The sequence below is a fragment of the Balaenoptera ricei genome, chromosome 6, assembly GCF_028023285.1.
Source record: "Balaenoptera ricei isolate mBalRic1 chromosome 6, mBalRic1.hap2, whole genome shotgun sequence".
Classification (NCBI taxonomy): domain Eukaryota; kingdom Metazoa; phylum Chordata; class Mammalia; order Artiodactyla; family Balaenopteridae; genus Balaenoptera; species Balaenoptera ricei.
This window is the reverse complement of record NC_082644.1, coordinates 22,436,993-22,509,081: the sequence shown is the minus strand read 5'-3', so window position 1 is coordinate 22,509,081 and position 72,089 is coordinate 22,436,993. Positions and strand designations below refer to the sequence as shown.

The following is a 72,089-nucleotide window of genomic DNA, read 5'->3' as shown; positions in this document are numbered from 1 at the left end:
GCCTGTTTATTGGCTTTTGAGCAGTGAGAAGCTGGACCCCACTTTCGGTTACACTCCTATGTAATTTGCCAACCAGAGTGGGATGTGGAACACTTCCTTCCCCAGGAATTTCTTTCATTCCCCTTTGACATTAATAACTACCCCTCCCCTCCGCAGAGGGAAGCACTCCTCTGACCTCCATCACCATATACTAGGTGTGCCTGCTTTTGACGTCATATTAATGGAATCACGTCACATAGTTGTTCATTTTGTTTGGTTTTTATGTTTCTGGCTCCTCTGTTTCAGCATAATGTTTTTGAGATTCGTCCACAGCGTTCTGTGGGTCCGTAGTTCCTTTGATTGCTTAGTAGTACCTAATATTTGAATATTTCATGCTCCAATTATTCATGCTCCTGTTAATGAAAATAATCTTCTGGAGGAGACAATTAGAAGGCTTCTATCTAAAAAGATCTCCAAAGATGTTTTGGAGTCTTTATTTCCTATTTGGTCAGTTACTAAGCTTAGCTGTATACCACATCACTTTTGTTTCAAGAATTCTTATTTATAACATGAGTGATATAAAATACTACTCATATATTCTTATTTATTAAGCCATAATTATGCATATATACTAAGATTGTCCTGTTTATTATTCCTTTCCCTCTTGTTTCCTCCTGAAATCTGTTTTGATTTATATGCTGTTTATTTTTGTGAGAACACAGATTGCTGCCCCCGTCCCATTTCTGATTTGTATTTTTAACATGTGCCCAGGTGAGGCTGACGCAGCTGGTCATAGGACCATTCTTTGAGAACCACTGCCCTAGATACAGACTGTTACCCAGGTTATGCTAAGACCGCATGTCGAAGGCCTACTTCACCAAGGAGAGAGCAGTGAAACCAGCTGGGAGAGGTATGCAGGGGACTCGGAGAGCAGGAGCTCCAGAGAAGATGGATTTCCTAGTGCCCTCCCTCTCTCATCACACCCCTCACCATCTCACTTCTTTCTTTTTTTATTTTAATTTTTATTGGAGTATAGTTGATTTACAATGTTGTGTTAGTTTTAGGTGTACAGCAAAGTAAATCAGTTATACATATACGTATATCCACTCTTTTTTTTTAGATTCTTTTCCCATTTAGGCCGTTACAGAGTATTCAGTAGAGTTCCCTGTGCTCTACAACAGGTTCTTATTAGTTATCTCTTTTATATATAGTAGAGTGTATATGTCAATCCCAATCTCCCCGTTTATCCCTCCCCCCCTTACCCCCTGGTAACCATAAGTTTGTTTTCTACAGCTGTGACTCTACTTCTGTTTTGTAGATAAGTTCACTTGTACCCTTTTTTTTAGATTGCACATATAAGCTATATCATATGATATTTGTCTTTCTCACTTCCTTCTTTGATGTGAAGAGTCAAATAAGCTTCTCCCCTTCCTTGCCTGTCCAGAGAAACCTCTGCAAATCCTCCAACCCAGAAATATAAGCATTGCAATGCAGTCAGAAAATCCTAACACCAGCATTATTAAATGCACATAGGAAGTCTCAAGAGTATACAGGTAGTGAGAAAAAAAGAAAAAAGAAAAACCACTTAAACTGGTGGAAGATATCATGTAAATACTTCTTAACTTAATGTCCTTGCCTCAAAGGAATGAGATTCAAATATAAGGAATTTTATTATTATTTCACTTATTATTATTTTTACTTTAAGACATGATTATGAATTTACTATTAAAATAAAACCCCAATTGGCTGTCCCTGTCACAGAAATCTCTCAAAATAAAATACTTTCCAACAGATAAGACATTAAACAGATTTGAATTATTAATGTTAATATTTTTAGTAAAGATGAAACCAGGAATTTTTCATAGAAAAAAATTCAGAAGCAACCAGACTAGTTATTGCATACATAAAAATACCTCGCCATAAAATACATGTCTGGAAACTAGTGCATTTTTCAGTCCTTGGGCATGAGAACAGGCCAGTCTCAGGTGGGGCTGTCTCCAGCACCACTTCTTCTCTAATGGTGGAAAAGGGAAAGAACAGAAGATAGTCATTGGAGAAATGTCTATTTAGGTGTTCCACCCATTTTTGGATTGATTTGTTTGTTTTTTTTTGATATTGAGCTTCATGAGCTGCTTATATAATTTTGGAGATTAATCCTTTGTCAGTTGCTTCATTTGCAAATATTTTCTCCCATTCTGAGCATTGTCTTTTTGTCTTGTTTATGGCTTCCTTTGTTGTGCAAAAGCTTTTAAGTTTCATTAGGTCCCATTTGTTTGTTTTGATTTCCATTACTCTAGGAGGTGGGTCAAAAAGGATCTTGCTGTGATTTATGTCATAGAGTGTTCTGCCTATGTTTTCCTCTAAGAGTTTTATAGTGTCTGGCCTTTCATTTAGGTCTTTAATCCATTTTGAGTTTATTTTTGTGTATGGTGTTAGTGAGTGTTCTAATTTCATTCTTTTACATATAGCTGTCCAGTTTTCCCAGCACCACTTATTGAAGAGGCTGTCTTTTCTCCATTGTATATTCTTGCCTCCTTTGTCAAAGATAAGGTGACTATATGTATGCGAGTTTATCTCTGGTCTTCCCATCCTGTTCCATTGATCTATATTTCTGTTTTTGTGTCAGTACCATACTGTCTTGATTACTGTAGCTTTGTAGTATAGTCTGAAGTCAGGGAGCCTGATTCCTCCAGCTCTGTTTTTCTTTCTCAAAAAGACATACAGATTGTGAACAAACACATGAAAAGATGCTCAGCATCACTAATTATTAGAGAAATGCAAATCAAGACCACAATGAGGTATCACTTCACACCAGTCGGAATGGCCATCATCAAAAAAAATCTACAAACAATAAGTGCTGGAGAAGGTGTGGAGAAAAGGGAACCCTCTGCACTGTTGGTGGGAATGTAAATTGATACAGCCACTATGGAGAACAGTATGGAGGTTCCTTAAAAAACTAAAAATAGAACTACCATATGACCCAGCAATCCCACTTCTGGGCATGTACCCTGAGAAAACCATAATTCAAAAAGAGTCATGTACCACAATGTTCACCGCAGCACTCTTTATAATAGCCAGGACATGGAAACAACCTAAGTGTCCATCAACAGATGAATGGATAAAGAAGATGTGGCACATAGTTACAATGGAATATTACTCAGCCATAGAAAGGAACAAATTTGAGTTATTTGTAATGAGGTGGACAGACTTAGATCTGTCATACAGAGTAAAGTAAGTCAGAAAGAGAAAAACAAATACAGTATGCTAACACACATATATGGAATCTAAAAAAACGGTTTTGAAGAACCTAGGGGCGGGACAGGAATAAAGATGCAGATTTAGAGAACAGACTTGGCGGGGGGGAAGGGGAAGCTGGGACGAAGTGAGAGAGTAGCATTGACATATATACACTACCAAATATAAAATGGATGGCTAGTGGGAAGCTGTTGCATAGCACAGGGAGATCTGCTCGATGCTTTGTGGTGACCTAGAGGGGTGGGATAGGGAGGGTGGGAGGGAGATGCAAGAGAGAGGGGATATGGGGATATATGTATACATATAGCTGATTCACTTTGTTGTGCAGCAGAAACTAACACAACATTGTAAAGCAATTAAACTCCAATAAAGATGAAAAAAAAATTTTTTTAGAAGGAAACAGTCAATTTAGGTGACTGCTTCATGAATTCTCATGTTTGAAATCAGAAGATCTTCAGCCTCATTTTCAAAAGTACTACTTTATTAAAAATTATTACTTTAGGTATTAATCAACAGAGATGCTACTGCAATCAACTTTAAAAGACAAAGACAAAATTGTACTGGTGACTTTTTCAAGGGCAAATGATAGGTATATCCAATTACAAATTTGGTGAATGGAGAGAATATTCAGTTATTCTGTGCTTCCCAGATACTTTTAAAAATTAAGTATCTTAAAGTTTTTGGTACAAATCACATGGCATTTAACAGCCACAGACATCAAAGAAGCTCTGTCCTATTATATATTTTTCATATAATTACGGCTCCTTTAAAAGAAACAGCACTGCTCTAGAAAAGTTTTTATTTGTAATCCAAAGAAGATCAGCTTATTTTTCCACTTATTCAGTTATAGAAATTACCACCAATAAGAGAATGAATGTTCTTTTAAAGTCAAAGGAAGGCATCTCCAGAGTCAGAGAGTAATCAATCCACATGCAGCTCAGTACTATTTATTCCTTCGCAAAATGCCTCAGTGACATACATTATGGTGTGTATACACGTGTGTTCTATATTTGCATTATGTGGAGGCTTAAGTACCGAATTTCAGTTATTCCACATTCACAGAGAAATGTATCCACGTATTATACTTCCATTCATACTCACTACATCAATGTTTTCTTTAAAGCTGCACAGAAAAATAAACATAACACTGCTGCAAACAGATGTCTCCACCTGAGTTTCACAGATTTAGTTCTTTTGCTTCCGAATTACATCAAATATCACATGGTCCTCAAGTGGTCCCTCTGGACCACACGTGAGAGGGTGGTCATCAGAGCCCCTTCACTAGCATCCCTTTCCCTCTGGGAACCCGGAAGGAATAACGATGCTTGCTGCTGTGGTGTCGGACCATTTGCTTCTGTTGATTATCTGATGTTTCTGGAAACACCAGCTCATCTCCATCTATATGTATTTTAAAACAAAAAAAGCAATGTCATTCTTTAAACTGTTAAGAGGCCTCCCACCCAGTTTCTCATGTTAATTCCACAACTGTTCATTAACTGCACAAATATCACACTGCTCTGATTTTTTAAAGTTAAAAATGGATGAATATGGCAAATTTCTCAAGAATAGAAGCAGAGTATTAATGAACAGAATTTAATGTTCAGTGTAAGCAACACTTAAAAATGAATTTATTGTGACTCTTATCTATGAAATGACATCATTTCACTGGAAGGAGAGGTCAATCATGTTGGTGTCTTTCCACTTTGATTTGCCCTCACATTTCTATGCTATGTTTTTCTCCTATCAGATTTTTGTGGCTAAAGGGTATCAAAACGGTCTGTTATGCTTCAGGGGCAAGCATAAAGGGCCAGTCATTCTGTAAATGAAAACAATTACAATAATTGTAACTGAGCAAAGCATTTCTGAGGTCCACTGCTGGAGGAAGAGGTGTTGAGGTGGGGTAAGGAGACCCCACTTCTTCTCTCCTGGAGGTAAAAGTCATTCTCTACTTGCTGCCTCTTCTGATCTTGGGGAAAGATGCACCCCTCTTTAGACTTAAGACTTACTCTGTTTAAATTCTTAATATCTAGAAGTCAACAAAATGTCACCCAGAAACACTCAAAAGTGTCTTAGACTACAAAAAGAAAATAAGAGAACTTCTTATAGGTTAAATTGTGTCCCCGCAAAAGATGTTGTCATACTAACCCCCCCAGAGCATGTGAATGTGACCTTATTTGGAATTAAGATCTTCGCAGATCATCAAGTTAAGATGAAATCATTGGGGTGGGCCCTAATCTGATTGTGTCCTTATAAAAAGAGGAAATTTGGACACAGACATGCACAGGGGCTATGCCACATGAAGATGAAAGCCGAGATCAGGGGTGATGTATCTAAAAGCCAAGGAACACACAGATTGCCAGCAAGTCACCAGAAGTTAGGAGAGAGGCCGGGAAAAGGATTTCTCTCACAGCCCTCAAAAGGAACCAACCCTGCTGACATCCTGATCTCGGACTTCTGGCCTCTAGGACTGTGAGACAATACATTTCTGTGGTTTAAGCTGTCCAACCCTGTGGCACTTTTTAGCAGCCCCAGCAAAATAATTCTCTGCTACATTAAGTATTCCATCCTATAAATAAAATAAGAAAGAAAGATAAATGAATCCCTGTGGCTTTTCTCACACTCTAAATCTGCTAGAGTCTAAAATGTAGGTGGGAGAAGTTGGAGCAGGGCGGTGGGGTGGGCTGCGTCTGCTTCCCCCGTGTGCACTGCAGCTTGGAGCACATCTGGACGCAGAGCCTGCTGGGAAGTGAATGAATTTTCACAGTGAGCATTCAAATGGTAGATTAGTGTGTCCAGGTGCTTATGTCCAACCATCAGTCCTGCTTAAAAATAGCTGGAGTGTGCCACAAGTAAATGCTTTTATCTCTACTGCTATGCGAGGATGAAGGAGAACCACTTTGCCGGGAGCGCATCCCAGGACTGTGTGTAAGGGGCACAGGTGTCCAAATCAGACCCTCTCCACTCACTAGCTCTGTGACCTTGGGCAGTCAGTTAGAGACATGGTCTCTTAGAATTACTTCTACTAAGAAGAAGTCATTTCTTACTTGTCTTCTTATTTTTGAAATATATTAATCTAATTGTCTCCAAAAGCAAAATATTTAGGGATCCTTCACTATTCAAGGGTTGAACCTAAAATAATAAAAAAGCAAGATTACCATTTCAATGAATACTTTTTTAAAATTAAGTTATGACTATTTGCTTACATATAAAGAATTAGGAATAAATATATTCTACTTAAACTCTCCCCTCAGAATAATGTAGTCTCAAAAAAAAAAGACCCCCAAAACATCAATTAAAGAAAATAAATGGTGTTACAAACTCATATTGATAAAATTTCAGAAACATGAATATCATAGATTAAAGAAATCTGAACATTACTAACTTAAATAGCAATATATTTAATTTTTATATTAACTTTTAAAACATTATTAGTAACTAAAAAATTATCCTGAGAAGATTCATCTGCCTTGTGAATTCATTTTATCAAACAGTAAATGTGACTGGTTCACGTTTAGAATGCTGGAAAAGTGTATTTTAATATTTTATATAGTGGGACCGTCCTTACAAAAGCTTTTCCCATTGCTTATATTGTTTAAAGTGAGGCAAAATCTCACATATTATTGTAAATACTTCCTTCATCCTTTCCTGTATAAACTCCTTTTTGGTGGCTCCTGCTACGTATACTCCACATATGCCAGAATTTAATCATTCTTAAATCTTCAGTGGTCTTTTAACAAAATAGAGGTTTTTACTTCTAAATTTTACATAAATTTTAAATTATTTGTAGTAAAGATACAAAATTTTTATTTTATTATGAATCTGTGAGAATCTAATTGAGAATCCTAAAAACAGCTTTGGCTATATACTTTTCCTTTTTTTTTTTTTTTTTTTTTTGCCAGTAAAATTTTCCTTCACAGTATGCAAAATTATACTAAGTGAAAATTAGTAATAAACACAAGTAACTAAACTGAATGTGGGAAGTAACATCTATAATGTATGATATAAATATTCATATTATATTATCTATATAAATAAATAGTACATTTATTTATATCATGATAATGCTACCTTATATAGTGCAACTAAATATCACAAAATAGCTCTTGTAATAGTAAAAAAATTAACCCATGTGGGTTTTGGTGGTTATTTTCACTCTTAGCTAAGCCTTCAAATCACCAAGTACACATTAGTAAGTCCAACAAAGGCACAATTGAGTTTCCATTTTCAGTCAGTAATTCATCAGTCACATGAGCTCAATGTCAAATCACTTTCTTGAGGGGGATGGTTTGGATCCATTCCATGGAGTTCACATCAATGATATCCACTGTATTTTCACTGTACACTGAGAGATATGGGGCATTGTAACCTGGGAAAAGGAGAGGAGGTGACAGCAAGCATGGGGTTCATGATTCATTTTTTAATTGGAATTTTTATTAGGATAATTATAGATTCACATGCAGTTGTAAGAAAAACACAGAAAGATCTCTTGCATGCTCTGCTCAGTTTTCCCCAATGTAACATTTTGCAAAGCTAGCATACTGACATTGATAGAGCTGATCTATCCATCTCAGGCAGATTTCCCCACTTTTACTAGCACTCATGTGTGTGTCTGTTTGTGTGTGTGAAGGTATATACAATTATATCACCTGTGTAGGTTCAGGTGTTCACAGCCACAGTCAAGATACAAAATAACTCCAAGGATCCCTCATCATGCCTTTTTATAATCTCACTCACTTCCTTTCCATCCTCCCCTCCTTCCTTAATCCCTGGGAATCAGTATAATCTGTACTCCATTTCAAAAATTTTGTCATTTCAAAAATGCTATATGAAAGGAATCAATTTCCTCTAAGATCAAGAACAAAAGAAGGTTGTCCACTCTCACCACTATTATTCAACATAGTTTTGGAAGTTTTAGCCACAGCAATCAGAGAAGAAAAAGAAATAAAAGGAATCCAAATTTGAAAAGAAGACTTAAAGCTGTCCCTGTTTGCAGATGACATGATACTATACATAAAGAATCCTAAAGATGCCACCAGAAAACTACTAGAGCTAATCAATGAATTTGGTAAAGCAGCAGGATACAAAATTAATGCACAGAAATCTCTTGCATACCTATACACTAATGATGAAAAATCTGAAAGAGAAATTAAGGAAACACTCCTATTTACCATTGCAACAAAAAGAATAAAATACCTTGGAATAAACCTACCTAAGGAGACAAAAGACGTGTATGCAGAAAACTATAAGACACTGATGAAAGAAATTAAAGATGATACAAACAGATGGAGAGAATTACCATGTACTTGGATTGGAAGAATCAACAGTGTGAAAATAACGATACTACCCAAAGCAATCTACAGATTCAATGCAATCTCTACCAAACTACCAATGGCATTTTTCACAGAACTAGAACAAAAAATTTCACAATTTGTATGGAAACACAAAAGACCCCAAATAGCCAAAGCAATCTTGAGACAGAAAAACGGAGCTGGAGGAATCAGGCTCCCTGACTTCAGACTATACTACAAGGCTACAGTAATCAGGACAGTATGGTACTGGCACAAAAACAGAAATTTAGATCAATGGAACAGGATAGAAAGCCCAGAGATAAACCCACGCACGTATGGTCACCTTATTTTTGATAAAGGAGATAAGAATATACAATGGAGAAAAGATGGCCTCTTCAATAAGTGGTGCTGGGAAAACTGGACAGCTACATGTAAAAGAATGAAATTAGAATACTCCCTAACACCATACACAAAAGTAAACTCAAAATGTATTAAAGACCTAAATATAAGGCCAGACACTATAAAACTCTTAGAGGAAAACATAGGCGGAACACTCTTTGACATAAATCACAGCAAGATCCTTTTTGACCCATCTACTAGAGAAATGGAACTAAAGACAAAAAAAAAAAACAAATGGGACCTAATGAAACTTAAAAGCTTTTGCACAGCAAAGGAAAACATAAACAAGACGAAAAGACAACACTCAGAATGAGAGAAAATATTTGCAAATGAAGCAACTGACAAAAGATTAATCTCCACAATTTACAAGCAGCTCATGCAGCTCAATATCAAAAAAACCAAACAACCAAATCCAAAAATGGGCAGAAGACCTAAATAGGCATTTCTCCAAAGAAGATATACAAATTGCGAACAAACACATGAAAGGATACTCAACATCACTAATCATTAGAGAAATGCAAATCAAAACTTCAGTGAGGTATCACCTCACACCGGTCAGAATGGCCATCATCAAAAAAATCTACAAACAATAAATGCTAGAGAGGGTGTGGAGAAAAGGGTGCCCTGTTGCACTGTTTGTGGAAATGTAAATTGATACAGCCACTATGGAGAACAGTATGGAGGTTCCTTAAAAAACTAAAAACAGAACTACCATATGACCCAGCAATCCCACTACTGGGCATATACCCTGAGAAAACCATAATTCAACAAGAGTCATGTACCACAATGTTCATTGCAGCTCTATTTACAATAGCCAGGACATGGAAGCAACCTAAGTGTCCATTGACAGATGAATGGATAAAGAAGATGTGGCACATATATACAATGGAATATTACTCAGCCATAAAAAGAAACGGCATTGAGTTTTTTGTATTGAGGTGGATAGACCTAGATCTGTCATACAGAGTGAAGTAAGTCAGAAAGAGAAAAAGAAATACCGTATGCTAACACATATATATGGAATCTAAAAAAGAAAAAAAAAATGGTTCTGAAGAACCTAGGGGCAGGACAGGAATAAAGACACAGAGGTAGAGACTGGACTTGAGGACACGGGGAGGGGGAAGGATAAGCTGGGACGAAGTGAGAGAGTGGCATAGAAATATACACACTACCAAATGTAAAATAGATAGCTAGTGGGAAGCATCCACATAGCACAGGGAGATCAGCTCAGTGCTTTTTGACCTCCTAAAGGGGTGGGATAGGGAGGGTGGAAGGGAGAAGCAAGAGAGAGGAGATATGGGGATATATGTATATGTATAGCTGATTCACTTTGTTATAAAGCAGAAACTAACACACCATTGTAAAGCAATTATACTCCAATAAAGATGTTAAATAAATAAATAAATAAATGGAATCATTTGGTATTCATGATTAATTATATCTGCTACACCCAAATACATTATAAAAACACCTTCAGAGTGGAATCCAAAGAGAATCCCATAATAATATTATAATTATCAAAATCTTTTTTTTGATACACAGGGTTAACATAAATTAAAATGGCACATAAATGATGCACATGGGTCCAATTATATAGTACAACATGTATGTAAAATCTGACAAAAATCTTTCTAACACCTACATCTAACAGCAGCTTTTTTAAGAAATTCCATAACATTTCAAAATCTGTGGCTCCTAAACCAGGTCAACTCCCAAAAAGAATATGGTATAAGATTAGAAAAGTATATCTGGGGAGTGAAATTAATGAACAAAGCAGAAAGAACTTCCAGCCAGTAACATTTTTGGAACTTTCCACTTTATTAATAATAACCTCTTATGGCTCCTAAATACTCACCTCAACATGAATATGTCTCCCCATTAAAGCAACAGCAATATAATTAACAACACTTCCTACACTCATGTTGTGCCTCTCTTTCCTTTTTCCTGTGGCCAACTCTTGAAAGTGTCATTTACGTTTCACATCCTCCACTTCCCAGCCCTACTGACACCCAGTCCATGGCAATCTGACTTGTGTCTTAACCCATCCATTAAAACTGCTCTCACTACAAGTCATTAACCGTCAATTATTCCTAAAACCAACAGACACGTTTCAGTCTCTGTCTTACTTGAAAGCTCAGCGATACTTGCCTCCTACAATTCTCCCTCTCAGTTTCCTTTGTGGGCTTCTTGCCCTCTGACCACCTCTCTAATATTTATGTTTCTTGGTCCTCTGGCCTATGTCCTATTCTCTCTCACTCTGTTTACTCTCGCACTGGAAGTACAAACTCAGCATGTCCAAGGAACCAGGCTGATAATGCCAGAAACTAGTCATTGATTTTAGCTTTACCACAAATGGGATGGCCAGACATTGTGTGCTCTGATGTGTTCAGTGTGACATACAAAACTAGTAAGAAATTACTCTTATTAGAAGCCGTTAATGCTCATTTTCAGTTGTAGGAAATTCAGGACATAGAGGAAGAAGTTAGAAAGCACCACGAGGAAACAGACAGATCTAGATTGTAGAACATCCTACAGGAGAGCAAATCAGTGGTGTGGAAAACCACTCAGGATTAGAAGATATTTAAGAGTTAACCACAACATGCCATGTGTGGACCATTTTTGGATTCTGATTCCAAGAAATACACTGTCAAAAGAGATGTCTTTATGATAATCAGCAATATTTTAATATGGACTATTGGATGGTAAAAAAGAATCATTGGTAATTTCTTCAGAGGTGGTAATAGTTTTATGAGAAAATGACCATATTTTTAGAGATGTATGTTAAGGTGTGTAGAGGTGGAATGAAAATAATGTTTGGGATTTTATTTCAAATACTTCAACAACTCAACAAAAAAGAAAAAAATTAAGTTATCATATTCCTTCCTCCTCTGCCCATCTGAATCTGTCCCACCTTGTGTTTTATTATCTCAGTAATATCAGTGGCATCACTCATTTGCTCAACTAGGAAATCCTGATTCTCTGGTCCCTGAGCTTCCACTTCTAATCAAAGCTTTGTAAAGCAAAGTTTTGTCAATTATATCTCCTCAATATCCCTCAACTTGTCTCCTCTCTATCCCAACTGGCTCTACCGTACATAATTTTAATCCACAATTTCTACAATGACCTCCTAGTTGGTCTCTTGGGCTCCAGTCTGATCTCTCGTTTATCGTTTACCTCACCACTAGAGCCTAGGGATTTTTCTGAAGTGCATCTCTAACCATGTCAGTGCGTCTGTGATCTGGCTCATGAGAACTCCTCCAGTCCCATTTCTCGAACTCTTATCTTGAACTCCATGTCTGAAACAGTGACCTTATTATAGTTCCTCACAAAATGCAGTATCAATGGCCTTTTCCAGTTATGACAGAGTTGTCTGCTATTGGAATTACCCTCCCACCATCAATAATTATAAAATGGACATAAAAATATAAAAATGGACAAGTCATATGAAATAACTGTTTTTAGGCATTAGTTAGTAGACAGCACAGGACTGCCATTCCTAAAAGAAGATAAATATATAAGGTGGTTCCCACATTCTGCTGTTTCTCTGCCTAACGGAAATCTCCAAAACTGCTATGTAGAAAAATGGAACCCAAGCAGAGAGTTGAAGTTTTGCCAGGCAGAGGAAACAGATTCTAATGTGTCTGGAATTTGCAAGGCAGAGTACACAGAGGAAAGAGCCACAAAGAAAGGTGTCCCAGAAATCTGCACAGCTGTTCCCTGGAAGTTCCTGGCCAAATCCAAAACTGCACACAGACAGAGCAAGATTCCACAAGACTCACGCAGAGCATTGAGAGTGAACAGAAATTTCATAGGTAGTACAGTGCTGGAAAGACATTAGATTTCTGAACCAGACAGAGTAGAGAGACGTTGGTGAAAACCCTAGGCATTCAGTTGAGACCCAGAAAGGCCATTCTTTGGGCATGAGGACTAGAAGAAAAGCCAAAATAGGCCCGCCCTAACAAAGTCTAATTCCAAGCCTCAGCAAAACTAAAGTGATCCATCAGTAGGTTAATTGTCTGTCAGAACAAAGCACACAACACTCTCTAGAGAAATACATAATATAACCCAGAGTCCCTGTATCATAGCATTCATAATGTCCAGCAAAGATAAAAAAATAATAAGACTTGTAAAAAAGCAGGAAAATAACAGCTTTAATCAAAAAAAAAAAAAAAACGTTCAGTAGAAGCAGACCCATAGAGGCCATATGTTGGAATAATTATAAATAATTGTATAAATAGTTTAAGACTGTGAAAAAATATAAACAAATTGGCAGAGAGGAGAAATCCAGCAAAGAAATGGAAATTTCAAAAAAATACTTGAAATTATAGAACAGAGGAATATAATACCTGAAATGCTTAAAAATCCCTGGACAAACCAGGGGTAAAATATCGGTGAAACTGAAGATACAATCAATATAAATTATCTAAACTGAAGTAGAGAAGGAAAAAAAGATTTTTAAAAAACAGAGCCTCAACGATTTGTGGAACAAAGTCAAGAGGTCTAATATACATGTAATTGGATCTCCAGAAAAGAGAAAATAGGTTAAAAAAATTTTTAGAAAATATAATGCCTAAAAATTTTCCAAAATTAATGAAAGATATCAATCTTCAGATCCAAAAAGTCCTGAAAATCCCCAGCAGAATATATACAAAGAAAATCACATGTAAGCACATCACAGTCAAATTGCTGAAAACCAAAGATAATGAGAAAATTTTAATGTCTGCCAAATAGAAAAGACAGAGGGAACAACAATAAAAATGGTTGATTTCTCACTGGAAACAATGGATACCAGAAGAAAATAGAATGACATTTTTTAAGTGCTGAAAGAAAAAAACGCTTCTCGCTTTTTTAGCTGGCCTTTCCAGACTCACCAGTTTAGATTGTGTCCCTCCTACGTGCTCCTGTAGAATACTGTACTCCCCTATCACAGCACTTGCTTAATTATTGATCTCATATCATGATTATAATCTCAATAAAGATACAGACTATTTCACCATGTTTAATATTGTGCCCTTAACTTTTAGCATAGTAAGTTCATATTAAGTGCTCAATTACTATTCTCTAAGTGAATAAAAAATACTATATTAAATTTATAAAATGATGGCCTGCATCAATGAAATATCAAATAGGCTAAAATTATTTAGGAACATTCTATGTAGACTTTACATAAGCTAAATCTAAAAGGCAAAAAGTAATCTACTTAGTAACTATTTCTTATGGTTAATTAATGCTTATGTGGTTTTCAGTGACCATGAAGATATCTACTTAGGAGCTTACAAAAAGCAACAACCTGGATTAAGAATATATTCAAGGTAAATTATCCAATGAATATAGTATAAATTAAAGGCTAAGTTATTTCACATGTATGACTTAGATATAACTTCTTTAGAGCTATTCTACTTAAAAAGACATAGACAACTTAGGAAAATTCTTCAGTGATGTAGTTTTCAAAAATAAAACCGTCATTAACAATATTTAGTCATATGATATAGAATTGTAATAACAAGGTTGGAAATGTACAGAGAGACAAGGAAATAAATTGTAAGATAGCCTTACAGCAATAACTTGGAGTTGCTGGCCACATCAGTTCAGCTGGCCTAGATCTGAGGCCCCTGCTGTCAGTGTAAATTCCAATGCTCTTAAAACATAACAGATACTCAATACTAGAGATCTCAATTGCACAGAGAGCATCCACTGGTTGATGTGCAATAAATGACAGTGTAGGGTCATGGGAGTGCAGCATCCTGTATGGAATTCCTTCTCTCCTCAAGGGGTATCTCAGGAATCCTGATTGGAATCCTACACAGAGCTGTTCGCTGAAGATGCCCATCCACTGGACATTGGTTGGGATTTGGAGCTCTTTAAATTTTCTGTGAGAAATTTTCTTGCTCTGAAACAGCTTGTAACAGAAGATTTGGCTTTTCCTAGCCACACAGAGGCATGTATGGGCCCCTTGGCACACTGTTCCAGAAGTCACGGTCTGGCACCCTTTGGTTTCTGCCAGCTTGTGAATATCAGTCTTTCGTCCATCCAAAGCTGACATGGGGAACAGCTGCACATGGTGACTTCGTCCTGAGATCACTGCAACCATCTGGCCATGGGGGATAAGCTCAATCTGGTGAATCTTCTTCATGTAGCCAATGCGAATAATTTCTACACAAATAAGCATATTTGTAAGTCATTTTAAAATTCATAATAACTTCTGTTTACTTATTTCAACTGTTCTCCAAATTTTACTCATAAGCAATTAAGAAATTTTTCCCAATAAAAATGATCTGATAAATCTTCTTAGTGTCATTAACTTGAGTAATTTCTCTACAAATAAAACAGCAAGTCACCTTCAAATAGCAATGTTTTCTTATTTTTTTATTTTCTTTATTGAGGTATATTTGACATATAACATTATACTAGCTTCAGATGTACAACATAATGATTCAATATTTGTGTGTATTGAGAAATTGTCACCACAATAAATCTAGTTAACATCCAACACTGTAGATAATTACAATTTTTTCTTGTAATAAAAATTTTTAAGATCTATTCTCTTAGCAACTTTCAAATACACAATATAGTATTATTAACTATGATCATGTTTCTGTACATGACATACCAAGGACTTATTTATTTTATGATTGGAAGTTTATACCTTTAAAACCCCTTCACCCATTTTGCCCATTACCCCCACCTCTGGCAACCACAGATTGTTTTCTGTATCTATGAACGTGTTTGTTTAGATTCCACATATAAGTGAGATCATATGGTATTTGTCTTTCTCTGTCTGACTTCTTTCACTTAGAGTAACAACCTCGAAGTCCATTCATGTTGTTGTAAATGGGAAGATTTCTTTCTTTTTTATGGCTGAATTATATTTATATATATATATGTATGTATATATATCTCACATCTTTACCCATTCATCCATTGGTAGACACTTAGGTTGTTTCCATATCTTGACTATTACAAATAATGCTGCAAGGAACATGGAGGTGCGATATCTTTTCAAGATAGTGTTTTTGTTTTATTCGAATAAATATCCATAAGTGGAATTGCTGGATCATATGGTAGCTCTATTTTTAATTTCTGAGGAACTTCAATACTGTTTTCCATGTGGCCGCAACAATATACATTCCCATCAACAGTGAACAAGCGTTCTCTTTTCTCCACATCCTCACCAACACATTATTTCTTGGCTTTTTAATAATAGCTATTCTAACAGGTATGAGGTGATATCTTATTGTGGCTTTGATTTGCATTCCCCTAGTGATCTTGAGCACCTTTCATGTATCTGTTGGCTATCTGTATGTCTTCTTTGGGAAAATATCTATTCAGATCCTCTGTCCATCTTTTAATCAGATTGCTTAGGTTTTTTGCTATTGAGTTTTATGAGTTTTTATATATTTTGGATATTAACCCCTTATCAGCTATGATTTGCAAATATTTTTTCCCATTCGATAGGTTGTCTTTTCCTTTTGTTGATGGTTTCCTTTGCTGTGCAGAAGAATGTTCTCCTATTTTAAAATTCTTTCCGATTTTTACTCCAATGGATTTAAATCAGGTTCTAATAAAATCACAGACATAAACTCAAAGGGTAGGTTTGAGAAGGACCAAAAAGGGATAGGAAGAGGATAAGAGATCAAAAATTATATAGGTTAAAAAAAAAAAAGATAATTATTCCATAGATAACATAATTACCTTAAACATAAAATTAGCATAATAAAGCACTAAACTCAGTCCTGAGATTCCAGACAGCAAGGCGAACACCCTCAATGTCTGACAAGTGGAAATATACTGCTTTTTCTTTTTTTTTTTTTGGCCTTGCCAGGCAGCTTGCAGGATCTAGATCTGAACAGGGATCAAATCCAGGGCCCCGGCAATGAAAGTGCCGAGTCCTAACCACTGGACCACCAGGGAATTCCCAATATACTGCTTCTTTAGGGAAAAAAACTGTCCTTTTTTTTCTGGCACTAAATTGATTCCTTTATTACACAAATATTTGTTGATTGACTACTATGTGCCAGGCACTGTTTAAGTGCATAGGATACAGTGCTGAACAAAAAGAGACAAGTCCCTGCTCTTATGCTGGCACCTGGTGGACCTTTCATGGGTCTCCTCACCAGGACTGAGTCACCCACACAGCATGGGAAGCCTTCAATGGAGAATAGCTAATGCCCTTCAAATGCAGGTTCTCCTTTAACTAACTTACCATTAGAGTGCAAGACATTCAAGAGAACATCTATATTACAATGACTCCTCTTCATTTCATCTACTCCCCCATTTCTCCCTCAAACAACCATGAGAGCCAAACAAAAACAAAACAGAAACAGAGAACTCTGCGGTCTTATCTGGGAAGTATTCACTTTATGTTGTTACTCTTTGTGGTGTCAATGTACTAGTGGGGGAGGGGGATTCAAGCAGAAGTGTTTCCTTTCATGCACCAACTTGAAGATGGTAAACTAAGTTCTTACAGTGCACTTATTAGATAAAATCACTTGTGAAGATAGTTGGACACACTACTATATATAAAACAGATAACCAAGAAGGACCTACTGTATAGCACAGGGAGCTCTACTCAATCTTCTGTAATAACCTATATGGGTAAAGAATCTGAAAAAGAATGAGTACATGTATATGTATAACTGAATCACTTTGCTGTACACCTGAAACTAACACAACATTGTAAATCAACTATACTCCAATAAAATTTTTTTTTAAAAGATATTTGGACTCTGGAAGATTATGGATCTCTGAAAGTAGAAAAGTCATCAGTTGACTTGAAAACACATCGAACCAGATGTGGAAAATTTCTTTTACAGAAAAGAAGAGAAGAACCTGATATTATTACTATTAGAGTTTAAAGTTATTCCAGAACAGTAAATACTCTCCTTACCATCTATGGTAACGTGGACAACAAATAACCCTTCTTCATTTCCCAGAGCGATTCTTTTGTGATCTATATTTGACACATAAATTAAAATATCAAGTATTTTTGGGGGTAAACATTAAGTGAAGCTAATAAGATAAACTGGACAAGTTTATCAATGTTGAAAAAGTTTAGAAGTCAAATTAAGTATATATTTAGCAATACTACAGTGAAAAGAAACATAAAAATAAATAATTGGCACTATGATTTTTCTTTCACATTACAGAAATAAGCATAATAAAACATTACTTTTCTCAGCAGAAAGATCATTTTACAAAGTAATCTTTATGAATACTTAGAGAAAGTATAATATTCAAGTAATGATAAACTGTCAAATTTGCTATAAATAAGTGATGTTTCATGAATGAAAAAATTTTATAAAATAATTTGGTGACCTTGGCCTGAGCTAAAACAGCATAGGGAGGTATGTCACAACAGAGTAAGAACTAAAAAAGTGCAAAGATAGCACATTACGTGAAGGCTTTGAATACAAAGCACAGATATTACATATATAAGCTCATTTAATCCTCTCCATAACTGAAAAACTGGAATTATCTGCATTTAACACATGAAGTTTAGTAACTAGCTCCGTGACCCCCAGGAGGAAATAGCTAAGTGGCTCTATTGTCACCAGTATCTAATGCAGAAGAAATGCTGTTTAAGAAATGCAAGTATTCTTGTCTATTGATAAAACTTTCAGTATTGATCTTAGCATTTCATTCATTGATTCACTTGATTTTCACTTATTTATTGAGTATTGGGCATTGGGATTTGAAAGACAGTCTCTGCCCTTAAGGTAGGTAGTTCACAGTTACACACAAGGTCACACCCCTTATGTGTTTGGGGCCAGATGTGTTTGGGAGCTCATAATTTTTCAGACTTGAAAAGGTAGATTGAAAAGACTTGAAAGGTAGATTAAAGAAACACCCTTTTAGGCAGGGCCTGGGGAGCCATCATATAATCAAGTATACTTTTGCAGAGAATCTGATGAGTAGCTGTGGGATAGAAGTGGAAAGACAACCCTCCACCTCCGGGTAAGCCTCATTCACTCAGGTTTTGCTGACAAATGAATTGTGGATAAAGTTAAGGTTTTCAGATTTCAACATTGGGACTGTGGTGAAAGGTAGGAACCTAGCGGGATAAATGTTGTAAATCCATACCTATGATTGCAGCTGTCTGGGTGGTTTTGATCAGGGGTAGATTGTTGTCATAAGCCTCTTTCAGAACATAGACTGAGCGGTCTCTGGAATGACTTTTTCTCAATATTTTGTGCAATTCACTCAGCACGCTCACCCACTCACTCTTCTCATTCTTGCTATCTGCTAAGATTGGGATTGAATATCTATTACTAGGTGCTGAGAGCTGGGAAGCTGTGACCTAGAATGATTTAAGGAATATCTAGGTTATAAGAAAGCAAGCATTCTTTATGCCAGCCTGTCTAGCATTTTTCATAAAACTCACCATTGTTAAACGAAATGTTAAATAACATTACCCTCTTCCTGGTAGTAAAATAGATGACATGAGTATCAGAAGCAGGCCAAAAGCAAAGTGTCAGAATCACTTCTATTTTGATCCTCATAAAACCACCGGTGTTCTCTGACTACCTAAAATCTTGTACTTCATCAAATGAAAATAGCTACCATTTATTGAATGCTGACTCTGTACCAGGAACTGCTCTAAGAAATTGACATGTGTTAATTGATTAAATCCTCACAGAAACCTCAGTGCGTAGTTACTGCTATTCTCTCCATTTTATCAGTGAGAGGACAGGAGCACAGCAGGGTAGAATGCAGGCAGTCTGATGCCAGAACCTCCACTCTGAGTCTCTCTATTGCTTTAATTCTAACACACAGCTTTGCATCTTTAGATTATCTCTGAAACGGCAATGTGTTTTGAAATGGCAATCATCATAATCAATTGTGATATTACAGAATGTTCAGGAGTTTTTTGTTGTTAAGTTAGAAATATTCAAAAACACATGTTTTCCTGGTTGCTACATGCCTATAACTTACATTATACTAGTAAATGGCAAATCAGATTTAAATTTTAAGGTATATAATTAAGCTAGCAGAACTCTAATATATAAAACTTTCTTTTGTGAGCATGAAGTTAGCAGCAATGACATCATAAATTCCCACTGTAAGTCAGTTCCAAATGGCCAGGTCTTTGTAGTCTCTTGGTGGTTGGGTACAGTCTAAATAGATGTCTATCTTTGCACTAAGGAACTAAGAATACTCCTGTCTGGCCTTTGTTAAACCAAGATTCCTAGGTTGACTGTAACCACATGGGTCTCGAGGGGATAACAGTCCTTTGCTTTCTCTGTCACTTTATTTAATCCATTCCAGAATCACTTTTATTTTTTACATGAATTTTAAAGAGCAGAGTGTCTATTTTTTAGAGTTTGCAAAACAACATCTTTCCCCAATTTTTCCATTTTGTACTCTTGGTTTGAATCTGAATTATGACTTCAAAATGTTGTCTCAGAGGAGACTTATTTTACAAAGTACCTCTAGTTTTAGAAGTTGCACATTCATGCTACTGTAGGTCCATGAATCGACGACCTTCCTCTATGTCTGATCCGGAAGTATATGGTCTCTCTTCCTCTGTTATTCTTTTTTCCTTCTTCTTTCACACCCCCCACCCCAGTACCATTCTGCTTTGTAAGCTTCCCCTGTTTTCAGCTATGAATTGTATCTGTCCTGTTACCTTAGTGTGGAATGAATGGACACCCTCAGGAACATTTGTATTTTAAGTCTCAGATTTAACTGTAGAATGAAAGATGTGACACCTGCAAAAAAGCTATTTATAGTATTTTTGAATAAGAATAAAGGGCTAGATTTCTTGTGGCAAGTGGGAGAGGGAGGGAAACTATCCCACAGCACTTCTAAAATCTCAACCTCCAGGTACCTTCAGTAACCCAAGGAGCCCTGACCCCTAGGAACAGGCAAAAAAGGGATGAAACAAAACATACAAGGGATCCAATGACAGTATGCAAGCTTACCTTAAACATACGAGGCATTTCCTTTCTCCTTGCAGGAATAAAATCAGAGGGCCAGACTGAACTAACAGAAAACGCTCCATCCCTGAAGGAAAAGCAAGACACTGGGAGTGAGTAGAATCACCGGAAAGTGAATAAAACAATACATAAACATAATCCTCAATTTTAATTTCCCTGATTTTTAACATTCTTTTTTGTAGTAACTGACAGTGGTCAAAATATTGTATCAGCAGTACCCGGCCTGTCGCATATTATCAGAAAACGCAAGTTAACTCTGGGCTTTCCCTGACTCACCATTCACAGGGAACTAGGAAGGAGCACCTGTCTGACTCCAAAGCCATGGTCCCTAGAATATGGGCCATGTGCCCTCAGATCAGCTCATTTGTATATTTTTTAAATGTTACCAAGATAGACTTGACATATAATAAACTGCACATGTTTAAAGTGAACAATTAGGTAAGTTTTGATGTATGTATACACCTGTGAAACCATCACCACACTGTAGGTAATGAACATGTCCATCACCCCCAAAAGTTTCCTTGTACAGCTTTGTAACCCCTACCCCCCATCCTTAGCACTCTTCCCTCCTCCCCCACTGATCTGCTTCCTGTCACTCTAGATTAATTTGCATTTTCTAACATTTTATAGAAATGAAATATACAATATGTGGTCTTTTTGTCTGGCTTTTTCTCAGCATAACAATTTTGTGATGCATTCATGTTGCCACATGGATGAACACTTCATTTCTATGTATTGTTGAGTAATATTTCATTGTATGGATATGCCACAACATATCTGTTCACCCATTAATGGGCATTCGGGTTGTTTCAAGTTTGGGGCTATTTTAAATGAAGCTGTTATGAATGTTCATGTATGTCTTTATGGACATATGCTTTCTCTGGTAGAAATACCTAGGAGGAGAATGACTAGATCATATATTAGGTGTGTGTTTAGCTTTTTATGAAACTGCCAAACTCTTTTTAACAGTGGTTATATGATTTACAAAGCAATATATGAGAGATCTAGGTCCTCCACATCCTCCCAATACTTGAAATAATCTTTTTAATTTTAGTCTTTCTTATGATGTGAAGTGGTACCTCATGGTTATTTTATTTGAATTTACCTAATAATTAATGGTGTTGAGCATGTAAGTATCTGTTATGTGCTTATTTGACATATGTATCTTCTCTATTGAAGTATCTTTTCAAATCCCTTGCACATTTTTTTTAAATTGGGCTATTTTCTTATTATTGGGGTGGCCAAAAATTGCCTTTGGTTTTTAAATAAAAATAAAAGACACATTTTTCATTTTCACCAAGAACTTTATTGTACAATGTATTCACCCTTTTTTTCCACTACCTTCTGCCATTTTTCAGGCAACTCCATAATTCCATCTTCCCAAAACTTTTTATCTTTTTGAGCAAAGAACTGTTCCAGGTGCCTTTTACAGTCTTCCATGGAATTGAACTTTTTTCCATTAAGAGAATTTTGTAAAGACCGAAATAAATGGAAATCCGAAGGTGCAATGTGTGATGAATACGGAGGATGAATCAGAACTTCCCAGCCAAGCTGTAACAGTTTTTGCCTGGTCATCAAAGAAGCAGGCAGCCTTGCGTTATCCTGATGGAAGATTATGCATTTTCTGTTGACTAATTCTGGGCGCTTTTCATTGAGTGCTGCTTTCAGTTGGTCTAATTGGGAGCAGCACTTGGAATTAACCCTTTGGTTTTCCGAAGGAGCTCATAATAGAGGACTCCCTTCCAATCCCACCATATACACTTTGGTGTGGTTTGGTGGTGGTTCATTTCTCTTGCCCCATGATCTCTTCCGTTCCACAGTGTTGTACGGTATCCACTTGTCATTGCCCATCACAATTTGTTGCAAAAATGGAACTTTTTCATTACATTTAAGTAGAGAATCGCACACGGAAATATGGTCAAGAAGGTTTTTTTCACTTAACTAATGTGGAACCCAAACATCAAAGTCATTAACATAACCAAGCTGGTGCAAATGATTTTCAACACTTGATTTGGATATTTTGAGTATGTCGGCTATCTCCCACATAATCATAACGTTGATTGTTCTCAACTAATGCCTCGATTTAATCGCTATCAACTTCAACTGGTCTACCCGACCGTGGAGCATCAGCCAGCAAGAAATCTCCAGCACGAAACTTCGCAAACCACTTTTGACGTGTTTGATCAGTCACAGAAGCATCTCCATACACTGCACAAATCTTTTTTTGCATTTCAGTTGTGTTTTTACCTTTCTTGGAATAATAAAGCATAATGGGCCGAAAATGTTGCTTTTTTCCTTCCATCTTCAATATTAAAATGGCTACACAAAAATCCACCAATTTTGATAAGTTTTTTTTTAATGCACGCTGATATGACAGCTGTCACATACAATCTAACAAAACTGTTTCGAATGAAGTCAAAGACAACTTAGTGCTACTAGAGCCATCTTAGAGAAAAAAACAAATGAACCTTTTGGCCAACCCTATATTAAGTTTTAAGAATTTTTATATATTCTAGATATAAGTCCTGTGCCAGATATTTGATTTGCCTCCAGTCTGCAGCTTTTATTACTTCTCTTGACAATGTATTTCAAGGAGCAGAAGTTTTAAATTTTGATGAAGTCCAATTTATCAATTTTTAAATTTTACCTGTTGTGCTTTATGTTGTATCTAAGAACTATTTGCCTTATCCAAGATCAGAAATGTTTTCTCCCATGTTTACTTCTAGGTGCTTTATAGTTTTAGGTTTTACATTTAGTTCTATGGTCTATTTTGAGTTAAATTTTGTATATTGTAAAAAGTATAAATCAAAGTTGATTTTTTTACACATAGATATCTAAAATTCCAATTTCATTTGTTGCTAGATTTTGCAACTTGTTGAAAATATTGTATATATTAAAGTAACAGAAAATGCAGAAATATAGTTACAAATGTTTTATATATGAAAGTATATTTTATGTGCATGTTAAAAATATATATGTAAATATATTTTATATGTATATTAGAAATATATATATTTGTATATATATTTCTAGGTTTGTTTTTTTTTCTTCAAAGTTGTTTCGGCTCTTCTAACTCTTTTGCATTTTCCTATGACTTTTAGAATCGGCTTGTCAATTTCTACAAAAAGAATTAAGAAGCCTACTGGGATTTTGATTAAGATTGTGTTAAAACTATAGATCAATTTTGAGAACAATCACATTTTTAAAATATTGAGTTCTGCAATGCATGAACACAGTCTCTCTCTCTATTTATTTAGATCTTTGTTAATTTCTTTCATCAATATTTTATAGTTTTCAGTGTACAAGTCTTGCACATCTTTTGTCAGATTTATTTCTAAGTATTTTTTTAAATATTTATTTATTTTATTTATTTTCCTTATTTATTTATTTTTAAATTATTTTTGGCTACGTCAGGTCTTAGTTGCAGCACATGGGATCGTCCTTGAGGCATGAGGGGTCTTTTTGTTACAGCACATGGTCTCTTCGTTGTGGTGCTTGGGCTTCCCTAGTTGTGGTGTGTGGGCTTCTCCCTAGTTGTGGCGCAAGGGCTCCAGAGCACATGGGCTCTGTAGTTTGCAGCACGCAGCCTCTCTCATTGAGGTGCACAAGCTCAATAGTTGGGACTCGCAGGCTTAGTTGCCCCAGGGCATGTGGGATCTTAGTTCCCCAACCAGAGATGGAACCCGTGTCCCCTGCATTGGAAAGCGGATTCTTTACCACTGGACCACCAGGGAAGTCCCTATGTTTTGATGCTATGGCAAATGGCATTACTTATTTAATTTTGATTTCTGATTATTTGTTGCGAGTATAAAGAAATGCAATTCATTTTATATATTGATCAAGCATCCTGCAAACTTGCTGAATTCATTTATTAGTTCTAATAGCTTCTTTGTAGATTACATTGAATTTTCTCCATAGATATTCATTTTGTCTATGAATAATTTTGCTTCCTTCTTTCCAACACGGATGTATTTTATTTCTATTTCTTCCCTGGCCTGGATTTCCAAAACAATGTTAAATAAGTGTGGTGAGATCAAACATCTTTGTCTTGTTCCTGATCTTAGGGAGAAAGCATTGAGTCTTTTGCCACTAATTATGATGTCAGCTGTGGGATTTTCATAGATGCCCTTTATCAGGATGAAGAAGCTCCCTTCTAAGTGTTCATCAAGAATATATGATTTTGTCAAATGTGTTTACTGTATCTACTGACATGATCTTTTTCATTTTTTGATATGGTAAAATACATTGATTTTTTAATATAAACCAGCTTTCCTGAGATACACTACACTTGCTCAAGATGCAATATAATTTTTACATAATATTGGATTCGATTTGCTAACATTTTGTAGTTTTCCTCACATGTATGTGCTGATCAGTAATCTGCTGAATCCTCAAGCTAGATCCTCTGTAGATCCATGCAGAGCTAGTGCATGCTCTCAATCTCTCCCTCCCTTCCTCTCTCCCTCTCTCTCTCTCTCTCTCTCTCTCTCTCTCTCTCTCTCACTCTCTCCTCTCTAGCTCTGTACTTTGTCCTGTGAACTCTGGCTACTGGGTCTCTCTGGACTCTCAGCTTCATCTCTTCAGTTCAGGGAGTTCACCTGGGTCTGCCTGGGATTCCAATTTCTGTGTTATATACTGGAAACTCTCACAAGGCAGTAACCTGGGGCAAGTATAGAGCTCACCTCATTTACTTCCCTTCATTGTCTGATATCCAGAACCTTAAATCAGTTCTTTTGTTATTTCACGGGGAAGGTTAAATATGAATATGGCCCCTGTTACTCCGTCTTGGTTGAAAGTAGAAGTCTGTTTGATTCAGCTCACTTGATAATTTTTGGCTCCTCCAACACTTAAAACAAACTCATTTCTTTCCCCCAATGCTACCATTCTCCATTATATCCCTACAGCTGTCAATGTGACCCTCAGTTTTTCAGTCTTGATGACTTAAAACCTCAGTACCATCTGGTATTGCAACTCTTTTCTTCATCTTCCTTTTTCTGCCACTCACCATGTCCCATGAGGTCACTTTAGTAATATTTCCTGCACCTGTCTCTTCTTTTATAATTCCTGCAGCCACCGCTTTAATGCAGACACTCATTTGATCTGAAGGATGGACAATTGTAAGCTGGACTCCTTGGCTCCAGCACCACTTTAATTTTCCCTGTCCCCAAAATGAAACACACACACACACACACAAACACACACACTCCCAAACCAACTTATTAAAAATCTACATCAAGAGTAACTTTCTAAAGTCACCTTCAAGATTATCTAGTTTCCTGTATCAGTTATTCAAGGTAATACCAAATTTCTGACAAAGATGACATTAGCTGAGGTGAAGAATACAAAACAAAGTTTGTGAGTAAGGAATCAAAATAAGACAGGATGAATGTAGAGACCCACAGAATCTGTGATAAGGAGAAAGTTCAGGCTGAGCAAGCACACAGCCATCACAGTGCAGGTTACACCTGGAAAAGAAGTATAAGGGAATACTATGAATAAATGTCTCACTACCTGGAGCCACAGGAAGTGAAGGGACCACCCAGGGAGTGTGCAGAGAAGGAAGAAAAGAAGGCCAAGGACAGATGCTCAGAGACACTAAGAGAAAAGTGTAGAGGAGCCGAAAAGATGCAGAAGAATCAGGGGGAGCAGAGAGCATATTGCCTTTCCCCGAAGGATACACTTTCTATAAGTTCACTGATTCAATATTCTTTATTAAACACTTAAAGAGTGTCTGGAGTGACATTTGCAACAATGGCAGAGTAAGGATCTCTGAAGATTCTCTCCTTCATAAAAGAAATGAGAAAACTAGCAAAATTCATCAGAAACAACTTTTTTAGAACTCTATAAATTAACCAAGGTTTGTGGCAATCTGAGGAGGATTTATTTAAAATAAAAAAATAACAAAAAGCCGAATCTTGGTAAGAAGTATGAGCTTTGTGGTAGCTTAACTCGCCCTAGTCCCATGCTCCATTTCCAGCTCCTCAGTAGCCTTGAAAAATGGCAGCCTGCATTCACAGTGCATCCTAGAAGCCACTGGACACCTGAGGGACCTGGAAAGAGGAGGAGGAAGGAGAAAGGAGCTGGAGTATTAGGCTTGATTCAGAGGTCTCCCAGGGAAAAGTCTATTCCCCAAGGGGAACTTATAAAAAACTATTTCATGCAAGCATTTTAACTGCATAGCTGCCTATGCAGTGCTTAACAGCTGGACAAAATAATAGATTAACCAAAACTCTTAAAAGGAAAAGTTAGAAAATGAGATATCCATAGGGGTTTTGAAAAGGTCTGACATATTGCTAAGAATCTAGAGCATCATGCACATGCATAGAACTGTGAACATGCCTAGGGTTATGCATATGCTCAGGAAAGACCAGAGAAGGACATAAGTTCTCACCTCTGGCTGACATTGGATGCATAGATAAATGTTTTTCATCAAATTTGGGAGGTTTTCTGCCATTATCTCTTCCAATATTCTTGAGGCTTTGCATAAGTATAACGTGTTGTCAACTGCCTGGCTGAGTGTTGAAGAAGTGACCCCACTTGCACACAGAGCTCTTCAGCAAAGTGTGGGAGATTCACTGGTTCCAGATGTTTAAAGAAATCTCTGCAAAATCATTAGCTAACTACTAAGCTAACAAAGTAGAGACGTCAAATAACTACACATGACTAAGAATAAAGACTTTATAGATTAGTTTGAAAAATTCACTGAACAAACAAACAACAACTACAACAAACAACAATAACAAATCCTGGAGAAGAAGTAGAATTTGATAACTAGAGCTGACAATAGTATTATTTGAAATGTCCAGTTAAAAAAAATATATACTGTATGACTTGCAAGGAAGCATAGAAGTATGACCAATACACAGGAAAAAAGCAATCAATAGAAACTATCTCTGAGGAAACCCAGATGTTGGATTTACCAGACAAAGATTTAAATCAGCTATTTTAAATATGTTTGAAGACCTAAAGGAAATCATGCCTAAAGAACTAAATGAAAGTATGAGAATGATGTCTCACCAAGTAGGAAATATAAATAAGGAAATAGAAAATACGAAAAAGAACCAAACAGAAATTCAGGGGTTGATGAGTACAATAACTGAAATGAAGAATTCACCAGAAGGGGTCAACAACAGAACTGAGCAGGCAGAAAGCAGAATCACTGAACTTGAAGATAGGTCAATTAACATTATCCAGTCTGAAGAAAAGAAAGAAAAAAGAATGAAGAAAAATTAATAAAACCTCAGAGTTCCTTGGGACACCATGAAGAATACTAAAATATATATAATGGGAGTCCCAGAAGGAGAGGAGAAAGAAAAGGGGTCAGAAAGGATAATTGAATGAAAATCTCAAATCAATATATAACCTAACTTTCCATCTTGAGAAACTAGGAAAAGAAGAGCAAACTAAACTCAGAACAAGCAGAAGGAAGGAAATAATAAAGTTTAGAGTGGAAATTAATAAAACAGAGAATAGAAAAATAAGAGAAAATCAAGAAAACCAAAAGTTGGTTTTTTGAAAAGATCAACAAAAATTGATAAACTTTTAGCTAAACTGACCAAGAAAAAATGAAAGAAACCTCAAATTACTAAAGTCAGAAGTAAAGTGGGAACATTACTTCTGACCTTTCAGAAAATAAAAGGGAATACTATGAACAAGTGTATGCTCCCAAAATTAGATAATCTAAAGAAAATGGAAACATTCCTAGAAAAACACAAGGTACTAAAGCTGACTCAAGAAGATGTAGAAAATCTCAGTAGACTTATAACAAGTAAAGAGATTGAACTAACAATCAAAAAATATCCCATAAAGGAACCCCCAGGACCAGATGACTTCACTAGTGAATTCTACCAAACATATTTAATACCAATCCTTCACAAACTCTTTCAAAAATAAAAGAGAAGAGAGTACTTTCCAACTTAATCTGAGGTCAGTAGTATCCTAATACCAAAACCAGGCAAAAATATCACAAGGCAACAAAACTGTAGACCAATATCCTGTGTTAATATAGATGCAAATATCTTAAAAAATTCTGTTGAACCCAATCCAACATATTATAAAAAAGATTAGATACCATGACCAAGTGGGATTTATCCCAGGAATGTATGATTGGTTCTATATACAAGTAACTATTAATGTAATACATCATGAGAATTAAGGGGAAACAATCATGTGATCTTCTCAATAGACACAACAAAAGCATTTGTCAAAATCCAACACCCCTTACAGATAAAAACACTCAACAAACCAGGAAGAGAAGGCTGTTTTCTCAACCTGATAAAGGGCATCAGCCATGAAAAATAATGAAGTATTGATACATGCTACATGGGTGAGTCTTGAAACATTATGCTTAGTGAAAGAAGCCAGTTACAAAACTCCACATGTTGTATGATTCCATTTATATAAAATTCAGAATAGGCAAATCCATAGAGATAGAAACAGATTAATGGTTGCTGGGGCTGGGGGCAGGGGTGAATGTAGAGTGACTGCTAACTAATAAAGGTTTCTTTTTGGTGTGATGAAAATGTTCTAAAATTAGATTGTAGTGATGGTTTTACAACCTTGTGAATATACTAAAAACCACTGGGTTGCCCATTTTTAAATGGTGAATTTTATAATATATGAATTATATCTCAATATAAAGAGCATCTGGTTTTAAGGTTGTATTTCCTTTTCTGCTACACACACACATACACACACACACACACATAAGAATATAAACTTCAGACTAAAAAAAATAAATAAAAAAACTATTACAAATATTACACAATTATAATCCATACCCAAGAGGTAATGATGCAAACTTTAGGCAGATATCTTCTATTTTAAAGGTCACATGGCAATGGAGAAAATTAGAAACTTAACATAAGTTAAATGACAACACTATTTTTAAAAATTTCAGAAACCATTTTTATTCCCAGATTTTTTTGATAAAAAATACTCTCCCTTTCGAAGCTTACCTCATGTCAATCACTTGACTAACTACAACATTGGGTTTTGAGTCTTCTTCTTCATCCATATCATACAGGAAGAGTTTGAAGTCACACACTACAGCCAATGCCCTCTGCCATCCTTTTTTCATCCCTGCTTTCTTTGGAATCTTTAGTTTTTATTTTTCAAAAAACAAATAAAAGCAATCCAAGCTGAAACATCAAATACTACCCAATTATTACATATAAAATTAAAATAATAAAAATGAAAAAAATATGTGTTACAAATCTACCACTTGTTAAAGATTGGAACAGAACTATATAACATAATTCCTTTGAGGACTAAACAATTCTTAGGTTGTGAAAATAAGATCAATACCATTTCCATTAACACTAGTCACAGCGTTGCCTCTACCTAAGATTAAATTCAATTTTGGTAGCCTCAAATTCAACTCAGATTTTAAATATTTCTGAAGAAGATTCTTTCACTTTTAGTTTCATAATTTATTATTACTGACCGGAAGTCAAAATTACACCATTAGAAGGGATTTTAGCATTTGTTCATTGCAAAGTAAGGTCTAAACAGAAAACTTTGGGAAATTTGAAAATATCCTATCGGGGACACTTAAACTTTATTCTGAAATCATATTCTTCAGATGATTTTCAATTGCATATAATTAATATCATATAACATATCATAAATATTTCTGAAAAATATTGTGCACACATTGTGAAAAGTGATTAATAAACTCTTTAAGACTTCATCTGAAACAAAAATATTGACACTTACCCAGACATGGCCTTCATAGGCTGTTCCCATGCCTTTCTGTGAGTCTAGACAGAAGGCACCTTTCTTCTGATGAAAAGGCACGGGACAAATTTTTGGAGCTTCTTCTACACAGGTTGTGTGACATGAGAATCCACATGCTTTTTGAGGGAAATAAAGAGATATGATTGTAGGGGATATGATGGTTTGACTCCCTCAACCCCCATTGCAATTCTGTCTACTACTGTAGAGGTGAAATGCTAAAAACTACATTTCCCAGACTCCCTTGGAACTAAGTTTTGGACCTGATGTAAGCTCCACTAATAAGATAACTCTCTGTAAGACTTTGAGTTGAGTCAAGATGGGAGAGATGCCTGATGTAGCACATCCATTTTACTGGCTTGGATCTTGACAGAGGGAGTGTGAGGTCACAGCTGCAGTGGTGGTTTCTGAATTTGATGGAAGCTCTCTTAACTCTGCAGCAACAGGGTCTTCCCTGACTCTGGCAGAAGTTGCGGGTTCTGAGGGCTGCAGCAGTGGTGGCAGCTTCCAGATTCACCATCTTCTTGCGACAAAGGTGGAGCTGTCCCAGGCTCTGCAGAGACTGAGTAATGCTGGCAGCAGGAGATGCTCCTGGGAGCTCAGCTCAGAGCCTGCCTCTGCTGCCCTAGGAGAATTGTATGGGCACATAATTCCCCATTTAAAATCCTATTTTCTTTAATATGCTAGGACACATTTATGGTTAAGGCATCTCTGACTGTCACAATGCTGAGGGCAGGAAAGTTGTCCTGCTCAGCGCTGTGTGTCCCTGAGTGGACACTCGACAGGACTGGCTGGGGAAACCAATGAGTACAGAGTCTGTTCCCTAGGATGACGTATGAGGTGCCTGTGTAGCACTGTGATCCACTGTTTGATATTTCCAAAAAATATATTTCTTTCTTTCAACGATATCTACTGTAATAAATTCATTGAGTAAAATAAAAGGATTACAACTCAAGGATAGTATTCCATTTTCCTGTCACATAAGCTGGTGGATGTCATCCTCATACTCTACTAGTGCTACAGAGAACAAAATTTCATTAAACACATTTTCCTAATAAGTGTGGCCCTGCCTGCATGGGCAGACTACACAGCATGCCTCCCTGGGGTGCTGTTCACACAGGCTATGAGGGCATGAGGCTCTTTGGAGCTGCACAATGCAGAGGTCCCACCCAAATGCTCCCAAAGATCACCCGTTCATATGAAACAGATTCAGAGGAATTTTTAGTAAAGTAATCAGTTCACCGTCATGCTTCTACAATTCAAAGAGAACGAAATTTCTTCTTACCAACTAAATGCAGTGGACTGAGTGTTTGTGTTCCTTCAAAATTGACATGTTGAAATCCTAATCCCCAGGTGAGGGTATTTGGAGGTGGAGACTTTGGGAAGTCATGGGGGTGGAGCCCTCATGAATGGGATTAATGCACTTAAAAAAGACACCCCACAGAGTTCCCTGGCCCCTTCCACCACATGAGGACACAGCAAGAAGTCAGCAGTCTGCAACCTGGAAGAGGGTCCTCACCAGAACTGGACCATACTGGTGCGCTGATCTCAGACTTCCAGCCAGTGAGGAATATATGACTGTGTTTAGAAGCCACCCAGTCTCTGTGCTTTGTTATGGCAGCTGACTAAACCACCGAGTTGACTAAAACACTTAGGTACAAGTATTATGGCTCTGACTCCATGTGTCCCTTCCTCGGGTCTTACCTTCACAGGTGCAGCCTTGTCTTATCAAGCCCACCATCAGAGATGTGCACTGGTGACACTTGGTGGGAACGGTAAAGGACGTGAGGAAAAACCTGTGGGTCTTATGCTACGAAATGAAGAGACCAAACATACATCGATGGTTAAATAACTATGAAAAGGTGATTCTGGTGATTCCTTCAACCTACCCTGCCCAAAATATCATTATATATGCCAAGAAAAGCAGCTCCCCCTTTTCTTACCAGCATTTAAGATTCTTGCCCTTAATTACTTCATAGTTGGAAAATACTGATTAAAGGATCCAAAAATTACCAAGAAGAGAAGGGAGGAGGAGGAGAAGAAGAAGGAGAATTATTTAAGTGGTGATCAAATGTTCATTACTACTATTTGGAACCAAATAAATAAAGCCTGGCCTTTATTTGAGCTAATATATCCTGAACATTTAAAAATTCTAGATTGATAAATTCTTCAAATGATTCCTTAACTAGGAATGGAGTCAGAATTGCCTATGTATACATATTTTTACTGGGGAGGGGTAGCAAAAATAATATGTTTTTTTTACCTTCTTTGAAAAAAAAGAATAATTTTAAATTTTTTCTCTATAGAAAATTATGTTTCATTTTCTATTATCAATAAAAAAATAATGTGCTCCGGGAATTGGAACACTCCGATTAAGCAAGCCATATTACACTTTCTAGGTGTAGAAACCCCAACAAATAAAACTGCAGATGTCTTCACAAAATTATCAACAATTTGACAATCCACTGTGGATTTTCCATTTCTGTATCATGCCTCTTTGACTTGAAATTACTCTTATCGTAAATTAGCAATATCTAAATTACAATAAAATCCAGTTTCTCCAAATACTAGTTGGGAAATTTTCTCACCTTCATTGTCTCTGTTTCCTGATTTGTGACATGGACAGATTGCAGTCCCTGCCATGGGCCCCGAGTGTGTACAGGGGCTACCTGCTTTTTCTCAGATCTTCAATTTATTCCCCTCTTTTCAGCACCACATGTCACCTCTGCCTCCTAAAGGACTTGGTGTCCCTAATCCCTGAATCCTTCTAGGTTTCCAAAGTATTAATTATCTTGTGACTTTTTGGCAAGTCATTTCTAAGCACCTGACATTCATATTTCTCAGCTCTCCTAACCCCTCACTCAGGTTCTTCCATCTTTCAAAATTATGTTGACTTATTTGTCTACTCTCTCCCTTTAGTCTGTTTAACAAGTTTCATTAGAAAGCAAAAGTGTAGGCATTTTTGAATCTACTATGTTTAACCAGAAGTCTCCAAGAAAAAAGGAAGAAAAGAAAGAAGGGAGGAAAGGAGAAAGGGAGGGAGGGAAGGGGAGAGGGAGGGAGGGAGGGGTTAGAGACCAAAACGAACTTATTCTCATTTTTCAAGGACCTGCTAAGTTTATAACTAAATCAAGTACCTGAGTTGGAAAGAGGATTCTATTATGATATTCCTTTCTCTTTATCGTTGGTGTGTGAACTGGAAGGTGAGCAGAATCTGTGATCTGAATCAAAGAGACAAAAATAAATATAGGCAAGTTACCTATGTCACCAAAATTATAAGAATTAAATTATTTCTCAAGTAAGACAAAAGAATAATATTTGTTAGACAAAAACACAATAAAAAAAACAAATAAAAATAAATAAATAAAAAATAAAAAAAACACAATAAAACTAAAATTCTCACAAAGCTGAAAATATATTTTAAGTAATTTAAATCTATGCTTTCAATTTCTACAAACAAAATATATGTATATTTCATATACTTTATATCAATTTGGCTATTTTTAAATGTGTGTCACAGCATGTGCATGTAGACTACATTAAAAGGAGAATATTAATCATAAACATATTTAAAGATACTTTCATTAAGTAGATATATGATCAGAATCTTCAAAAGATTTCTTGAACTACTTGTCTTATAAACGTAGAAGGGATTTATGGCTGTAAATACGTAGAAATACATTAAAATCAATTATAGAGGGTTCAGCAAGATTTTGTGAATACTAATAATCTAAAAATGGGTGCAGGTAACTTAGATTACATTTCTTAAATTAGACTTCAAAAGCATATGAAATTTAGCTGTCTATATGATATAAAATTTTTCTTTCCGAGGAAATAGTAGAAAATACGTTTTGAAATGGAAAGAATTGGATGCTTACAGATGTTACTGGGGAATAAGGTTTGATTGTAAGTGAAGATGCTGCACAGCTGAGCAGAGCATATAAGTACATAGACTTGAATAATGACAAGTACGATGGAGAAAAAATACAAGAAATTGATAGTAAATGCAGGAGATTCAGAACATTTGCCAAATTTTCAAAGTTATGAAGAAAAAAATGCCTCTTTACTATGCATCCCAATAAATAGACTTTTTCATATGGATTCATAGAATGAATATAATAAAGAATCCCTCCTATGAGGCAATTTATTGATGCCTTAGCTCCAATTTAATTTAATTTTATTTAAAAAGAGACTATCTTCAGTCCGAAGGGGGGGGGGGAAATTATCATATCAGTTGATGCAGAAAAAGTATTTGACAAAATTCAACACCCATTCATGATAACTCTCTACACGCTAGGAATAGAAGAGACTTCCTTAACCTGATGAAGGGCATTTACAAGAAATTAAGGCAAGCACTACCACTAATGATGAAAAACCAAATGCTTTCCCCTAAGAATGGAAACAAGGCAAAGATGTTCACTATCACTTTTCCTATTCAGGCAGAATAAGAAATAATAAGCAGTACCATACTGTCTTGATTACTGTAGCTTTTCAGTATAGTCTAAAGTCAAGGAGCCTGATTCCTCCAGCTCCGTTTTCCTTTCTCAAGATTGCTTTAGCTATTCAGGGTCTTCTGTGTTTCCATACAAATTGTGAAATTTTTTGTTCTAGTTCTGTGAAAAATGCCATCGGTAGCTTGATAGGGATTGCATTGAATCTGTAGATTGCTTTGGGTAGTATTGTCATTTTCACAGTATTGATTTTTCCAGTCCAAGAGCATGGTATATCTCTCCATCTGTTTGTATCATCTTTAATTTCTTTCATCAGTGTCTTATAGTTTTCTGCATACAGGTCTTTTGTCTCCTTAGGTAGGTTTATTCCTAGGTATTTTACTCTTTTTGTTGTAATGGTAAATGGGAGTGTTTCGTTAATTTCTCTTTCATATTTTTCATCATTAGTGTATCGGAATGCAAGAGATTTCTGTGCATTAATTTTATATCCTGCTACTTTACCAAATTCATTGATTAGCTCTAGTAGTTTTCTGGGAGCATCTTTAGGATTCTCTATGTATAGTATCATGTCATCTGCAAACAGGGACAGCTTTACGTCTTCTTTTCTGATTTGGATTCCTTTTATTTATTTTCCTTCTCTGATTGCTGTGGCTAAAACTATGCAAAGCTATGTTGAATAATAGTGGTGAGACTCGACAACCTTGTCTTTTTCCTGATCTTAGTGCAAATGGTTTCAGGTTTTCACCATTGAGAATGATGTTGGCTGTGAGTATGTCATATATGGCCTTTATTATGTTGAGGTAAGTTCCCTCTATGCCTACTTTCTGGAGGGTTTTTATCATAAATGGGTATTGAATTTTGTCAAAAGCTTTTTCTGCATCTATTGAGATGATCATATGGTTTTTCTGCTTCAATTTGTTAATATGGTTTATCACATTGATTGATTTGTGTATATTGAAGAATCCTTGCATTCCTGGGATAAACCCCACTTGATCATGGTGTATGATCTTTTTAATGTGCTGTTGGATTCTGTTTGCTAGTATTTTGTTGAGGATTTTTGCATCTATGTTCATCAGTGATATTGACCTGTAGTTTTCTTTCTTTGTGACATCTTTGTCTGGTTTTGGTATCGGGTGATGGTGGCCTCATAGAATGAGTTTGGGAGTGTTCCTCCCTCTCCTATATTTTGGAAGAGTTTGAGAAGGATACATGTTAGCTCTTCTCAAAATGTTTGATAGAATTCGCCTGTGAAGCCATCTGGTCCTGTGAAGCCATCTAGGGGTGGGATAGGGAGGGTGAGAGGGAGGGAGCTGCAAGAGGGAAGAGATATGGGGATATATGTATATGTATAGCTGATTCACTTTGTTATACAGCAGCAACTAACATAACAGTGTAAAGCAATTATACTCCAATAAAGATGTTAAAAAAAAGAAAAAGAAATAATAGGCATACAGATCAGAAAGCAAGAAATCAAACTATCTTATTTGCAGATGACATGATTAATTATCTGAATAGAAAATGCCTAGTAATGTCAAAGAAAAAGAAAATCTTGAACTGTTAAATGAATTTGACAAAGTCATGACACAAAATTAACACAAAAATTAATCATATTTCTACATAAGAGCAATAAATAACTGGAAATAGACTTTTTTACTGAGACTTAATTTTTTTAGAACACTCTAGGGTTCATAACAAAATTGAGGGGAGAGTACAGATATTTCCCATACAGCCCCTGCCCCACACAAGGATAACCTCTCCCTTTATCAAAATCCCCCAGCATAGTGGTACATTTGTTACACTTGATGAACCTACACACACACATCGTAATCACACGAAGTCCATAGTTTACATTAGGGCTTACTCTTGGCTTTGTACATTCTATGGGTTTGGACAGATGTATAATGACATATGTTTATCATTATGGCACCATACAGAATAGTTTCACTCTCATAAAAATCTTCTCTACTCTGCCTGTTCATCACCTTACCTCCAACCCCTGGAAACTACATGATCTTTTTACAGCATGTAGTTTTGCCTTTTCTAAAACGTCATATAGTTGGAATCATACAGTATGTAGCCCTTTCAGATTGGCTACTATCACTTGGTAAGATGCACTTTAGATTCCTATGTCTTTTCATGGCTCCATAACTCATTTATTTTTATCACTAAATAATATTCTATTGTCTTGACGTATCACAGTTTATTTATCCAGTCACCTACTGAAGGACATCTTGGTTGCTTCCAAGTTTGGGCAATTATAAATAAAGTGGCTATATACATCCACGTACAAGATTTTGTGTAGAGGTAAGTTTTCATTTCATTCGGGTAAATACCAAGGTGCTAAACTGCAGGATTGTTTGTTTTCTTATTGTAGAGTTTTAAGAGTTCTTTGTATGTTTTGGATAACAGTTCTTTATCAGATTTGTCTTTTGCAAATATTTTCTCCCTGTCTGTGGCTAGTCTTCTTAGTCTCTTGACATTATCTTTTGCAGAACAGAGGTTTTTAATTTTAATAAAGTCCAGCTTATCAATAATTTAGTGGATCATGCTTTTGGTTTTATATTTAAGAACTCATTACCAATCTCAAGGTCAATGAGATTTTCTCCTATGTTGTAGTTTTGCATTTTATATTTAGGTTTATGATCAATTTCAAATTAATTTTTATAAAGAATGTAAGGTCTGTGTCTAGGTTTATATTTTTGCATGTGGATGTCTAGTTGTTCCAGCACCATTTGTTGAAGAGACTCTCTTTGGTCCACTGTATGCTTCTGGGCTCTTTATTATATTCCATTGATCTACTTGTCCATTCTTTTGCCTTAAAAAGGATTGAAATTCTGACACATGCTGTAACATAGATGAAATGTGAAGATATTAAGTGAAATTAGCCAGACAAAAAGGGGCAAATATTGTATGATTCTACTTATATAAAATATATAGAATAGGCAAATTCATAGAGACACAAAGTACTTCAGAGTTTACCAGGGACTGAAGGGAAGGGAAATGACAAGTTATTGTTTAATGAGGATAAAACTTACTTCTGTGCAGGGAGATGGAAAAGTTTGAGAAATAAATACTGTAATGGTGATGTTTGCAGAACATTGTGAACGTAATTTATGCCACTGAACTCTACACTTAAAATGAATAAATAGAAAATTTTATGTTATGTATATTTTACAACAAAACAAATAAGTAACTAAAAATAGCTCATATGTGACAGAAGTGACATTACAAATTATTAGGGAAATGATAGACTAGTCAGTGAATGGTACTTGGACAACTAGCTTTCATGGTATCAGGGTGGCAAAAGTTAGATTCCTACTTCATAGCAAACAAAGATATAATTTCCTGGTGACTTAAGGACCTAAATGCAAAAAAACAAAACTTTAAATCTTTTCAAACCTTTGGGGACAGAAAGATACTATAGAAATGGATTTCTTAGAAAACAATTAAAAAGCTCAAGCAATAAAAGGAAAGACTGATAAATTTTAGTAATTAGAATTAAAAATCTCAAATGTCTCAAAAACAAAATTTCAAATGTCTAGTAGCAGCAACGGTTGACATGGGTATAACAAAATGAGAAGTCTTACATGCTGCTAAGTGAGAGTGGAAACTGGTTTTTAAAAACTCTATTGCCCAGCAAGGTGAGAAGAGCATGCACATGGAGGGTAATTTAAGGTGGGGACGCAGAGCCCATGTAGTGTGAGAAGTGATGGGTTAGCTGCAGAGATGGCAGATTGGTCACAGAGAATAGAGTCACTCAAATAATAAGCATATTGAGAATAATAAAAGGCAAGTTTCTCACTGTCATCATAGAAAGGAGTTACAAATATGGAAAGAGAGAAAACCAGAATGAACCCTATAACACTGGATTGAAATTAGAGGTATGAACATGTGTATGAACTCATAGTTTTTATAGGTAAGTAAGTAGACAGGTAGGTAGAGATGATAGATGGACAAATAGATGATAAATAGATACATATAGAGAGACTGATATATAATATATTTTTCTCCATCTCTATCCAATAAAAAGTTCTGGAATACTGATACCCCAATAGCAATAAACACACCTAACACCCAGATATTGACTTCTAAATACCATTTTCCACTAAAAGCAATCAGAGTGCCTTGGAGAAATGGCTAAATCTAGGGCTGGGAAAATACAGATGACCTGTACAGCCATTTGAACGCCAGAATAAATTAAGACTATAATGGATTATAAGCCATGGATAAAATTAAAAATACTATGTGTCCATACAGATAAAAATGAATTGCAAGTTTGGTGAGAAATGGGGTACTTACCATTTCAGAGTACCTCTCTACAAAGTACTTATTAATTACAAAGGAGAAAAAGTAACTTCAACATGGAGAGGCCTGGAAAAATCTCACCTTAGTGCAGAGGTCAAAGTAAACATCATCAATAATGGAATAAATCAAAATCATATACCACCTGATAGGATACAATGAGAAGACCCCAGTATCACTTCTGCGATATTCTTAACAAAGATGCATAATCTGAATCAAGTCGTGAGGAAACACTTGTATAAAAAGAGAGACATTCTCTTTTACACCAGCCTGTGACTTTCAAGAGTATCAAGGTAATGAAGTAAAAGAAAGACTAAGAAACTCTTCTATATGGAAAGAGACTAATGAGAGATGACAACCAAAAGCAAAGTACAATTTTGAACTGCATCCTTTTGCTATAATGGACACATGGGGACAGTTGGTGACACCTGAAGTGGTCTGAGGATTAGATGATAGTAATGCATCAATGTTAGTGAGATGGTTGTATTATATATGTATAGGAAGTAGGAGAATATTCTTATTGGTCAGAGTACAAGATAAAGAACTCAAGGTGATGGAAAATCAAATGACAACTTTCAAATAGTCTAGGAAAAATAAATTTATACTCTATTTGAAATATTTCTGTAAAATTTGTGATTGTTTCAAAAAAATTAAGCCATCAGTTGGCAAAATTTTACATTGAAAATATGCATTTCACCACCCAACAACTAACAAATTCTCCCATATATATATAGGCAAGTGGGTCCCAACAGGCTCATTATAATAGAGAAATTGTAATAAGGAAAAAAAGTCATCAACCGATCAAAAGGAGCATGGTTATGTGAATCCAAGTATATTTATACACTGGAATACTACACAGAAGTTAAAATTAATGAGCTGTTTTGACATGAATAAATAGTGTGAAAATAATAAGTTGTAAAACAATAGGGATAATATTTGTGTGTTTTAAGCAGACCAAGAAATCCTGTGAACTTGAAGGATACATGCTTATGATATAAAATATAAGAAGGTGAAGGGAAGAATGCACACCATTTCAGAATATTCAATCACCTCCCAGGAAAAAGAAGAATGAAGTTAGATGGGCTCAACTGTTCAGTATCAAATTAATTTTCTTTTTATCTGAATCAAAAATGGCAAACTGTTTTGCTAAATTTGTGGGTAGTAGGTATATGGGCTTGTGATAGATTATTCTTAGATTATTCTTTGTACCTTCTTCCATGATGGAAATATTTTATTATTAAAAATTTAAAACAATAAAATAAAAGTGTTATCAAAATTTTAGAGGCTCTGAGCAGAATTTGAAAACAAGGTCTGGCCTGGCTATAAACCACACTGAAATTTTCCAAAGCAGACCACATGTCTCCAGAAGAACTCTCCAGCTAGCCTCCAGGATTCCACAATGTGCAGCAAAGAACCCTGCCCAGATTATTCAGGGTGAATGAGATGCAGAGAAAGAAGGGAATAGCATTTTTGAAGAGGGAGAATATGAGCTGGGAGACACCAAACCCTTTCACTTGAGGAAACATTTTCTTTTGCAGAGAGTCAAGCTCTCTGATTAACATGAAGGGCAAATAGTTGTTTTATGTCCCATTATATAGGAGATATGAAATTATCTTTAATTTTAAGTGCAGTCGCAAATGTATTTCTTTGTTTTGTTTTTGTTTGTTTGTGGTTTCTTGCATGATGGATGGCCTCTGAGGGCTATTTGTATTTTTTGTTTGTTTTTTTTTTTTTGATTTTATATTATAGTTGATTTACAATGTTGTGTTAGTTCCAGGTGTACAGCAAAGTGATTCATTTATACATATAAACATATCCATTCTTTTTCAGATTCTTTTCCATATAGGTTATTACAGAATACTGAGTAGAGGTCCTTGTGCTATAAAGGAGGTCCTTGTTGATTATCTATTTTATATATACTAGTGTGTATTTGTTAATCCCAAACTTCTCGTTTATCCCTCCCCCCCCCATGTTTCCCCTTTGGCAACCATAAGTTTGTTTTCGAAGTCTGTGAGTCTGTTTAGCAAATGTATTTTTATGCCTTACATAATACCAGACTTGATGTTATGATATGATTGTGTAAAATATTCCTGTTATAGCATGACTCTGTAATGTTAATTAAAACAATGCAAATAACAAGAAAATTTTCCCTGCCAGACCATGTCCGCTCATGCTTTGTACCACAAGTTTTACTGACCATTTCATCATTCACCTAACTGTGCTCTCTGCTCTTTTAAATCCTCGCTTCATAGTAGACCCCATCATTAAGTTCTCTGTTCAAGTGCAGGTAGAATTTTTTTCTTTTTTCACTGATTTTCAGGAGCAGTTTTCTCATTTGAATTTCAAATCTTCCTGTGTTATCAGTTAAACTTAATATTCTCTATAGACTCTTCCTAAGCAATGCATCTGATTAGGAGAGAAACAGCAATGTTTCTGAATGGGATTCAGTCTCCCTTTGTTTGTTACAAGTGAAAAGTTCTGAAGCAAAGCTACCCCAGAGAGGCACCTTCACTGGGTCTGCTTCGTCTCCACTGCATGAGGATGGAGATGTGGATCTGGAACTGATGTAAAACTTGATATTTAGATTCTGTTCAAATATGTTCTCAATTGGATCAGCCTAGAAAAACAAGTTAGGGAAAACAAAATTTTAAGAGATCACTGTGAAGAATTCAGGACTCTTAATGGAAGTCATGAACATTACAATGCTTCCTAATAATGGGTGAAAAAATTATTATTTTAGTATATTTGTTAGAAATATATCAACCTACAAAACCATAGCCATAATGCTTCAATAGTGGACACAGCTGTTCCCACCTGCACCTTCTCTTTAGCAGGTGCTGTTGCACATCCATCATTCCATCCCATGTGGAGGTACCATGACATAAAAAAAATAAAAATAAAAAAAAAAATTGAGCAGGTAGATTTCATCCACAGTGGGTAATAGAGAAATGAACTAGAAACTAAAGATAAGAATTCTATCCCTGAGGGTACCTAGTAAAAAGATTCAGAATATATCACCCCAAAATATGCCACTTTGACATATTAATTATTTGAATTAAAATACTTGAGAAACAGCCATGCAAGGACACTGTGACCCTCCTTTGTCCTCCTGAAGGCAAGATATAGACCTCCCCTGTGAAAGGCACCCTCCCTGTACCAGGAGGAGGGAAGACATTCTTATCACCAGACACAGCGAATTTAAGGCCATGAAGCCTGCATAAACAAACCTTGTTAAACAACCCATATCTTCCTTGTTACTTCACCATTCATTACCCATAACCCAAACCACTTTGTCTATCAATTCTTCACAAATTTACTGTTTCTTTGACTAAAAAAGTGTAAAAGCTTCTTACTCTGGTCACTTCAGGTCTTCTTTCTCTTGGGAAGGCTCCCATGTACATGTAAAAATTCAATGAAATGTGTATGCTTTTCTCCTGTTAATCTGTCTTGCGTCAATTTAAGTCTTAGGCCCAGCCAAAGACCCAAAGAAGGTAGACAAGAATTTTTCCTCCCCCACACCAGATTAGGCATTAAATGAAAGTAAAAGAAACTAATCATTGTGATTAATAATTGTGACTAATGGTGCAAATGCAAACCCCTGCTTATTTCACAGTGTAGAAATACTGGCACTCAGGGGTCGCCATCTTTTATGTTTAGAAATTTTTAAACTTTACTTTGGAAGATCATATTGTTACCAAGCCGGCTCGCCACATGACAGGCCAATAAATTGGGAGACAAGGTGCTGAGGCAAGGAATAAGGACTTTATTCGGAAAGCCATCAGGCTGAGAAAATGGCAGACTAGTGTACCCAAAAAACCCATCTTATGGGGTCTGGTTGCCAGTTTCTTTTATAGAACAGAGAGGGGGAGGAGGGGAGGAAGTAAAGTGAAAAGGCCATTTATCTTGCAAAATATCTCCTGCTCACTTGGCCCGCATTGGGGAGGGGATGTGTTAATTTCTTCTTTTCTGTAGCAATTCACAGGTGGGCAGGGTCAGAATGTCTCCCTGTGAGGTGAACAAAGGCCTTTTAGTTTAACAGTCAGGAAGAGGGGCAGGGTTCCCTGTGGCAGGCCAGTGATTGTAACAATAACAAAAACAATGAAAAGCAAACGTTAAAGTAAAAGAAACAGAATCATGGAGTCAGAATTTGCTCTTCCCTGTTACACTATAGTGAATAATTTAGTGAGGAGGCTATAGGGCAGCCCTCCTGGAGTTGCATACACTCCATATGGTACTTCATATGGTTCTAGAGAATAAAAATAGTGTTTTGCTATTTTCTTTACACATAATATGTAATATACATGAGATGGTTGTGGTGGTGATAGCAGTTGATAACTGGGATTTAGGGGTGGGGGGAGCTGGTAGAGATTATAGAAAGGCTAACACAGCCCTGAGCACACCTTAGTCATAGACTCTTAGAAAGTCCTATGGGTTTGTATGAGCACGTTTTTTGGCTAACAGAATAAACTCTCTTTAGAGAATAAGGCCAAATAATAAGGAACAGAAATAATAGATGATGTGCAAAGCAAAAAACTTTGGTTAGTAAATTACTTCTTAAGCTTACTTTCATTTCAAGGTGGCATCAGATATGTGGCTTAAATCCCCAAATGCCCAGTTTATTTTCTCAGTATCTTCCATTGTTAATTCATGTGACCACTGTTATGAAATACAGTGTACTACTATTCATATAACATTTGATTAATTTTTTTTTTTTTTTTAGTGTGGCGAATTTAAAAGTCCGCTTTTGGATTGATTCCTGGTACGATTTTCTATGTGGCTAATACTTTAGAGATCAACAAGTCTCCCAACAAAATACTTGAGCCCAACACTGAAGGCTGGAACTTTAAAACCAGCGAGATTTGCCTGTTGCTAATAGACGTGTTTCCTGGTAGGGCCATGAGCCTCACTGGGACAGAGTCCTCATCCACCGTGCGTGTGCAACTCTCAGCACAATGCCTGGCACAACTGAAACTCAAGTCTTCCCACCTCCATTAGCTGCCTTCTCCATATGCCACCCTCCCACCCTCAGATCACAGCCACATCCTTCACAATCACTACCCTCTACTTCACCAGCTGGTCTGTTTATATCCTCTCTCTCTCTCCTTTTTTTTTTTGCAAACTAGTTTTTCAGTGTGAGGTGTAGCAACTAAATGAAAAAAGGGCATAACTCAAATATATAATGCTAATTAAGTATTATGATGCAAACAACCAGGGACATACCACCTATGGCAAAAGAAGCCCCTCTTGTGTCCCAGTCAACTGCCTTCCTTCCCCAGAGGAAACTACCTTTGATCATCTCTTTGCATTTGTTTAGAATTTTAGCACATTACATCTGCATCCCTAAACACTACTGTAGTGCAAGTGCCTGACATTAAACTTTGGATTGTAGTGTAAGTGCATGATATTAAACTTTGGATTGCTGAGGCATCCATTACAAAAGACATCCATTGTGAATAAACATCTTGCCTGCCTATGACTCAGCTACCAGCATAACAACCATATAAGGAGTTGTCACCCCCAGCCATGAAGTTTCCTTTCAGAAAGCCCTCAGCAACCTAGATAACTGACCACTTGAGCCACCCGTTTATCCCTTCCCATGCCTTGAATCCTGCTCTTAAGCTTTAAATTAGACAATAGTGAAACCCTGAAACCCGAGACACCCTACCCTCCATCCTAACAAAAGCAGAGCCCTGGGTCCACTTTCTCTCCCATTCTCTCTACTTGCCACCTCGTTGTGTGGCCACTGGGTATGCCATATACCCTCCAGGACCTGTGAGTGATCAATCCTGTTCCTCAAAGTTCTCTGATAGTTTTTACTGAAGCACATCCTGCTATCATAATAAGAACCAAAAGGCTTGGTCCAGCCACAACAATGGCCCCTGTGGTGGTGGAGAGGAATGTCTGTGGGACTCACTACAAGTACTATGGCCCAGGTGAGTGCCCCGGGCATTCCTAGCCAAGAGCATCACTACCAATAGGCTGAGACTAACACAAAAACCATAGTTTAATTTTGCTCATAGTGTGTTCTTTTTTGTGCCTGGCTTTTTTCACTCAACATTATGCTGAGAGATTCATTCATGGTGTTGTGTGCAGCTATAATTTATTCATTTTTATTACTATAGTGTATTCCATTATATTAACATAACATAATTTCTTTATTCATTCTACACTTTGATGAACACTTGTGTTTTAGCTGTTACAAACATTCTTCTACGTATCTCCTTGAATAAAATGTGCAAGCATTCCTGTAGGATGTATTTCTAGAAATGAAATTATAGTATATGCAGGTTCATATTGCTTCAAATACTCACCAGCACTTGCTTTTATAGTCATTTTATTTTAATTATTTTAACTAGTGGCATCTCATGAGGTTTAGAACTTTTAATACGTTTATTGTCTATTTGGATTTCCTCTTTTATGAGTAGCCTGTTAAATTTCTTGCCACTTTCCCACTGGGTTGACTGTCTTTTTTGTATTGATTTACAGGGCTCCTCACATATTCTGGATATGAGCCTTTGTTAGTTGTATGTGTTACAAGTATCTATCTCCACTCTAAGGCTTGTGTTTTAATGGTCTTTTTCCCACTGTTCTACACTACTAGCATTATAATAAATTAAGTATTCCTAATACATTTTTTCTGGGAACTGTTGTGTTCCACTGGTCTACGTGTCTATGCTTTTGCAAATACCATACGGTTTTAATTACTGTAGTTTTATAATGTCTTGATACTTTTTAGTGCCAATTTGTTCTTCAAAAGCATCTTTACTTTCTTGGTTTTTTGTGTTTCCATATAAATTGCGAATTCCATTAAAAAATAGGATTTTAATCAAGATTATATTGAATCTTGATATATTATATTGAATCTTCAATCTTGATGGAATCTTGATTGAACTGATATATTATCAGTTAAGGGAGAATTAATATCTTTATAATATTCAGTCTTTCAATCTAGGGTTATAGTGTTACTCTCTATTTAATTTAGGCCTTTTCAAGTGTCTCTCTTTAAATTTTATAATATTTCTTCCTAGAGGCCTTTTAGCTATTGTTAGATTTGTTTCTAAATACTTGATTTCTTATGCTATTGTAAATGGTGTGTGTTTAAAAAGGTAATTATTTAATATTTCTTCTTCGTCTATAGAAAGACATTTGAGTATATTGATGTGATGTATATCTATTTCTGTATATTACATTGTAGTCAATATATTCTCTACATACAATATACTCTGTATATTGATTTTTGTATATTGACATGGTAGTTAACCACCTTGTGAAACTCTTTTATTAATTCTAAAAATTTATTGAAAGACCCTCCATTTCATAATGATTAGAAATAGTCATAGCAGGCATCTTTGTGGTGTCCCTAAATATAAAAATGGAAAAGTTTCAGTATTTTACCACCAATTACACTGTTTGCTATGAATTCTGTTGCTGGTGCTGATACCTTCCATCAGATTAAGGAAGTTCTTTTCTATTTCTAGTTGGGAAGAGGGGTTTTGCTTTTGTTTTTGTATCATAAAAGATTGTTGAATTTTATCAGATGTTCTTATACTTTTATTGATATATGGTTTTTATTTTTAATCTGTTACTATGTTATGCTCATTCATTTTCTAAAGTCAAACTTTGTGTATCAGGGATAATACCAAATTAGTCATGCTGTGTTATTCTTTTTATATATAACCGGATTCCATTTAGCAATGTTTTTTAAAGAATTCATTATGTTCAGCATTTCATGGGAATTCCCACTGTAGAGCTAAGAGTGTACAAAAGATCAGATTTGGTATGTGTTTTATGAAGATGTTCTACCATTGGGCAATAATGATGAAATATACTGAAAACAATGTATATAATCTTTGAAGTGTTCCAAGGAATGTCATTGCTATCAGCACAGATAAAGCCATACATGTTCTTGTTAAAATTCAAACTACAGTTCAAAGAATGCTTCTGTATTTTCAGCCAAAAGCCTGGATTGTGTACCTTTGTCTTTAACAGCCATAGGAACATTGTTATCCTAGCCTTACCCTCAATAATCTTTTAAATCAGTGGCTAAAAATTAAAGCTCTGTTTTCAGTTAAGACAAAACCTTTATTTTTCACAACATGTATAAAACCAACAATATACTCATTAATGTCAAAAGAAGAATTCTGTATGTTCACAAGTAAGATTAGACTACAATCTTTCCTTCTAATATTGTCCTCATCGGGTTTTGGTATCAGGTTACAGGAGCCACATAAAATAATTTGGAGAGTGTCTTAGTCAACTACAGCTGCCAAAACAAAATACCATGGACTAGGTGACTAAACAACAGGGATTTATTTCTCTTCGTTCTAGAGGCTGGAATTTTCTTTCTAGTTTGCAGACAGCCGGCTCCTCACTATGCCCTCACATGGAAGAGGCCACCAATACTATCAGACTAGGGTCTCACCCTTATGATCTCATTTAACCTTAATTACCTCCTAAAAACACTATCTCCAAATACAGTCACACTGGGGATCAGGGTTTCAATATGAGAATTTAGCAGGGGACAAAATTCATTTCATAGTTTTCTGCCCCACAAAATTCATGTCCTTCTCATATGAAAAATACATTCATTCCAGCACAACAGTCACGAAGTCTTAACTCATTTCAGCATCATCCCTAGTGCCTGAGGTCCGAACTCTCATCTAAATATCTAAATCAAGTATGTTTGAGATTTGAGGTACAGTTCATCCTGAGGCAAACTTCCTCTCCAAGCTGTGAATCTATAAAACCAAACATATTATGTGCTTCCAAAATACAATGTTGGGACAGGCATAGGATAGACTTTCCTACTCCATAAGGGAGAAATAGGAGAGAAGGAAGGGGTGGCAGGTCCCAAGCAAGTTCAAAACATAGCAAGGCAGACTCCATTAGATCTTAAGGCTCCAGAATAATCCTCTTTGCCTCAATGTCCTACCTTCCTGGCCCACCGAGGTGGCAGCATCACCCTCACCCCCCACTCCTCTGTGGGGTGACCCTGCCCCTTCAGCTAGATGGGACCTGCCCACATGGCTTTCTACAGAAGCTCTGCTTCTGAAACAGAGGAGCAAATAGTTTTGTCCCCTGGGGCTATGATGCGAGTGGCAGCCCTTATGATCTCTGAATTGCCTTTCGGGTCATTCTTGCCTTTCCTTTAAGAATAGTGCAAGTTCACAGCCACATAGCTCTAGGTCCTCTTCTGTAGAACCCAAGAAGTCTGACAGCTTTCCTTCATTCTCCTTGGCTTTCTCTGTCCCCTTTACTTCAAACTGGCAGTGTCTCTGCTGGTTTAATGCCATCTCTATTCCTGGCCTCTGCTGAGATGACTCATTAAATCCCTGTGTCATACCTGTGATCTTGTTATCAAGTGGCTGTTCAGCCACACCCTCAGTGTTCTCTTCAGAACAAGCTTTCTTTTTTTGCAATATGATTGGGTTGAGAGTTTTCTAAATTTCTAATTTCTGGTTCCTTTTTGCTTAATAATTCCTTCTTCAATTCATATCTCTCCTCTTGCATTTTACTGTAAGCAGTAAGGCGAACCCAAGCCACACCTTCAATACTTTGCTTAGAAATCTCATTTGCTAAATATCCAGTCTCATTGCTTGCAAGTTCTACCTTCCACAAAACACTAGAACACCCTTCAGCCAAGTTCTTTGCCACTTTATAACAAGGATCACCTTTCCTCCAATTTCCAATAAGCTCTTCCTCATTTCCATTTGAATGGCCCTGAACATCTACACTCCACCAATATTCTGTTCATGAATATTTATATATTTTTCTAAGTAGATGGAGGCTTTCTCTCCACCTCTCCCTTTTTCTTTTTGAGCTGTCAGCAGAATCACCTTTAATGTCCATATTTCTACCAACAATCCCTTCATAGCAATCTGGGCTTTTCCTAACATGCACCTCAACACTCTCCCATCCTCTCTCCTTTACCCAGTTCCAAAGCCGTCCACATTTGTAAGTATTTGTTACAGCAGCACTTCTCTTCTAAGCACCAAAATCTGTCTTAGTGTTCTTGAGAGGAACAGAAACACCAGGAATGTATATCAGTATCTGTATCTATATATCTATATCTCCTATTGGTTATGTTTCATAATCATGTGAGCCAATTCTTTTTAATATCTGTATCTTTTTATGTATCCTTATGTATGTGTATATATATATATATATGTTTTTATCTTATATAAGTATATATTTATATGTATATTTTATATATATTTATTTATTTTAAGGAATTGGTTCACATGATTATGCAGACTTAGAAATCTCAAGACCTGAAGTCAACAAGCTGGAGCCCCAAAAGAGTCAATGATGTAGTTCGAGTCAAATCTGAAGGCCTGGGAACCAGGAGAGCTGATGGTGTAAGTTCCAGTCCAAAAGCCAGCAGGCTTTCAGACCCAAGAAGAGCCAAAGTTCCAGTTCAAATCCAGAGGCAGGAAAAGACTGATGTCCCAGCTCAGTAGTCAATCAGAAGAAGTGATTCTCTGGAGGGTTAGTCTTTGTGACCTATTCATGTCTTCAACTGATTAGATGAGGCCCACTCACATTGGGGAGAGCAATCTTCTTTACTTAGTCCCTCAATTTATATGTTAATCTTATCCAAAAATACACTCACAAACACACTCGAATAATGTTTGGCCAAATGTCTGAGCACCCTGTGGCCTACTCAAGTTAACACATAAAATTAACCATCACAAGGATTTCCTTCTTTTCTTATTTTCTGGAAGATTTTGTGTAAATTAAAATTATTTCATCTTGAAAGTTTGATAGAGCTATTTTGGCCTGGAGTTTTATGTGTGGGGAGATATTTAAAAACAGATTCAATTTCTTTAATGATTATAGGAATATAAGCTTTTCTCAAATTTTTTTCTTGAGTTGATTACGATAAGTGATACTTTCTAACAATTTGTCCTTTTTTTCATATATTGACATGATTTTCTGCATATTTTGAAATGGTCTAACGTTATTATATACTTTATTATCTTTAATTATCTGCCCCAGATATAATGTCTGTTTTATCATTTTTCATATTGGTTTTATGTGTCTTTGTTTGTTTCTTAATGAACCATGTCACACTTTTGTCAATTTTATTAGTTTTATCAAGGTTGAAACTATTGGCTTTACTGTTCCATTCTATTTTACTTTTTTACTTCATTATTTTTTTTACTTTTGCCTTCCACCTTCTTTGGGTATAAATTGCTTTTCTTTTTGTAACTTCTTAAAATGGATGCTTAGTCCATTAACTTTTCAGGCTTTCTTCTTGTCTAGCTTATGTACATAAGACTATAAATTTTTTCTAAATACTGCTTTAGCTGCATTCCACAAGTGTTGATATGTAGTATTTTATTACTGACTTCAAACTATTTTCTAATATCCATTAGAATTTCTCCTTTGGTTCATAGTTTACTTAAAAAGGTATTTCTTGATTTACATTAGGAATTTAACATATATTTTAAAATATTGATTTATAACTTAGCTTTCTCATGGTCAGAGAGCATACTTTCCATGAGTCCAATCCATTTACATTTGTTGTTGAGTCTTAGTTTGTGGTCCATCTGCTTATTTTTGTTAATGTTTTTGTGATTTTAAAGAGAAAATGAATTCAGCATGTGTTATGTGAACTGTATATATTTGTCCACTTTCCATATTTGTCCACTTTTGTTAATCATTTTATTCAAATATTGTCTGTCAATTACTGAGAAATGTGTGTTCAGATCTTCCACTATAGTTGTCAGTTTGTCTATTTCTTCTTGTAGTTCTGTCAAATTCCATATTATTTATATTTAGACTACATTATATGGTCAATATATATTTAAGATTAGTGTGACTTCCAGGTAAAATAACCTTTATTATATAATTGACTTTCTTTACCTACAATAATTTTTTTTGCTTTAGATTTTATTTTATCTGATATTTATGTAACTTGTTTTAGCTAATGTTTAGATATTAATGCTTTCTGTATACTTATGTTTTAGATGTTTCCCTTATGGACAGTATATGTTAGATTTTATTTTTATCTAGTTTGACAATCTTTATTTTTTCACTGGCGTAATTTTCTTCACTTTTAATCATTTTAGTTACTGACTTACTGAGATTTATTTCTATCATCTTAGTTTGTGCTATTTGTCCCATCTATTCCTTGTTTCTTTTCCTCTCCTTTCTTGTCTTGTTAGATTAGCCAAATATGGTTATAATTACTTTTTCACCTTTGAACTTGTTAATACTGTTCCTATCCTATTTGTAGTTTCCCTAGAAATTAAAGCATGTACAATTAACTCCACAAATCTGAATTTGATCAAATCCTTACCCTCCTCCTGAGCAATACATGGATCTTGGAATACTTTCAATTCATTTACCCCTCTTTTGAATTAAATGTTATTATCTCCATTTGAAAGTCCATCTTGGTTTGTTTTTTAATTCTGTAGAGATTATCACTGTTTTATTCAGTCAATGCTAATTTACATTTGCTTATATATTTACCACTTTCTTTGTTCTTTTTTCCTTTCCTATCTTAGACCTACCATTTGGGATCAGTTTCCTACTGCCTAAACTACACTCTTTAGAATTTCCTTTAATGAGATTTTGTTGCTGACAGATCCTCTTCTCTTAATTTTCATTTATCTGTAAATAAAAAATTCATCCTCATTTTTTATAGGTAGGTTTACAGTTATTTTCTTATAGTACATTGAATATATCTTTCCTCTTCCAGCTTCTGTTGAAATTTTTAAGAATTCAGCTATCATTCCCTCTGTTATTATTTTTAGGGTAATCAATCTTTTTTCTCTGGATGACTTAAAGATTTTGTTCTGCATCATTTTCTGCAGCTCTACAATGTATCTAGACATGAATATATTCTCCTTTATCATGCTTGGAATTTCTAAGCTTCTTGCATCTGTGGATCTAGTCTTGAGTCTGAAAAAGTCTCCGCTATGACATTTTTAACTATTGCTCTGCTCTCTCTACTCACCTTTCAGGACTTGGGCCAACTGATGGGAATTTCTCACTTAATTCCTACAATTTTTATCCTCTCTGCTGTATTTTCTATTTTCTCTCTCCATCTTGTTCTGGTTTGTCTTTTAATTCACAAATTCTCCCTTCCACTGTCTTCATTTTGCTGCCAGTATGTCCACTGATTCTTTTTTTAAATATGCCATGCCATATTTTATTATTGCTTCCCTGAATTTATTTCCAAGTTTATCATTGACCATATTCTACAAATTCTAAGATGCACATTTTTTTTTACATTTTAACATCTTTGAAATAGAGATATTTCTGAAAATCACTATTATTTTACAATTATCATCAGCCAAAAAAGCAACCAAATCATTTTGTGCACAAAACCGAACCTACAAATTGGTATAAAAGGAACAAAAGCATTTGTAAGATTGGTAACTATGAACCAGGTACAAGAGCTTCTTAAAATTTTTCTCCCATAAATATAAGAGATGCAGAATAAGAGCTGAAACTACAGGCACCATTTGATTAAGCTTCAATAAACTACTGCATTCTCCAATATCTATGTGCTTTTGCACAGGGCAAGTAGGTGATTAAAAGAGATTGAAAAAGACAACCAGCCCTGCATTTTTCAAATCTTTGCACTACCCTCTTCAACTGCTCCCAGGACATTGGTATTGCTTTTGCTTTACTATTTGCATTAGTTTTCTATTGCTGAGTAACCATTTACCACAAACGTGGCACCTTGAAACAATACCCATTTATTATCTCACAGTCATGCATGTCAAGAATCTGGGCTTGGCATGGCTGGGTAATCTGCTCAGAGTCTCACAAGGCTGAAATCAAAGTATCAGAAAGGCTGGTATCTCATTGGAGGTTTGGGGTCCTCTTTCCACTTCATGTGGCTGTTAGCAGAACTCATTTCCTTGCAGCTATAAAACTCACGGGGGCTGCATCTTCAAGGTCAGCATAATAGCATCTCTCTGACACTCAACCTTCTTGTAAAGAGTTCACCTTATTATGTCTGGTCCACCTAGCATAGTCTCCCCTTTCATTAACTCAAAGTCAACTGATGAGTAACCTAATGATAAGAATGATATTCTATCATTTTCACTGATCCTCCCCACACTCAAGGGGAGGGGATTTTACAGGGTATGTACAGCAAGTGGCAAAAACTAATTCTAAAGGTCAATTCAAATTCTGCCTACCAGACTACCCCAAAGAGAAGGCCTCAGGGCTTCCATCTGGCTCTTACTGTAACAGGCCTCCCTCTCTCCCCAGACTGCAGAGATCATGCATGGATCATACCAGTTTTTTAGTATATTTATTCAAATTATATATTCAGTAACCACAGGTTAGATTCACGGTCCCTTTGAGTCCACTGAGACACAGTCCCAGCCCAAAATGTCATTTACCTCCTATATGATGTAGCTCCAGGCTGACTTGTGGACATTGGTGGTGCTTTGTGTCCCAGAAATTAGCATTGACAAAGAGCCAGTGTTTACCATCTCTGAAAAGTCTGGTGTTTCCTTTTGCCTAGTGCACAACGATTCTGTAATTGCCTTCAGAGCCCTTCCTTCCAGCAGCAGTGGGTCCTGGTCTGCAGTCTCCTTCTACACTCTGTGAACCAGCCCCGTCTTCTAAGCTTCTAGGTTCTTAAACCCCAACCCCTTCCTTTTGTTTTTCAAGCTCCAGAGATGGTAGCTTCTCCTGCCTCTGTGTCACCTCACCGTTTGCTTTTTGCATTTTTAGTCCTCCAATATCTGTTTAACCAATTCTCTGTTTTAAAATGAAGGAATGAACCCAGAGGACATTATGCTAAGTGAAATAAGCCAGTCACAGAAGGACAAATACTGCATGATTCCACTTATAAGAAGAATCTAAAATAGTCAGACTCATAGAAGCAGAGAGTGGAATGGTGAATGTCAGTGACTGCGGGGAGAGGAAAATGGGGAAATGTCTGTCAGTGAGTGCAAAGTTTCAGTTACGCAAGATGAATAAATTCTAGAGATCTGCTGTACAACGTTGTGCCGATAGTTAACCATATGGTTAAATGCACTTAAGAACTTGTTAAAAGGGTTTATGTTAAGCGTTCTTACAGGAATTCCCTGGCAGTCAAGTGGTTAGGACTCCAAGCTTCCACTGCTGGGGCCCAGGGTTCAATCCCTGGTTGGGGAACTAAGACCCCGCATGCCACACAACAAAGAAGCATAAAAAACAAACAAACAAAAACAGCATTCTTACAACAACAAAGAAGAAGCACAAGTAAATTTTTGGAGGTAATTGATATATCTATTACTTTGTGGTGATGGTTTCATGGGTGTATGTGTATGTACAAAGTCATCAAACTATATACGTTAAATATGTACATCAGTTGTATATCAACTGCACCTAAATAAAGCTTTTCAAAATAAATAGATAAAATAAAATGTCTCCATTAAAATAACTGTTATAGTTCCTATTTTTCTGACTGGAGCCAGACATATATCCAAGGGTTCCTCAATAACAGAATGGGTAAATAAACTACAATATATTCATATAATGGACCATCATATATATTGAAATACAGTTGAACATATTATTGCTGCACGTGGATGAAACTCACCCATGCTGCGACACAAAAGGACATATACAGTATGATTCCACTTACATACATTCTAAAATTAAATCCTCTTGTGTAGGGATGCATACATCGTGTGTAAAAACATAACAAAAACAAGGACGTCCTTACCATGAGCAGCAGAGTAGCAGTTGCCCACAGCAGAGATGGAGGGCTTGCTACCAACTAGAAGGGCACACTTCTGGGGCATCAGTCGTGTTTCCTGTCTTCACCTGAGTGCGGGCTATAGAGGTGTTTTTTACACTTTTCTGTATGTGTGTCATAGTTCACAGTGTAAAATATTTTATTTGTTATTTTAATTCTAATACAGATGACCTTGTAACTTACATAAACTTGCAGCCTTACTTTCCATGAAAACTGTTTCTTTCCTGTGTGCTTATATCAAGACTTCAGGCCTCTCTCAGGGAATAATATTAAAAACAGTTTTATTGCAAGAAGAAAGTGCTACTCTGAGCACATCAGTGACTTCTGAAGTGGCTGTAGAACATACTCAAGAAGTTTAGTACTTACTTCACACTGAGCCACGGCATAGGTAGTTGTATTAAAACGTGCCAAGGAAGATGAACTTGGGTCTGGTAGCACTAAACCTGGAACACAACAGCAAACATTTATTAAACTCAGAAAATTGAAACTAACGTTCATGCCTTTTTGGACCTTAATCTCTTTAAAATTGTTCTCAAACCATATTTTCAGAGGTAATCTGATTTATCATCTATATATACTTAAGTCAAAGTATGTTTATATTTATTTTTGTATGTTAAGTACATTTAATATATCTAAGCATTCTGCATCTCAAACGAAACAATAATTTTTAGCAAATTTATGGTAAACTTATAATGGAAGTATATAAATAAATTATATAAGTTTTCATGAATTAACTCCTGTGTGTCAAATCATAGCTTTCTTTTCCCTAATAGTATTAGGTTTATATAGAACTTGAAACAATTTTAGAAGCCCCAAGGGGATTTCAGCAATATGGTCATGCCAATGATGGCTGCTTTTCCTATGCTAGTTTCTCCCCACTTCAGGAATCAATTTCAAATGATTCCTCTTAGGTACCTAGTACAATTACCCCTCAGTATCCAGAGGAGATTCATTACAGTACCCAGTGCAGATACCAAAATCCTCTGATGCTCAAGTTCTTTATATAAAATGATGTAGTATTTACATATAACCTACCCACATCCTCCTGTATACTTTAAATCATCTCTAGATTACTCATAGTACCTAATACAATGTAAACGTTATGTAAATAGTTGCTGGCAGGTGGCAAATTCAACGTAAATTCTATGTAAATAGTTGCTGGTGCATGGCAAATTCAAGTTTTCCTTTTTGGAACTTTCTGGAATTTTTTAATTTAATGTTTTTGATCTGAGTTGGTTGAATCCACAGATGCGAAACCCGCAGATATGGAGGGTCAAATGTATGCATTTCTTTGGCTAAGTTTCTATAAGAAGAACACAGGCAGACATAAAACAAATGTTAATTATACTTAAAACTTTTATCATATTGTCAAGGCTTTATTTATTTAGACAGAATAAAATATCCAACTACAAGGTTTTTTTCCTTAAAGGAACTTTAAAGAAATTCCATGCATTATCATTTAGCAATTTTACTAACTTTAAATATATTCAAAATGAAGTCTTATTGTAAGATTATAATTTTACTTAAATATGAGAGAAGAAAAAGCACGAATTCAGACTTTCTCTAACAAGCACACCTTTAGCAACTGACATTGCCGGGAGTATGAATTTTCCAGCTATAAATCACTAAACACAATTGCTTAATAGTCAAATAAGGAAAGGTGTTCAGAAATGCCACATAATACCGCACAAAGATTGTATTGCTCTGCAGCATTTAGAGAAAAACTAATGGTAAAAATAAAATTCCAGGATAAAAATGTTAACTTGATAAAGTATTGTGATTATATATATATAGATAGATAGATATAGATAGATATATATGTAGTCTTTCTCTTTTAGGTTCCTTCTAAAAATTGTCAAACCTATCATTACTCCCACGTATCAGTGTTTTGTTATCCAAAGTACCCCATCCGCTGGTGCTGTGTAGTGAGCGATACTCTGGCCTTGACTTCTCTGCTGGAGCCTCAGCCCCGGGAGCACCACCACCTGAGCACGCTACATCACTTATCCTACATTCAGTGCTTCCTACACCTCTCTTGAATTAGAACCTGTCTTGGTTCTCATCTTTGCAAGGGTACTCAAGTTCTCTTTAATTGTTTCTTCTATTGCCCATAAAAAAGTCCACTCACAAATATTTATAGGACAGTTTTATTTATTTCCAGAGTTTGCCTATCCTGAATTCCTTATGAGCTGAGCCTACTCTCTCCCCTCCAGAATATTCATCAGCTGGCACAGGCCCAGAGTCATGGGACTCTAATCCAATCCAATGTGAGCCAAAAAACTGTGGCATGAAAGGAAAGGGGAACTCACACAGGTAGAAGCTCCACTAACTCATTTGCATAAGAAGTGGCTTCTGTTAAGACAATAAAATACCCCTTCAGTTAAAAGTAACATCCACAGTTTTTTTTTTTAATTAAATTCTCATATTATTAATACCCTCATAATGAGAAAAATTTAAGAAACCCATGTACTGAAAAGGGTGACACATTCTTAGCTTCCAGAGTCATGGGCAAATGTCAGGAAATCTTAGGGGAGAACAAAAAGCTTAAGAGATAGTTGAAAATGGCTTAAAGCGGGCTCGCGGAGGATGAAGAGCGGAGGAGGATCAGGGGCATCGAGATGCAAGTCTGAGGGAGTCTCCCATGACGTCTCCGCAGCTGCGCTTTGCTGTATCCCACTCTGCCTCTTACAGCTCTGAACACACGGACCCGTGTTGCCTCGACTCTGTCCAATTTGAACAACAGCCGACTTCCCCATCGCCAGAGTGGTTTGCCTCATGCTGCAACACATGGGAGCATTCCAAAACTGGGAAGTGATTGGTATGAATTGAAAAATTTTACCAATGACAAACATGTTTTATGAAATATTTCGTCATGCTGAAAAAAAGGTAGTTCCAGTTAAGCATAATATTTTGCTTTCTTTGTGATAGAAAAATCTCTAAATTGTATAAAATAAAACCCAACAAAATGGCTCTTCGAATATTTTACCAAATGAAAGTAGAAGCACACACACACACACACACACACACACACACACACACACTAACCTTGGGCTCTAAGCTGGTTTACAAGAGCTAATCTCCCACCTTCATAGTAAACTGGCTCCCTTGTAGCCAGCTGGGCCCATGGAAGTGTAGCGCAATAGGTCCTGATTTAGGCAACAGTTAGCCCCATACCCTTTTAGATCTGAGTTCCTCACCCTTATTCAGGTGTTCAGTTTCTAACCACAGGTCAGATTGGTACTTCTCTCTGGCTTTCATTTTACTAAAAGAGGCAGAAAGAAGGGAAGACATCATTAAGTGCTAAGTGCAAGAGACTGACCTATAATTGGATCCCACATAACTGGAATGTGGGGCTAATACAGTTAGTCTTCAGTCAAGCTGAACGTCTTACAACATTCCAAATAACATTCCTTGTTTCATAAGGAACCCAAATAATGAAGCAAATAAATGTGTATATTTATTAACTTTCAATCTGATTTACATGCCTACTTTTGAGCAAATGTGTGAACTGAGATGCCCTATGCATAAGATGAAATAACATATTTATTCTGAAAGATTACACAGATGTTCTTTGACAGCTTTTTACACTGTATCATTCACACACTGAGAGATGTTTAAATAAAGTATACTAGTCCTATAACTGGAATCCTGATGGAATCTTGATTGAATTGATACATTATCAGTTAAGGGAGAATTAATATCTTTATAACATTGAGTCTTTCAATCTCGGATTATAGTATAACTCTCTATTTAACTTAGGCCTTTTCAAGTGTCCCTCTTTAAATTTTATAATATTTCTTCCTAGAGGCCTTTTAGCTATTGTTAGATTTGTTTCTAAATACTTGATTTCTTATGCTATTGTAAATGGTGTGTGTTTAAAAAGGTAATTATTTAATATTTCTTCTTCATATATAGAAATACATTTGATTTCAGTATATCAACGTGATATATATTTATTTCTATATATTAACATTGGTTTTTCTATTGTCCAGAAAAAAGTCCACTCACAACTATTTATTGGACAAATATTTACTTCCAGAGTTTGCCTATCCTGAATTCCTTATGAGCCTACTCTCTCCCTTCCAGAATATTCATCAGCTGGCGCAGGCCCAGAGTCATTGGACTCTAATCCAGTCCAATGTGAGCCAAAAAACTGTGGCATGAAAGGAAAGGGGAACTCACACAGGTAGAAGCTCCACTAACTCATTTGCCTAAGAAGTGGCTTCTGTTAAGACAATAAAATATCCCTTCAGTTAAAGGTAACATCCACAGTTGTTTTTTTTTTAATTAAATTCTCATATTATTAATACCCTCATAATGAGAAAAATTTAAGAAATCCATATATTGAAAAGGGTGACACATTCTTAGCTTCCAGAGTCATGGGCAAATGTCAGGAAATCTTAGTGGAGAACAAAAAGGTTAAGAGATAGTTGAAAATGGCTTAAAGCGGGCTCGCGGAGGATGGAGAGCGGAGGAGGATCAGGGGCATCGTGATGCAAGTCTGAGGGAGTCTCCCATGACGTCTCCGCAGCTGCGCTTTGCCGTATCCCACTCTGCCTCTTACAGCTCTGAACACACGGACCCGTGTTGCCTCGACTCTGTCCAATTTGAACAACAGCCGACTTCCCCATCGCCAGAGTGGTTTGCCTCATGCTGCAACACATGGGAGCATTCCAAAACTGGGAAGTGACTGGTATGAATTGAAAAATTTTACCAATGACAAACATGTTTTTAGGAAATATAACATGATGCTGAAAAAAAGTAGTTCCACTGAAAGATTTGACAACTGCATCAAGGTTTGTTTCATAAGGAACCCAAATAATGGAGCAAATAAATGTGTATATTTATTAACTTTCAATCTGATTTACATGCCTACTTTTGAGCAGATATGAGAACTGAGATGCCCTAAGCATAAGATGAAATAGCATGTTTATTGTGGACGATTACACAGATGTTATTTGATAGCTCTTTACACTGTATCATTCACACAATGAGAAATGTCTTTTCCTTTTCATGTTTAATAAAGTATACTGGTCTTATAACTGGATCATTTGCAGCATATAAAGCTTTTGGCTTTAAATAATTCAACTTCTTGCACTGAAGTTGATCCACATGTTAACAATTACAGTTAAGTGAATAAGGCTTTAGGCATGAAAGTGGCCCTCAGAGGCTTATGTTTCTTCTCATCTCACTAAAATGACTCTTTTGGAGCATGTTTATATAAGAAATGGATGTCATATATAGTTTTTCACACTGGTTTGAATTTTCTTTCTTTTCTTCCTTTTACTCTCCAATATTACACCACCTCACCTACACTGATGTATTCATTAGCTATGTTTATTGTCTATTTGTATGATTATCATCTACAGTGTTGGAGTTTAATTTGCTCTATTTTTGTGGTAAGAATGAAACAAACTGCTTCACTAACCAGCAAACAGAATGGAGAGAGGAGCCCTTTAAAAAATATACATGTTGCAATATACAAGTTACAAGCTATGGTTAAAAATATGAGAAAACCAACCTCAGTAGACCCTTTAGAAGTTAAAGGTCTATGGGAAATAGGCCACATTTTGAGTTTACCTCATTCTATTTTCATTCAAAAATTTTTTTCCTACATATACAAGGTGTTTCTTACTAGAGGATTTTGGGTGCCTGTGAATCAAGGAAATTTTGCAAATAAGGAGAAAACAACAGAAACTTCCTTCACAGATGATTCAGTTTTCAGTATTATTGATACCATTTTGTAGAGATGCCAGAATCAATTAAAGCCTGTTGAAAGTACATATGTTAAAAGTAACTAATTGCTTTCAAATTTTCATTACTTTTCATTTCATAGAAAAAAACTATTCTTTAAAAAAAAACACTAAACTTTATGTCATAGGAAGAAACTAAACACATAACTATGCTTTAAGTACTTTGCAACCAGATTATAAATAAGTCGTTTTAAAAATGGTGTCAGTAGGTCTCACCAGTTTAGAGTGCTTGGAGCAGCCTCTGGGAGGATCTTTCTGGAAATTCGCTCTCTGTCGAAAGCCGGCTCCAACTTAAGCATAGCTGACATATCCAGTTTATCAAATCGCTCCATTGCCCCTGGCATTTTCTACAAAATCAGATAAGAAGGTTTTGATTTCCATCTTATATTTACAAAATTTTAAATCACTTCTAGAAAAACTTAGGAGGTGCTGGGGACCATTAGTTTTCTTGAATAGTGAATAGAAAAACTGATTGTTAAATTGTATTATTTTCATTAAATTTGGGGATATTATTAAAGATTCATATGAACAGTCTCATTTTTCTGCTTATAACTATGATAGATGCCTCCCCTCCCAAAAAAGCAGGGCTCATCTCTTATGAAAAGGCATTTTTCAGGTTGAGATCTAGACAAATTGACATTATTCAGCAACTTTATTATCATCATTTTTAGCTTTCCTTTTTTCCATTCTATGAGTCTTCCTGGGCTGTGACTGACACTCACTCTTGCTCCTTTAACCAAGCTGGAATTTCGTAAAGACTCCACTTCTTTGGTTTTTTCTAAGATCAAGTCCTGGGCATCCTTTTCATCCTTGATGCTGCAATATAGAAAGGAAAAACAGATATAAAATGCAAACATGGAAAAAAATTAATCAACCTAAATGAGGATATGAGAAAGATACGTGACAGCAAATCTTAGCATAAGACTATTTAAGGAGTCATAACAAGTCATTTACGACCAACAGAAAAGAGTAAAAATCTAGAGATGCTACCAAAATATATAGCCCTGGATTTTCACAATGCTCTTAGAAAATGTGAAGTGGCTGGCTAGATTTAAGGAACATTGGACAGGAGTAGACGAATTCCTAGGTTCAGACCACGTAGTTGGGGAAATCATTAATTCAAGGCAAAGACAGTTTTATGGACTTAATTAAGAAATGTCACTATTCCGAACTGTTTATTCTTAATTAGAGATTAATGTAAATATTAATGTAAGCATTGAAAATCTACACTACACCCATCTGTAAAATAGCTTACTGGTAAGCATTACATACAGTCTACACCACTTATTACTATAACAGCCTTAAACCTCCATTCCCAGAAGGATTGCTCAGTTAATGAGATGGTTAGTCCCATCACTCCCTAGCAAGTTCTGTGCTGGCAAATAAAAACTCAGGTATAAAAGAGAACGAAAGAAAATTTTAGACATACAAAGAGGTAGAAAGTTTATAACACACAGACTTTTCTGAAAGAATTCTTCCAGGATGTTCTCTAGTGCAAAACAAAAGCTGAATTCAAGAGAGAGGGAAATAGGATACAAGAACAGTGGCAACAACTATAATTGTAACTTATGATTAAGTCTAATATACTGTCAATAAATTATAATCTGGATCTAAAATCCCATATGATATCAGCGTTAGATCTGGAGTGGAACTCTCAGAGTTCTGGACCAAATGCAGGGAGAACACAAGAGCCCTACTCTCACTGTCTCCACTGGCCATTCAATCTTCGTGAAGCAGCAGTCGTCATAGAATAATGACTCTGCTGGATCAAAATCAACACCTACCAGTAAATAAGCAAATTCTTTGAACACCTTAGAAAAGACGTGCCCTATAGAAACAAATTACACACTTTTGAATATTTTTATTGTTAATGAAAACTTAGAGCATCTTGTATCCTTACAGTAAGAGGTAATATCACAGATTCTCATATCACTGAACTTGAAAAATACATTTCTTCGAATCTGATCTCCAGAAACTTTGTTAGGCTCAATTATGATGTTTTTGTATTAAGTGTGATTATAGTGGAAATTTTTGAAATAAAGCTGCATCTCACATATACTTACATGTGATACATGATATGAAGGGCTTTCAGGAGAAAAAAATATTTCTTGTGTGGCTTTCCTGCATGTTAATAATCAAAGAAGCAAACTGAGCACAATGCTTGAACAAATTCTTATGGAATTTAAAAGGAAATAACTGCCTACGAACAAATCACAATTTAAAAAGTTTAGGCAAAACACAAGACAAACACAAACCAAAATATGTGCAGGGAAGAAACAACAGTGAAACTAGTATGGGCACTGAGTCACATATTCCTGGGAACCAATTTGGTTCTAGCTGCTAGGATTTATGTGAACCTAAGTATATTAAAAGCATCTCTGGGGACTTCCCTGGTGGCACAGTGGTTAAGAATCCGCCTGTCAATGCAGAGCGCACGGGTTTGATCCCTGGTCCGGGAGGATCCCACATGCTGCGGGGCAGCTAAGCCGGTGCGCCACAACTACTGAGCCCATGTGCTGCAACTACTGAAGCCTGAGCACCTGGAGCCTGTGCTCCATAACGAAAGAAGCCACCACAGTGAGAAGCCTGAGCTCTGCAAAGAGGAGTGGCCCCCGCTCACAACAATTAGAGAAAGCCCATGTGCAGCAACGAAGACCGAACGCAGCCAAAAAATAAATAAAAATAAGAAATAAAATTTTAAAAAAGCATCTCTGAATTAAGACACAAAATGGAGTATTAATATGTATTTAACTGGCAGAGTAGTTAGAAGCATCTGAAATATATACATCCAAAAAATTGTGTTTGTGTATACATGCATCAGAAGATAGATATATAGATATATATATACATATATACGCATAAACATTTTGCCCCATTTATTTTATCTCTTGTTCACTCTCTTTCTCCATATGTTTTTCTTTCTGAATCATTTGAAAATAAGTCACAGACACTACGTTTTACTACCCCTTAAATACTTAAGTATAAGAACACTTCTTGCCTTTCTCACCTTCCGAGACGGCCCACACTCTGCCTGTGGAGTGCGCTTCTCTCTAAATAAATCCACTTCTTACCTAAAAAAAAAAAAAAAAAAAAAAAGAACACTTCTTACATACTCACAGTACAAAAATAAAAACCTGGAAATCCAACATCGACACAACACTATTAACTAAAATATAGCCTATATTTAAATTTTGTTAATTTTCTTTATATATATGTGTGTGTATATATATATATTTGCACATTGTGGACACACAGCTTTTTTGTTGTTATTGTTAAATACACACCAAAAAAGAGCTTACAGAAATTGTCTTAATTTTTAATCTCAGTCAAAACTTTAGACTTGATAATTCAGGAAAGTGAGCTGAAGAATGTTTAAGAGTAATAAACACATTTAATTTCCTAATTCATTAATTTCATGCTGTATTTAAATATAGTGCTACCTGTATTTCAAAGCACCATTTCCTGTTATAATTTGTAAGAAAAGAAAATAGAAATTTAGCTAAAAAAATAAGTATTCTTTTGAAAGCAGAAGCCCTGAAACCCAGCTCTAAGTATAAACACTATTTAGCATATATTTTTAAAAAGTGTAATTGAGTTATTACTGGTAAATTAATAGGAAAAGAACTGCAGACGTGGGCCTTAAGTACCTTCCTGAGGCATTCTGTAGGGGCTTAAAATCATTCACCCTACAGAATAAGGGCGTTCTGTCCTTGCTCATAGTGACACAAACAGTCCCAGGGTTTCCCCTCCTGGAGATCTTGGTGGAGCAGGGAGGCCTGAAAGTCTAGCTCCAAGTCCTGCAACTGTCCAAAGGAGCTGCCGGTGTGAGGTCAACTGCTGCTCCCTGAGGCTGGAAGGGTCCTGCCCCAGGATTCCAAGGAAGGCACTGGCCTCAGCGGCAGTTAAATGAGAAGACCTAACTGTACAGGCTGGATGGGCATCCATGTATAATGGCCCATCCTGTGGGAAAGGAGGAAATCCTTCCCTGGATCATAGGGTGGGAGAAATCCAAAAGGGCATTCTGGTGATGACATTGTGATACTGAATCATTCAACATAGCCTTTGAACTCTGAACTTTCATATACATACATATATATATACAAAATATATATGATTTTATATATATATATATATATATATAGGACAAGCAGAAATCGCTATAAGTCATTTCATAATTTTTTAATTCTGTTTTGTTTTGTTGAGATATTTCCTTTTGGTAACCATTAATTTTGATAAAATTTCAAACTTGCAGAAAAGCTTAAGAATAGACAAAGACCTCCTGTAAATTCTTTATCAAATTTACCATTTTAAACATTTTGCCCCATTTACTTTACCTCTCTCTTATTCTCTCACTCCATTTGTTTCTTTGTTTTGTTTTGGTTTTTTTCTGAATCATTTGAAAGTAAGTCACAGACATTAAGTTTTATTACCCCTGAAATACTTAAGAATAAGGACACTCCTTACATAATCACAGTACAAAATTAAAAACCTGGAAATTCAACATCAACACAACACTATTAACTAAAATATAGCCTCTATTCAAATTTTGTTAATTGTCCTAATAATGTCCTTTGTAATTATTTTTCTCCAGGTTCAGGATGGAATCCAGGACTGCTAGCTGCATTTAGGTGACATCTTTAATCTGGAGACGTTCCTCAGTTTGTCTTTGTCTTTTATGACTTGGAGACTTTGACAAATACAGATCAATTATTTTCAGTTTGGTTTCCACATGATTAGATCCATGTTAGCAGCTTGGAGAGGAATTCCATAAAACTGACCTTCTGCCCAATTGCACCCTCTAAGATGGCACAAACTCCAACACCATGCGCCCCAGGGACACTTGATGTCTATTTGTTGGTGATATTAACTTTGGATAACCAGATTGTTTCTTTACTGTAAATTTTCTGTTCTCCATTTCTAACTAATAAGCTGTTCTGCAGGAAAATATTTCAAAACTAAGCAGTTATCCTGTTCCTCATCAAACTTTCATCCACTGATCATTCTTACCTGAATGTTATTAATATGCTCTGAAGACAGGTTTCCAATGCCATCATTCCTTCTACATTTGTTAATTGGCATTCACCATAAGAAACAGCTTTTCCTTTTCTCTCACTTATTATGTATTCATTAATTTATTTATACCTGAATATACTAATGGGCTCCGATTTCATCTTATTCCTTATTTATTTTGATGCTCAATTGTCTCCTGTATTAGTCAGCTCAGGGTACTATAACAAAATACCATAGGCTGGGTAGCTTAGACAACAGAAATGTCTTTCTCACAGTTCTGGAGGCTACAAGCCCAAGAACAAGGCATCATAAAAGTATGTGTCACCCTGAGCCTTCTTCTTTTGGCTTGTAGGTGGCCGCTGTCTCACTGTGTGCTCATATGGCCTCTTCTTCGTGTGCGCTTGGAGAGAGAGAGAGCGGTTTTGATGCCTCTTATAAGTGCTTCACTCTCATGACCTCATCAAACCTAGTCACCTCCCAAAGCCCCCACCTCCAAATCCCATCACATTGGAGGTTAGGACTTCAACATATGAATTTAGGAGGGGAAAATATATTGATCCCGTCTGGACAATTATCTCCTATTGGTCAGAGGGAAACACTTCAAGCCGACTCTTAAGTCCTTTTCACAAGCTCCAATATTATTTGAAGGCTTAATTGTTTTCTGGCATAAGATGTACCAAGGTCATCTTGTTCTTTCATTGTCCTAGATATGGAATCAAGAATTTTCCAAGGACCCCTGTTTCTTTTTATGGGGAGTGATATTTAGAAAACAGCACACTATATGTGCTGTTTGCTACTGGCTTATTGCTCATTGCTACTGGCTTATCCCTGCTCTCGGTCCTCTCAGCAGAAAGAACTAGGTGAACATGCAGGTATATGCACACACATATACATATACGCACACACACATGTACGTATACAAACATACATATACACATACACGTACCACTCAAATACACATACCCATGTACACACACATGCTTCTACGCATACCACACATGCACAAACTTATGTATCCACACACAGACACAGAGACACAGACATATATACATGTATATAAGCTTTGTAAAAATAATAAAATGAAACACAAAATAGACATTTTAAATCTGATTCCTGAACCTGACACTATCACAGAGCATATCTCTTAGGAAATGGAGTAGGAGCTAGAAAACATGGTGAACAAACCTCATAGAATCAGGAGTCATTGACTCTTACCACACCTGTTCACCTGAGAAGCAGCTGTGAAGCATGCTAAGCAGAGTGGCAGCTGTATCTCTTAGCAATACCTTGAGTCTTAAATGTTCTGTGTTCAAAATCTCTACTCTTATAGTCACAAAGGTCATATTCACATTTACTTTAACGTTGGAATAAGTATGGCTATATAACAACAACTCTTAGTCTGTAAAACGTAGAGATGAATACCTGTTTTCCTTGGGGACTTTGCTAGTGCAAAGCCTTCATTTGGTTGGGCTCATACTGAATGATGCACAAAGAGGCAAGTGGTGGATCAAGGGAAGGCAAGACTCCATGGGACACAATCTAGTCCCTTAATCTCAACTCTAGACCATGAGGAAATTCTCATTTAAATGAGAATTAAATGCAGTTCTTTCAATTCTCTTAGCTATATTAAATTAATAGGTAGTATTCTATATTATAAATCTCTTTTATAATGTAATCTTTGAGGGCAGGATTGATACACTCATAGCATTTTAGTGGACCTTCTGAAATCTGCTAAGAGAAGACTGGAAGGCAGTGTGAAAGAATGCTGTATCAAGGCTTGCTGAATGATGGATGTTATCAATGAGACCATCCAGTGTGGGTCAGCTCAGGGACACTCCAGATGATGGTTTCCAAGACAAAAGTAAATAAGGACCAGTTGGTCTGAAAAGTGTAATTGGAAACTGTTCTATATACGTCAAATTGTTTAAGAAAATTAATTAATTCAAGGAAGATAAATGATTATCTGCCACCATATGAAGTTTTGCTTGTTAGTGAGGGAATACACACATACACAACCACACACAATATTATTGAAAAAATTTTAATGATGGTTCTTTCCAGAATACTGTGTTCACTAATACATCTGGATAAGAGGAACTGTGTAGAAATCGTATACAAACTCCTCTAACCTCTTCCAACAAGCTCTAGTTTCTCCCCATCTTAAGCCAAAAAGAAAAATGATAAAACTTCAGCCCTCAGCTAAGTTTACCCCAGAATGACTATAAAATAAGACTAAAATAGCATAAAACAAAAATCCAGGTCTTTGAAGCCATTTGAGGACAGCCAAAGCCACCAAGATACCAGTAAAGGGAAATGCATAGAGTGGGCCTTATATTCGCCACAACCCTTTCCTTCAGAGCATTTGTTAGTTTGCCATTCTGCGCACAGACACAAAACAAAAAATAGCAGCCCAGAGCTTACAGCAATCTCACTGGGCTGCAGGAGCTGATGGCCAAAATTTGAGAAGAAAGGGAACCAAAGAGGACTTGACATTCTGCATGCAACTTCCTTCTGCACAGGGCATTTGATAAATTCTAGGCTGTACGTATGGATCAAAGAAGACAAGCAAAAAAGCAGTTTTAAGAGACTATAAAATGAAAGCAGAGTTTCAGCTGTTTAATAGTGCTGGAGAAATGGAAGTTGGAGTTCAGAGCCTACCAAAGAGCACAAGTCCTGGTCAACATTCAAGGTTTTCATTTGAGACCTCAGAAAGTCTTCACCATGGGAGTCAGAACAAACTAGAAAATGCCAGCTTTAACAATGTCTGAAATACCATCTGAACTGGATTCAGGTGAACTACCCACTCTCTATCTGCCTACCAGCAGAAAATCCAATCTAAGGAAAGACAGCTTCATCCTGAGCCTCTATAATTGCTTATGAAATTTCTGTTATTTAATGAAAATGCAGTGCACTAAGAATTCCAGAAACATGATCAGGTAAACAAAAATACAAAAGTAAAAACAGACAATAGAGAAAACCCACAGGTAAACCATATCTTGTCATGTCTCCAATCCCGCAGAGGCCAACTGTGAGTCAGAGTTTATTCAGAAATGCACTCGTGAGCAATAATTATGGAAGGGAGGGTACAGGGGCAGTACTGGGAAGAGAGAGAAGTTGAGTCATCATGAAGACCCAATTATAGTCTAAACTGACTCCATGGAGAACTCTAGACCAAGAATGGGCTTTCTGAGTTGTGTCAACTTGCGCAAAGATAGGCAGGCATTTATGTTCCTCATCAGTCAATGGATGTGGGCTCCCCTAGGGTGGTAAGACCTTGGCAAAGTGGTTCTGCATCTACAGCTGAGGCAATCCCTGGAGTTACTGAGAGCTGAAAGCTGTCTGCTGACAGAACTCCGAGCGGTGGAGCCAAAAAACGTTTCAGTGAAGAGGGAATGTGGGTACACATCACATGTTCAAGAGGATGTATAAAAGATGAAAGATAGATAAAACTAAACTGGGATTTTAAAAAGATGTCATGTTATTGGGACCTACGAAAAAACAGAAGCCAAGACAAGATTCAATGTGCACGATATTTATTAGGAGAAACACTTGTAAGAGTGTATTAATCATGTTTGTTATTTTCTATATTTTATGATGCTTTGATATCTTGAGGCCTTATGGACCCAGAGAGAGATTGATCCTTGCAGGGTTAGCTAACTCCTAGAGATAGCAAACAACTTGCCTGAAAGCATGCCTCTGATATGCAAACCAACTAATCCAGAGCCTATACTCCCAACCACCTCCTTTATCTAATTCTCACACACACCAAGCCAGTACTCCTCCTGCCCTACATCACCTCCGTGCCAGGTACCAGACAACTAGGGATGACTTTTATAGCCCAGAGTCCACCAAAATCATTTAAACTATCCAATCTTAGACCTGCTCAGATGCTTAGCCTGTCTTACCTTTCCTCCCCATGAAACCACAATAAATTCTCTGGCTCATGCTTTCACCTCTCCTTCTCCCTCCTGACTGACCCTGGTGCTTCCCCATGTGGCCCTGCAGGGCACAGTATGCTCCCTCCCCTTGGGAATTTTAAGTAATAAACTCCTCCTTCAAGGCAGTCATCAGTCCATATCTGTCATCTTACCATACCTAATTAAACCAAATCCAAGCTACCCACCATAACAGAGAGGAAATGGAGAGGGACCCTGGGAGAACCCAGATATGACCCCAGGAGAAGGAAAGAGAGAAGAAAGAAACATGTGTGGAAGGACCTTATACTGAAGTGCAGTTCTAAGGTATGCCTGGCAAGGATGTCGGGGACACCTTAAGGCAAACTTTCCTGGCAAATGAGTCCTCCATCTCTCAGGACCATCCTGACCTTGGTATTCTTACAAAGCTCACTGTCTGGGATCAGCCTGTGGGAATCACAGCCCCAGTACAAACACTGTGATGAATTTAGAATGCAGCTGCTGAGACCAATGGTCAATTAAATATGGTCCCTACTTTGGGAGGTAAGAGGTGCATTCTCATGGCCACCAAAGATAGTAATTCTAGAACACAAAACATGTAACTTGAAACAGAGATTCAACAGATGGGATATTAGTGAACAGGAAAATGGGTCAATAAAATTTTTTTCGATAGAAAAATTATGGAAAGGGAGAAGGAAAATACAGAAAGTTTGAAGACTGTACATGAAAAGCAGTGAAAATGTATAACAAAAATATTTATAGTACAAGAATAATGAAGAGGGAGAATTGGACAAAAGTGGTATTAGAATAGGTACTGACCAAGAATTTTCCAAAATTAATATCAAGTGACAAATCCAGAAAGCTCTACAAACCTCAAATCTGACAAACAAAAAATAAGCCAAATCTAAGTTTATCTTACTAAAATTGCCGATAATCAGTGACAAAGAGGGGGAAAAGAATCATTTTGCTTTCAAACAGAAAACAATAACATTTTTCAGAAAAATTATGGGAGTATCTCTCTCATTATTTGGTCAATAAAAGAACAACATTTTTTAAGTGCTTAATGAAAATAACTGCCAACTTACAATTCTATACCCAGTAAAGAATATACTTCAATAAAGCATGTGGTTATACTGGAGATATAATATGGAACATGATGAGTATCGTTTACATGGCTGTATGGTATATTTGAAAGTTTTTAAGAGAGTAAATCTAAAGAGCTCTCATCACATGGGAAAAAAAACCATTTTTAGCTATATGAGATGATAGATGCTATCTGTAACAATTACAAATTCACATACTCTTTCACTCAGCTATTCCACATATAAGAATTTATACTACAAATAAACCCTCAAATGTTTGCAAGAATGTACGGATAACGTTATTATCCATGGCTTTTGTTTAAGGATGGTAAATGGTTAAATCAATTTTCATACTTTGACTCAATGGAATACTAAGTGGCCATATCAAGGAAATGATCATGTATTGATAGATTGATCGCCACTATACTCTTAAGTGAAAAAAGCAAAACATATAACAGAATACACAGTATGCTATCTTTTGTGAAAAGGAGAGTATAGAAGTATATATGAGTATTTGTATCTTCCCTGAATGTATGCATAAATTTTCTTTGAACAAATATGTTACAAATTAATAATATTGCTTGCCAGCAGGGAATGGGATTGATTAAGTGTGAAACAGCAGAATAAGGGAGATTTTTCACTGTATGCTCTTTTGTAACTTGTAAATTTATTATCTATTCTGTCTATTAATTTTTTTTAAGTAAACACTGGAAGTTTCCAGTTCTGGTAAAGATGGAACAAGTACGCTCCATCTTATTGAAGGCAAATAAAATCCTAGGGCAGAATAAATGGAACAGCTATCTGAGGACTCTGAAATGTAAATGGTAAAAGGTAGATTGAAGAAACAAACCAGAATCCAAGTAAGAACAATCCAGCAGTGAGGTTCATAGATATTTTCCCCCCCTTTGGTATCTCCTGACCTGAATTCAAAGTCAGCTTGAAACCTGAAATTGCACACAAGGTGTAGAGAGAATGAATTCCAAGAGAAGCCTTTTCTTTCTGATCTACCTTTAACAATAAAGAAGGGTGACTTGTGGGGGAGACTCAAGATCAAGAGGTGAAGTCAAGGGCCAAGGAGAGTTATTTCTAACCTTGAAACCTAATTGAGGAACCCCCAATATTTACCTGGCTAGAGTTCAGAACATGTATGGTAAAGAGACTACTTTTTTACCTTCCATTTTATCTCATTTTGAATCACAATGTCTAAAGCTTCTATCCTATGCCTGCTATCATGCCCTTGTATAATTCCATTCTGCTGAAGGTGGGTGGG

General features: G+C 36.2%; 1 protein-coding gene across 1 annotated transcript; it reads right to left on the bottom strand.

The window, feature by feature from the left end:
• Positions 1–20,903: 20,903 nt before the first annotated feature.
• On the bottom strand, positions 20,904–64,531 carry LOC132367680 (serine/threonine-protein kinase MRCK alpha-like). The gene is made up of 11 exons (XM_059926278.1): positions 64,461–64,531; positions 61,536–61,629; positions 61,030–61,160; positions 58,258–58,322; positions 55,427–55,503; positions 41,852–41,962; positions 33,730–33,813; positions 32,297–32,402; positions 30,575–30,711; positions 29,815–29,954; positions 20,904–20,943 (listed from the first exon to the last, which is right to left on the bottom strand). The coding sequence occupies exons 1-11, from the start codon at positions 64,529–64,531 to the stop codon at positions 20,904–20,906; spliced, it is 1,056 nt and encodes a 351-aa protein (XP_059782261.1).
• Positions 64,532–72,089: the final 7,558 nt, after the last annotated feature.

Excerpts from the sequence above, each read along its gene's own strand:
- LOC132367680 (XM_059926278.1), bottom strand. The coding sequence starts at position 64,531 with ATGAGCAAGGACAGAACGCCCTTATTCTGTAGGGTGAATGATTTTAAG. Across the intron at positions 61,161-61,535 it reads GCTTGGTTAAAGGAGCAAGA|AAAATGCCAGGGGCAATGGA; the intron begins GTGAGTGTCAGT and ends CTGATTTTGTAG. Across the intron at positions 33,814-41,851 it reads ACGAAGCAGACCCAGTGAAG|ATCACAGATTCTGCTCACCT; the intron begins GTGCCTCTCTGG and ends TCTTTGATTCAG.